This window comes from Lissotriton vulgaris, chromosome 7, assembly GCF_964263255.1.
Source record: "Lissotriton vulgaris chromosome 7, aLisVul1.2, whole genome shotgun sequence".
NCBI lineage: Eukaryota > Metazoa > Chordata > Amphibia > Caudata > Salamandridae > Lissotriton > Lissotriton vulgaris.
This window is the reverse complement of record NC_141695.1, coordinates 1,242,700,806-1,242,772,580: the sequence shown is the minus strand read 5'-3', so window position 1 is coordinate 1,242,772,580 and position 71,775 is coordinate 1,242,700,806. Positions and strand designations below refer to the sequence as shown.

The following is a 71,775-nucleotide window of genomic DNA, read 5'->3' as shown; positions in this document are numbered from 1 at the left end:
GAAGCAGTCTCAGTGGGCCTAGAAGCAGGGCCAACACTCTATTGAATCTTAGCAATTTTATCAATGAAAAGAGAAGAGAGCTCCTTGCACCACTCGTTCGATACAGGTAGCGCGCTTTGTTCCGCACAGGGGGAAAGGAAGCTCCAGGCAATCGCAAAGATCTCCTTGCTATTATTACGAGCCAACATAATCCTCCCGGCGAAGTAGTCACTCTTCGCCTTTCTAATAGCCGTGTAGTATTCTCTCTGGGCTAGTCGTAGGGTCGCCTTTGCTCTCGTACAGTAGTTCTGACGCCAGCAGAGCTCCAACCTCTTACAACCCTGTTTCAGATCCCTAAGAATGGAGGAATACCACGGTTGAGAGGGAAGAGAATGCCGGGTGTTACTCAGTTTAGCATTTGAGCAAGCTCTAACTCCCTGGCTGATCCAATGGTCAAATTTGGCCACAGCCCCTTCTAGAACTGTTGCAGAAGTAGGGTGGGACTGACGCAGGAACTCCGAAAGTGCAAGGAGATTCACTTTCTTGGCTTGTGGTCCGGAGGGAAGTGTAGGACATCTGCCAGACCTGATGTCCTCCCACGAGAACCTGATCAAGAAGTGGTCAGTCCATGTTGTAGGCTCAGGATCTCTAACTGATATGGGGAAGTTGGAGCAGACCAGATCAATAAGGTGGCCCCCAACATGGGAAGGGAGTAGCAGGTGTTGAGTAAGCTGGGCGAGGTTCAGGGCATCCAAGAGATCCCTGGCCTCCGGAATGGATGGGGTATCCAGATGGATATTGAAATCTCCTAATAGGAGAAATTTTGGGTAGCGTAGGGCGCGCAGGACTATGACGTCCTCTAGTGTTTCAAGAAAAGCTCCAGGAGGGCCTCGTGGGCGATACACCAAAGTCCACCCTAGCGTAAAATGGGGAGAAATGGTGATGGCGAAGTCTAGGGCCTCTCCCTCCACCCAGCCTCTTATGACTTCACTAGTGAAGAGCCATGAGTCCCTAAGCACCACCGCTATCCTGCCCCCTCCGCCGCCCCCTCTATCAGCCCTGACAATTTTGTAGCCTCTAGGGATGGAAAGTTCCACTACCGGGCCACATGACCCATTGAGCCAAGTCTCAGTGATAAATAAAGCGTCTAGCATGTCATCTGCTAACAGCTCAAAAATATCAGCCGCATGCTTGACCATAGAGTGCGCGTTGATGAGCGCTCTCTGAATTCTCAAGTTGCCCGGGGAACGGGTAGCGGGAAGGGGCGCTGACGTCAGCAAGCAAAAGTCACACGCCGGGCTTTTCCTGGAAAGATTATCCAGGACAACCCCATGCCCGCTCGCCTCACCGCTGGGGCCTCTGACAGCGAGCAGAGCGTCCCGCGAGTAAGTAAGCTTTCTGTTGGTAGTATCGGGCAACAATTGGCCAGCGTACCAGGCGCTGGTCGCTGCCGGGGCGCAGACGGGCTTGCCTTTGGCACGCCAGTGGCGCGCCCGCTCTGCGCATCCGCTGCGCAACTGGACAGTCATGTGCAATAAATAGCTACGCCCCACCCCCAGACATTGAGAGGAATGAGTAGAGGTCTGAAAGGGTTTCATGGCCTAACAGGGATGAACATTGTGTGACCCCCCATCCCCGTTGCAGGTGCTGCATGGGTCACGTTACGGCAGGCTGTATTCCTCTCCATAGCCTCAGCTACTCCAGTGGTTTCACCGGGTGCACACCAGCACCTGGTGAAACTGGAACTAGTGTCTACAGGACCAGAATTATCGTGTCTTGCATTTGTAGACCTGGGATTACCAGGTCAGGAATTTGCAGATGCAGTAATCCAGACCAAGAGACACCTGGCTACTCCGAATGTTGAGTGACTGAATTCCATCTGGAGTTACTACTTCTGGTGGCATACACCACTAATATAGCTGTAGCGGGCTCTACCAGCCATTAAAGGCCTGCAGGCGAGGGCCTTGATCAAGGGAGTTGGCATTTAATTGCTCGTAGAGCCTGCTGTAGAGGGCTCTAAGGCTTTCAGAACATTCCGGTCCTAGAGGGCAGAATGTTCTAATTTGGAAAAAAAAGACCTCACAGAGCCAGAGGGGGTTGAAATCCCCTCGGGCTCCGTGGGGCCTTTGTTAAACATTGGAATGTTGATACTCCGGGCTTCTACCGGCCATTAGAAGCTTGGAGCACTCCATTGTTTTCAATGGACCGCTCAACATTCCAATGTTATAATAATAGTAATTGTCATTAACTTACTACCAAATTTCTATTGGGCTTTATGGGTACAATGAGAAAAGACAGGAATGGTTAGAGGATTATCCGCACCATGGGGGCTAAACCTGTTTTTTGCCTCTGCCACTGCCCCACTTCCCTCGTCCCCAGGAGGAGGCCCAAATTTTCAGGTTCAAGGCTGCAATGTGATGCAATTTACTGGTCACTGCTACTAGCGTGATAAGGCAGCTGTGAATTTATTTATTTATTTATAGCATTTATAAAGCGCCTGACTCACCCCAGATGGGGTATCTCCGCGCTAAGGACGACAAGAGGTGCAACACAGTGGGAGCATACAATACTAAAAAAGCAGAGTCTTAGGCTTTTTCCTGAATGCCAGATAATTGGTATTTAGGCGAAGTTCCAGAGGCAATTGGTTCCATAGCATGGGAGCCATGTAAGCAAATGATTTTCATCCTAATCTAGTTTGCTTGATTCGAGGAACGACAAGTAGGCCCTTTCCCTCAGAACGTAGTGTGCGAGATGGAGTATTTTTGACTAGTTTTTCAGCCAAATATTTAGGGCCCATATGATTTAGGCCTTTGAACACAAGGCAGCACACTTTAAAATGAATTCTCTTCCGAATAGGAAGCCAGTGTAATTTGTGTAGTAAGGGAAGAGATGGGGCACGATAGGGAGCACTGGTCACCCGACGTGCTGCAGTGTTCTGCACTACCTGCAAACTTTGTAGGTCAGAATCCTTGGTGGAGATTAACAAAGCATTACTATAATCCAAGCGACTGAGAACTAAAGCATGGATTAGTGTTTTTCGTGTTCTGATTGGAAGAAAATGGAAACATTTTTTAAGCAGGCTCAGCGCATAGAAACAGGATCTTTTAATAGTTGCTATGTGATCCTCCAAGTTGAGATCTCTGTTTACTAGCACCCCTAGGTTTTTAACAACTGTCTTAGGTGTGGGAGCTAAACCCAGTTCTTCTTCTGGCCACCATCTGGGAGACCACCTAGTAATAGCATCCTTAAAGAGCATGATTTCCGTTTTTCCTGTATTTAGCTGCAGGAAATCATTCCTCATCCAGGAGGTAATCGTTTTCATGCCTTCTGAGAACACGTTCTGGATGTTGGGGGTGTATTTATTATATGTAAAAATGAGTTGCGTGTCGTCTGCATAGGAGATTGGGAAAAACCTAATTTTCCTAAGAAGTGCTGCTAAGGGGGCGACATACACATTAAATAAAGACGGGCTAAGGCAAGAGCCCTGCGGGACCCCTTTAGTAACATGGTTGATTTTAGATTGAAAAGAACCTAGGTTCACTATTTTTGTTCTATCTGTTAAAAAATCTTGTATCCAGTTCAAGGCAGTGTTCGGGACACCTATGGAGCGTAATCTATCCAATAGGATTTGATGAGATATGGTATTGAATGCGGTAGACAGGTCAAGCAGTACAAGAATTACTGCCTGACCTGCTTCCGCAATCATTCGTATATCGTCGGTTAACTTAACCAGGGCAAGTTCAGTACTATGTCTGGGACGTAAACCAGAATGCAAATAGTCCAAACAGTTGGTAGATTCCAGATAGGCCGAAAGGTGGGTATTAACATGTAACAGTTTACTGTATAAAGGTAACAGGGAAATGGGACAATAGTTATTTATAATGTCCGAAGCCAGTTTGGCACTTTTTTGGATGGGCATAATCTGAGCAACTTTCCAAGCTTTAGGAAATTTGCTTTCTTTAATGGAATAGTTAAGAATGGAAGTAAGAGGCTCCGCCAGTTCAGCTGCTAATTTTTTGGCAATTTTAGCAGGGATTAAATCAGTTGGTGAGCCAGATTTTGTAGATTTTAGTAAGAGTTCCATGTCCTGGGCTGTTAGCAATGAAAATTCTTTTAAAGTACACTGTCCAAGAAAGTCGGGGGATTGGACAATGCCAAAGTCACATTTATTATTGACAGAAGAAGTTATATTGTTATATATAATCCTCTATTTTTTGAAAAAAGTGGTCTGCAATTTTTTTAGAGAGAAGTTGAGTAGGTTCCTCTTCTGTATTAAGGACTTTAGGATTGACAAAGGTATTAAGAATATGAAAGAGCATTTTGGAAGAATTGCCTGATTGTTCCAGTTGAGTAGTGATTTGATGTTTACGTGCAGATTTTACGTTTTTATGATATTTGTCCAAAGCCATTTAATATTGTTCTTTGTTTGAGGAGTCCTTAATGCGCCGCCCATTGCGTTCAAGTTTTTTACAATTTATCTTCTCCATCCTGAGATCAGATGTATACCAGGCGGTCTGAATGGCGCTAGAAACAGTGTTGGATGTTTTTTCTGGAATTAAAGCATCCAAGGTACTTTCATGTGTTGTGAAAGGTCGTATAGTGGCTATCCAGTGTGTCTGGTTCACATTTCTGCCCATTCCAGGGGAACAATTCGCCAAATTTGTTAGAGGATATTTTGTGCCAGTGTCTGAAGCCAGCATGCTTTTAAGTAGCACTTGTTATACAAAACCCTTAACTAATTCAGAGTGAACACCAATACTACACAGCATGCCAACCAATTATAAGGAAAAGTAAAAATATTATTATAGTGCTGCAAGTTTTTTTAGGCATTGCAATCCGTATCCAATGTAAACTTAGCTTTCATTAACACCTATGTTTATTACTTAACACATGTAAAACTTTATGCTTTATGCAGTACTTGCTTCAGCAGGTTTCTTAGCACTGTAATTACCAAGTACCCTGCAATCTAGTCATGTTGTCGGCCTCAAAAATATAAAATACTGTGATGTACTTACTGAAATTAAACCGAACCCTGCAGTTTTCAAATAAATCTCTGCAGAATGTGCCTTTCTGGAACATATAGCCACACATGTATATTCATATCGAATATGTCTCTTTACTACGCATGCAATAGATCGCATGCCATTGCAATACGGTCGTTACAACGACCACTTTGTAACAACGCGAACCGTTACATCGCAAGTTGTTACAACGACTTGCTGTTGGGGGCGCACTGGACTTAGAAATAGTATTATTAACTATTCCTACTCCAGTTTGTGCAACAGCAGGGAAGGTGTTGGATTGTAAATCCAGTACTCTGTGCCCCCTATCGCAAGTCTTTGTAACAACATGCGATGTAATGGTTCGCGTTGTTACAACACGGTCACTGTAATGACCACGTTGTAATGGCATGCGATCTATCGCATGCGATCTAAACGCTGTTTCTCATTTATATCTACATACATGCACGTGCTCATGATAAGCGTGGCTCAAATCCACTGGAGTGACTTACAGCACTCACCTATAATTACCTTATAGGAAGTCAGCCGGACAGTGGAGAAGTAAAAACAAAAGTCTTTATTAGGCCAAACAACACTCATATGAGAGGGCCCTGTCCGACCTCACTCCTAGGAGTGCGAACGAGAGGACTGACTCTCTGCATCACAGCAATACATTATAATGCAATACAGTAAATGGGGTACGCCCCTTGTGGAAAACTACTGAGCCCCAGACCAGTGAACAATGCTCTCATACAGCAGGCATCTGCACCTGCGAGGGATACATTATTATCTCTGTTCAAGGCCAGGGAGCTAGGCTTCGGCGTCTCTGGGCATGAGAACATTGCAGATAACACGAGTTGTTAGTTTCGGCCACAGTGAGCCGAGAAACGAAAACTGCTGTCTTAGTATATTTCTGTATTCCTGCGGGAGGGGCATGAGCGAGCAGAGCCCGCAGGCACAGAGAGTTACACAAAATGGTGGCACACAGGCTAAGCTAAGAAACTAATATGGTCACACGTACATTCGAATATAAGTAATAGGTGAGTATATGAATTCAGCATAAGTGCGTTTACGTAAATGCATTAGTTAGTCATATGATGCTAACTCACACGTCATCATGGGGTAATTAGAGCATCGAAAAGTGAATTCTATCAGACCCTCCTTTTAGCATCATTGGCTAACTATAGCCTCATTTAATTGCCAAAGGTAGTGCCGACATACATTCTAGGGGCAGGCCTACATTACTTCATTCGAGAACATCTTCTGCAATAAACATTAACCAACTTGCATCAGCAGGAATTTCAGTAATCATAGAAGTGGTATATTGACCATGCAACTTCTTTTTCGGACGTATATTTGCAGCACACATTGAACAACATGGAGGGAGGCAATATATGCAAAGGCAGCATGACAGAATTACACTCACTACTCCAACCAATCCCATCAGTATTTTCCAGCCCCAGGAAGAAAAGGCACCCCAGAGCCACCCTTGAAGAGACCATGTCCCATTATCTTGGTGTAGTTCAGTCGCTAATCTATGCAATTTTTGCACTGCCAAGTTAACAGTCGGGGCAGAGTCAGGGATATAAACACAACAAGATGTCCCGATGACGCGACAGGCCCCGCCCCTATCGGCTAGTATGACGTCAAGGACCATCCTATTCTGGATCGTAAATAATCTCATAGCCTGAACCTCAACAGAGATGTTAGTCGTAATGTCAGCCTCAACCAGAACCACCTTTTCCATTACCCTAGAAAGTCGTCTAATAGCTCTACTGTTGAATATAGGACCCCAGAAAGGAAGCAGACCCTTAGAGAAATCAGTCCATTGCTGATACGAGGTATCTGTCTGATCAACGTCCTCTACCTGAAGTTCCCTCCTTTTACGCTGCTCTTGTGGCTGCTCTTGAGGACTGGGGAATCGTCGATGAGTTCTATGATAATCAGAGGGGGCCACATATACAGGAGGAATCAGATAAGCCAGGTAGCACACCACACCCCAACCCTCTGGCAACCATAAGTATCCATTTTCACCGCATACAAAATATATACTGGGTGGGGCAATCAAAGAGGGGCTAACTGGCAGGCGTATTAATGCGGTCACATTACAAGAGCTATTTCCTACCTTGATGGGACCCCTTCCCTCTATACAGAAAAACGGAGGAGGACCCACCACAGCAAGGGGTATCAAAGACTTGGAGCTGCCGTTATTCTTAGGAGGGTGCCTATAAGACAAAGTGGCATTCAATTTCATAAAACTATCCCTAAGTCTATCAGTATCATTAGGTGTCAAGAATTGGCCCAACCTTTTCTCACATGTCTCTATAAAAGTCTGGTCAAAACGTCCGTCAGTGTATATTCGTCCAAGGGAAGCTGAAGGCAAAGGGCGTACTCGCATCGTCATTGTCCACCCCCTATTTTGTAGTCGGGGTGTTAGGGAATCTGGCTGTTGGAAATATTTAACTAGACCTATAAGGGTGTACCATCCCACACAACTATTTACCGGAGTCAAAGGAAGAGCAAGGAATCTATCTTTCTTATAAGCAGCAGAAGGCAAAAGCCCGCAAACCCAGCAATCTGTCATGTTGGTAGTGGCATGTGCATGATGCAAAGTCTTAATAAAAACATTATCTTTATAATTGGTACGTATCATTCTTTCGCCATATTCAACAGTTAACATATTGTGTTCCGGAACAGCAGTAGGTGTGGGTGCAAATGTATGAACGGGATAATGTTTATCTAGGAAGAACAATATTCCAAGAGTCACCAGAAGGGCAATTAAAAATATTATGACCACCACAATTTTTCCCTTTCGGGAAAGGGCCAACCAGGGGGAATCAGGCTCACGTCTCGGGGGAGCTGCAAAAGGCTGCTCCTCATCAGGAATTGGCCGCCCAAAGGGATACATTTTGTATACTCTTCAACACCAAAAATCAAAAATAAAAATAAAATCACACTACAACTAAAAAAATAGTCCCAGACAATCCTCAACCGGCCGGAGGGGTTCTTCAACCCTTAAAAAGGGATCTTCTTCCCTGTGTCCTTCAAAGCCTCACAGGCAGGCTTTTACCGTTCATACCTATTCCCACGTCGTTGGTCAGCACTTTAAAATAAGGGAAGCACTTAATTCGGGCCCCGCACCACTCTTTAGTCTCAAAGAACACAATCTTCGGCTAAACACCAGGGCTCTTACAAGTCCATCCCTACCACTAAATCTTTTTTTTCAGAATGTCCACTAAGCCCTTCTTCCAGTATTTAGTCCATCATTTTCCAGCACTGTACTTATTTTCTCCGGGGCCGGAGATTGTAGCGAGGGCTCCCTGGCACTTCGGGATCAGAAAACAAAGCAGGTGTATCAGTGGCAGATGCTGAACTTTCCGATATCTCTTTGCTAGCAACAAAAGGAGTGGTAGAGCTCACAGTATTTTCAATTCCGCTTTGCTCTTCTCCAATCAGTGAAGCATCCGAGAAAGGAACATATTTTGGAATATTTTCACACTCCTGGTCAGCGATGCCATCTTATACCCATTGATCATAGGGCAACGGGAGCGGGACCCTCTTCACATGAGAGGCATGGGTCCACACCTTTCTGCCGTCAATCCGCAGTGCTGTGCGCGTGGTGAGGAGCACCTGGCGAGGCTCTGACCATCTCGGCTCCAAACAGGACTTCCGCTGGTATCATCGCACCACGACCCAATCCCCTGGGTGGATGGTGTGTCCAGGCCCCTCCGGCAACGGCTTCAGAGTGTCTGCTACCTGCTGATGAATAGAACGAAGATCTTTAGTCAAAGCATACAGATAATCTGTCAACAGAGGGTAAGGAACTTCTGAAAAGCATTTGGGTCGGGGCACTCCCCAGATATTGGCCGGGCGGCCAAATACCACCTCGTGCGGGGAGACGCCCATTTTTGCATTTACAGTGACTCTTGTGGAAAGCAAAGCTAAGGGAAGTGCGTCTGGCCAACGGAGACCTGTACTTTCACATATTTTGGCCATTTTTAACTTGAGTGTGCCGTTAAACCGTTCCACCAGTCCTGCTGCCTGAGGATGCAAGGCTGAGTGGAACTTCTGGGTGATGTGTAGACCCTTGCATATATTCTTCACTAATTCAGCATTAAAGGACGTGCCATTATCACTCCAGATCACCCTAGGTAATCCGAAGCGGGAGAAATACTCCTTTATCAACATTTTTGCAGTAGACATAGCCGTGCAGTCTTTCGTTGGGAACGCCTCCACCCACCTACTAAAGGCGCATACGACTACAAGGACGTACTTCAAGTTGTTGACTCTTTCCATTTCGATGTAATCCATCTGAATCACCTCAAAAGGGAAAGAGGGGGGTGCAAAATTTCCAGTTGGGACAGGGGTACCCTTTCCAGGATTGTGTCTCAAACACACCATACACTGACGAACCAAATTGGTGGCCATCTTAGAGATATTCTTATTGCTCCATACCGGGTCTAATAGCTTGCAAATGCCCTTCGCACTCACATGGGCAGGACCGTGTGCCATCGTCACTACTGGAAGGACATACGCATTCGGTAACATCCATCGTCTCTTATCTGTCACATCTGTCCAGCATTCATCCGCATCCAGTCGTCCCTGCCCATCCTTCCATGCTCTCAATTCCTCATCCGTCGCCTTGCCCTGTATGTTCTTGACACTCTGTACCGTGTCTGCGAACATATGAATATCTGGGACCCATCGTGCTGGCCCTGCCACAAACATTCGTGGTAGTTTTTCTCTAGCAGTCTCTTTTGCTGTCTCGTCGGCAAAAGCGTTGCCTCGCCCGACATCGTCCACTATTGTCTTGTGTGCGCTACATTTTATCACAGCCAATCTTTTGGGTAAAGTCAGTGCCGTTAGTAGTCGTAATATCAGTGGGCCATGTTGGATGCGTTGTCCATGGGAGGTCAAGAATCCCCGTTCTGCCCAAAGTCGCCCATAATTATGAACCACGCCAAAGGCGTATTGGCTATCGGTGTAAATGTTAACATCCAACCCCTCACTCAACTCACATGCTCTCATTAAGGCGATAATCTCGGCAGCCTGGGCAGAATTGTAAGGTATTCTAGAAGTCTCTACCACCGTCTGTAATGCCGTTATTGCATATGCTGCTGTCGATGTCCCGTCTGGTAATTTAAAACAGGATCCATCAACATACAGTTCCCCGTCTGGTTCTTCCATGGGTCTGTCTGTCAGATCCACCCTCCCCTTTGTCTCCTCCTCAGTCCTATACAAGCAGTCATGTATGTCGTCATCATTTGTGTCACTATCTGTGGGGATAGGTAACAAGGTGGCGGGGTTCAATGTGGCACATCTTTTAATTGTCACATGGGGTGCAAAAAGGGTCATCTCATAACCCGTCAGACGAGCGCTTGTTAAATGCTGCGTCTGTGTCCTGTTCAATAAAATGTCCACAGCATGCGGTACCATTACTGTGAGGTCTGATCCCAGCACGAGCCCTGCCGATTGTCTTATAGAGACCGCAGCAGCCGCCGTGGCTCTCAGACAACTCGGCAGCGCTCTTGCCACATTGTCAAGCATTGCAGAGAAGTACGCACACGGTCTCTGCTTCCCCCCGAAACACTGAGTTAGGACAGACAACGCGCAACCTTCCGCCTCGTGCACGTAAAGAACAAAAGGCTTCTGGTAATCAGGTGTTCCAAGAACTGGCGCCGAACACAAAGACGTCTTTAGTAACTCAAAAGATTCCTGACATGCGGGGGTCCAGGGTAGAGGTTCGCGCACTTCTTTGGTAGTCAGATACAATAGGGGTTTTGTTAGTAATGCATAGTTAGGTATCCACTGACGACAATACGATGTTATGCCTAGGAACGCGCGCACCTCTCGCTGCGTGTTAGGTACCTGCATGTTAGTGATCGCTTTTATGCGCTCCGGCGTCAATCTCCTCCCCACTTTCGAAAGGAGGTGACCGAGGTAGGTGACCTCCGTTCGACAGTATTGAAATTTCGGAAGGGACACCTTATGCCCCCTCTCAGCCAAGTGGTGTAACAATTTTACAGTAGCATCCCGACAACCCTGCTCGTCGTCCGATGCTATTAGGATATCATCCACGTACTGCAACATTACGTTGCCCGGTGGAAGTTCCAGATCATCCAATTGTGCCTTCAGGGCCTGACTATATATACTAGGACTCTCAGTGTACCCCTGAGGAATTCTCTTGAAGCGGAAGCTACGGCCAGCCAATGAGAATCCGAAAAGATACCTGCTGTCTTCATGTACTGGGATACTGAAGAAGGCGTTTTTCAAATCTAGGACAGAGAAATATTTGGCCGAAGGTGGAATCATTGTCAATATCGTAGTGATGTCCGAGACCACCGGGTACTGTGGCTCCACTACTCTATTTACCTGGCGCAAATCAATCACGAATCTATAAACATCAGGAGTATTATCTGTTGCATCAGGTGACCGTCTTTTAAGTATAGGCAAAATAGGACTGTTACATATATTCGAATCAGTCTCTTCCACTACTCCAGACTGTATTAAATCTTGAATTATTTGTAACAAGGCCTTCTCCCCCTCTCTAGGTATTTTGTACTGTGGAATTCTGGGCAATTTGGCTCCCACCTTCACTCTTATTGACACCGGGGCAATGTCCATTCTCCCCACATCATTATCACTGACAGCCCACAAGCTGTCGGGTATGCCTCGAAACTCAGGTGGCAGCGGGTCGTCTTTTGAAAAGCACTGTAGTGGACGGGCAACATTGGGGCCTAGAGTAAGGTACACGCCATCCGGAGAACAATAGATAGTGGCATGCAATCTTTTCAATAAATCTAAACCCAACAAATTTTCCCCACAATTTGATGTCAACAAGAACGGCGAGTCAACAGTAAAAGGACCAATCGTTAACGTGAGAGGTTTAGAAATGGGGCTAATCACCGGAGTTCCCGCGAAACCCACGGATATGTTATTCTTGCCAGACAGAGCCGCCCCTGGGACCCGAGAACGAGCCACTGAACTTTTCATTGCACCCGTATCCACTAGAAATTTCTGTTGAGACCCTAGTAAGTCGGCTTCGACATAAGGTCCCCTCTGATCAACTTCCATAAGTACTGGTCCCATGCTCTGTCCTACGCTGTCCTAGTTGTGGGAAAACCCTGTCAAATCATCAACTGAGTAATCATCGTTATAGTACTGGGCACCATCGCTCTGTAACTGCTGCCTATTGGTATTATTGTCAAAATAATTGCCACCCGGCCTCCTGGCTCCTTCCGATCGTGCCACCTGTCCTCCATTATCACCACCACCTCTTCCTCGTCCGCGCCCTACACCAGCGCTCGCCTGAAGCAGCGGGCAATCCCTCCACCAGTGCCCCTCCTGCTTGCACTTCGCGCACTGATTCGGTCCCAGCCTGTCCCTGCTCTCACCTCTGCCAAATCCACCTCCGCGGCTCAGCCCCGCACCCCTCCCTCTGCCTCTCGCCACTTGCTGCAACAAAACCCTCGTCTTCAAATCTTTAGCCTTCTTCTCCTGCTTATCCTTGTTCTCATTTTCCCTGTGTTCGTAATATTGTGCCATACTTAGTATTCCCGAAGGAGAGGACGTCGTCCACGTGCTCTCCGACGCTTGCAGTCTAGCTGATATTTCAGGCAATAAGTTTGTGACAAACCTGTTGACGAAGAGCCGTAACCCCCCATCCTGTGACACATCCTGCCCACTAAAATCCATAAACGTTTCCTCAAACCTCGTAAAGAAATCAGAGACAGCCTCATCTTTCTTCTGCTTGCAAGCCGTCAACTTGTCCCAATCTACCTTTTTCGGGGGAATGAGGGAGTGCATATATTTTATAATACGCCCTGGCAAAGCTAATATTTCAGCCTTCGGCTTCTCTCCTGGCTTACGCTCCTTGTCCCAATCCTGCAACTCCTGCCATGTACCACCCAGCTCCTCCGTATGATCCGTACCTTTCACTTGTCGCCACACATCAACCGGGACCAAAAGCCCGAAAAACAATTCAACATCAGCCAACGTCATCACAGTAGAAGACGCCGCTTCCGTAAGCTCTTTGTAATAGGCGGTCGGATTCTTTCTAGAATCCGGCAGCTGAGCCTTCAATGACAACACCTCACTTCTCTTCCATGGCGTGTACACCCATTGCTCCTGAAAATGCGCATCAATCCTGTTCCTTGTAACAGCCTTCGTGACTGGGTCTAACAACTCGGGGACCTCGGGATGAAAAATAGGGTGCACCTCTCGCATTGGGTGGAGACCCGGGAAATGGGGTGTACCGGCAGAGGGTAATTCATTCCTGTATTGCAAAAGCACGCGCAGACTACTCATCACTTCCTTGACCCCCGTGTTTGTTCTGTACGCTCCAGCCTGTATATCCCGCAAAACCGCCGGGGCCACACCTCCATATCCCTGCTCCCATAGCGGTATCAATACACTAGCCATGTGCCACAAAGCGTGCTGCTGCATTAACGGCTCAAAATCTTTCATGGTGGACCAGATGTCTTCGAACGAATAAATATTATTCCTGGCCCATTGACATGCCTGGTTAGCCACCAAACTTTTTTCATCCAAACCAACAGTAGAACGTGTAAGCAGCTTCCGTACCTGTGAGAACAATCCGCTACCTGCGCCGCGACTCGGTGTTAGCATCTCCTGACTGGGGGTGGTGCTAGCTGAAACAGTAGGGAGTGCTAAAGAAAATGGCGAGGGGGCAGGTGAAGCGGGCTGGAGCAGAGAAATGAGGGGTGTCGAGGGCAGGGATTGTTGGGGGGCACTCGCTGAAGGACCTGGAATGGCGCTACTAGGGGCCGAAAGTGGCAAGGAGGGGTACAATGGCTGCGGGGCATAAGGGGGTGGGGGTCGGGCATTCAAAATGTCCTCCATCTCATCTGGGTCGTCCTCTCGTACTACGTAACTTTTATTTTCTTTCAACCTACAAAGTCTATCTGCGCGCTCCATGCGTAGTGCGTTCTCATTCCCCACCCGTTCCTTCGCTTTCTGTGCCATAGTCTGGGTGGACTTTTTATACTCCTCTTTCTCCTCTCGCATCTTACGTTTCCTGACCTCTTTCTGCCACATTCGCAAAGAGTCGAACATACTCTGGCGGCTACGCCTAGCAAACAGTTTGTCTTGCAAATAATCCAATTTAGCTTCATCAAAAGAACCCGTCAAAGGCCATTGTAAATCCACATTATCAGCAGTGTATCGATGCCACAAAGTACCAAACAAAATCGGGACCAGTCCATGTTTAACATACATATCAAAACTCGGTGTCCCTTCGGGAGGTGCGGGTTGACTCTCGGCCAGTCTAGTATCTGAAGGTCGACAACAGCATCCAAAACATCGCAACTTGCTAAGACACGGCATCTTTACTTTATCTCGAATCACAACTCAAATTCATTCACACACAAACATATAGACGAACCACGTACACATATACAAGATCTCCAAAACACGTGTTACCAACTGGGACAAGGCCCGTCGACCAAGTCCTGGGGAACCTGGACTCTACCGCAGACCGAACAGTACGCTAACTGTTCTGAGGACGGGGACCGGATCCGCTACCCGTGCGGCACTATGGATCGCTGCGCGCTTTACCGCGGGAAACCCGGATCACACCTCCACTGAATCACCACACTAGGAGTTCAGAGTAAGCACGCCAGAGTCTACCCACAATGAGCCACGCCTTCACCACAGTACCATGCGGTCGGATCGCCACAAACAATCACCTCGAAATACGTCCCAAACCCCGTCAAGTCTGTCAGAGCACCAACTCGTACTCTGAGTTCCCCGGAGCACACTAGCCCCAGGAGCACACCGGCTCCTCAAACCATCGGAGACATTCTAGTCTCCCGGAACACTCCCGTTCCTGCAGCAATCACAGGTGGACCACTCACCTTCCGTATGCGGCACCGACCTCTACCGTTCTCCACCTCCGGCTGCCAGGACCAACACGGTCAGCTTCAAGTTCCGCCTTCTGGACCCCGGCGTAAGATCCGAACCGGGACCTCTCCCGATCAGCAGGGTGGGGCAGCGCTGCGAGAACCAAGCTCGGCATCAAATGGGATCCCGGGCCCACCGTGCCGACCAGCGGGTCCCCGGTCTTCTGCTACCCACTTACGGGTGAGAAAGATCCTTATCGCGGGGTCCCTATTCGGGCGCCATCTGATAAGCGTGGCTCAAATCCACTGGAGTGACTTACAGCACTCACCTATAATTACCTTATAGGAAGTCAGCCGGACAGTGGAGAAGTAAAAACAAAAGTCTTTATTAGGCCAAACAACACTCATATGAGAGGGCCCTGTCCGACCTCACTCCTAGGAGTGCGAACGAGAGGACTGACTCTCTGCATCACAGCAATACATTATAATGCAATACAGTAAATGGGGTACGCCCCTTGTGGAAAACTACTGAGCCCCAGACCAGTGAACAATGCTCTCATACAGCAGGCATCTGCACCTGCGAGGGATACATTATTATCTCTGTTCAAGGCCAGGGAGCTAGGCTTCGGCGTCTCTGGGCATGAGAACATTGCAGATAACACGAGTTGTTAGTTTCGGCCACAGTGAGCCGAGAAACGAAAACTGCTGTCTTAGTATATTTCTGTATTCCTGCGGGAGGGGCATGAGCGAGCAGAGCCCGCAGGCACAGAGAGTTACACAAAATGGTGGCACACAGGCTAAGCTAAGAAACTAATATGGTCACACGTACATTCGAATATAAGTAATAGGTGAGTATATGAATTCAGCATAAGTGCGTTTACGTAAATGCATTAGTTAGTCATATGATGCTAACTCACACGTCATCATGGGGTAATTAGAGCATCGAAAAGTGAATTCTATCACTCATCATATGCAATACGCACAGGGTTTGATACAGCATTTAGTTAGATTCTTGCTGCTGAAACAATGTGATAGGTCAGAATGGTACATGCCTGATTCCCACAAGGCAGACTCAGCCTTCCATCCTTCCGAGGTAGGTAAACAGAAAACCACTAAATTGCATAATAGTAACATCTGCTATTTCTAGTGCTGGGAAACAGCAGAAGGAGGATACGAGACATTAAGATAACACAACGCACAGACGCCTGACTAGAACATTTCAATTGTTGAATTACTGCCATCTCTGAAGGATCCATGCCACTAGGAAATAAAACAAATTCCTTGCCAGATAGTATCTGCCCCATCACTGTCTGCCACTTGCTTAAATAGTGATGGGGCTGGTACTCTGTCTTCTGCTGTAGATGGAGCACACACCTGCTGTTTATTATTGAATTGAAATCAGCAGCTTTCACATCTAGTTCCAAACACTCAAAACATGTCATTTCTGATCTTCATAAAAGAAAAAGAATTAGAAGGGAGTGAGGCGTCACCTAAAGAAAAAGTAAACGCTGTAACAAACTGGGGCTAAACAGAGCTATCCAGCCTGGGCCCCTGGCCCAGTCCAAGGTAGCTGACCAGTCGCGGCCGGCATGGCTCACGGTAAGGGGGCGGGCGCGGGGTCACACAGGGTGGGGGGACGGGCAAGTGGTAGCGAGGAAAGGGGTAGTCGCGCGGGGAGGGGTGGTTTAAATAATGTAAAAAAATTAAAATGTACCTTTCCTGGGTCCCGCGTCTTCCCTGCTCCGTCTGTTCCTGCTTTCCTGCCTCTGGCAGGAACAGGAAGCAGGCAGCCTCCCTCCCCTCCCCTAAGCCAATCACAATGCTGCAATGGCAGCGATGTGATTGGTTGGGACGGCGCCCAGCCAGGTGCCTATGGGGTGGCTATTTTCTCCATGTAGGATGCATTCAGCCTACATGGGGAAAAGGAAGAGCGAGCATGACTGGTTTGGTCAGCCACAGAGGGCAAACCACTCCTCCCCTGCCCTAGAGCACACCCACCCACCTACCCGCCCCCAACCAAACCCTTCTGCTTTCTCACAGTGTGAGAAGCAGAAACATAAAATGGTAGCTTTACCATTTTATGTTTCTGCTTCTAGGACTCCGAGAAAGCAGTGGGGCGATGCTCCTCCGCCCTAGTGGAGAATCTGCCCGTGTAGCTGACGGGGTGGGGATGACGTGGGATGTGGATTTGGGAATAATAGAATAAAGGATAAAGAACATGAGTATTAATTTGGGAATAAAGAACATGGGTATCCATTTTGACTCTTAACTATCCTTTTCCTGTCAAAATAATCTGTTAACAAGGGAACAACTATTGGTTAAACCAAAGACCCTTCAGATACCGCAATGAAACAATTGTGAGGAGCTAGCCAAAGGGGTTTTCCAGCTTTGAATGAGCTGATAGACCCCATCTATACAAAACAAAGCAGCAAAGCTTTGTCATGACCCATAAGAAATGACGAAAAACCAAAGGAAATGATGAACGGAGTGTTGACAATACAAGCACTCACCCCCAGTCAACTGATCTGGGTTTAATCCATCACCATTCTTTAGCCCACTCTGCCACCCCAGTTCAGACATGGCCATATGCAAATCAGTCTGACCCTGTGCCTAATTGGAACAGTCCAGCCCGAACTGCCAAGCCATGCCTTCCCTGGACCGGAATCAAGCTTCCCAGGACCGGTTTCTGGCATTGCAGCCGTCTTCAGCCGGGCTTGCTTGAATCCAGTGGCCATGTGTGAACTGGGGTGGCAGAGTGGGCTAAAGAATGGTGATGGATTAAACCCAGATCAGTTGACTGGGGGTGAGTGCTTGTATTGTCAACGCTCCGTCCATCATTTCCTTTGGTTTAATCCATCACCATTCTTTAGCCCACTCTGCCACCCCAGTTCACACATGGCCACTGGATTCAAGCAAGCCCGGCTGAAGACGGCTGCAATGCCAGAAACCGGTCCTGGGAAGCTTGATTCCGGTCCAGGGAAGACATGACTTGGCAGTTAGAGCTGGACTGTTCCCATGAGGCACAGGGTCAGACTGATTTGCATATGGCCATGTCTGAACTGGGGTGGCGGAGTGAGCTAAAGAACGGTGATGTATTAAACCCAGATCAGTTGACTGGGGGTGAGTGTTTGTATTGTCAACGCTCCGTCCATCGTCCCCTTTGGTTTTTCCCCATGAGAAATGACGTCATGGAGCACATGCTCTGAAAATGCATAGATGGCTTTCACTGGAAATGAGAATTAATTTTAATGTGCCATATACTATGCAGAAGACTTTTTAGACCCAAGCCCCAATGTCTTCGGATGCCGTCCCCATATAGGGTTCCAAGATCTAGCCAATAAACATTGATCTGTCACCTGATGGTATGACTGAACAAGAAGACAGGGGCAGAGCATTGAAAGCCTATGGCACATTGTTATGGACAATATCAAACAACTTCACCAAATGCAAAGAAAGTAAAAATGATTGAGGAAAGACCTTAAGGCCATACTCCTCAGGTAGGAATTCAACAAAGAACCTGAGCACCGACCCCCTTCCCACAACCCAACTTGTTTTCCACAAGGAACTGGGCTGGCGTATCTGAAGAGGCAGAGGGTCAGCCATTAGGCCTCTAGAAATGGCCATCCGCTCATTTTTTCTTGATTGACTGTCATCCTCAACCATACCAGCTGGTCTTTTAAGCACAAAGTTCAAAGTAAATACATTTTGTGTATAAACCCTGGGTATCCCAAAAAGAGCCAACCTTTCCAACTGGCAAACAAGTGCTTACCCCTGCCGTGAGTGACCCAATTACATGCGAATCCGGTATCCTGATTTATGTTGGCCCAGTCTGGCATGTGAACTTAAGCCTAGGCCTGATCATGGTGTTTCCTCGGTTCCAAACTGATCTGTGACCTGGGGGGGGGGGGGGGGGGGGAATGCACCAAGTGTGCTTTCTTTACTGAAATGGGGCTGCTCTCTATGCTCCTAGTTGTTGACATGAAGTGATGGTGGCAGCATGCTATGTCTGTGGATTGATAGTACTGAGCAGACTTTTTTTCGGTCAACCTTTTCCGACCTAATCCATTATTCGAGGTACAGTTAAATCTTGGGACCTTTAGTTTTACGATTCCAACACATTCCCCCTCCAACCATATGACCAATGGCCCCAAATTTGTGATCCTCTTGAAAACCTCGGGAAGGTGCCATAAGTGAAATATATTTGACTAAATTCAACCATTCAGCAGTGGTGGGAGCTCCTTTGATACCCACGTCCTGCAGAGCTCTCTCCTTGCTAACAAAGTCAAATAGAACACCAGCTTGGCATTCCTGGTATTAAGCTTCACCGGTGGGTCTGCTTTGCTAGTATCTGACTGGTGATTCTGCCAACTTCCTTCCAAAACTGCTGGATCACTGGGCACTCCATGAAAAGATGGATGTTGTCTGCCTTTTCTAAACCACACTTTGTGAAGCATACAGGACTCTCTATGTATGGAAAACAGATGATTTCTTCCCAGGTATGCAGGTTTTACTGTAGAATAAAGTAAACAAATAGATACTAGCCATAAATCTTGTGTCAGTAGCTGCATCAATATTACTCCCCACAAATCCTCTGGAAGCCTGAAGTCTCCATCCATACTATCCAGAATCAGCCAATGCCAACATGAAACGTCTCTCCTTTTCCTCCCCCATAGCTGTTCCTTTAGCTCATTTGAATCCCCTACCTCCTCCCTCCGGTTGCAGGCCCACCTTTTTAGTGGCCAGATCTTAAAGGCTGTGATTTTGCCCCCAGTTGCTCTTTGCATGCCTTCAACCGGGATTAACTCTCCATCCTGTAGTAACTGCCCCCACCATGCTATACCTGCCTCTCTGTTAGGTGGTTACAATTTATCCACCAAGCATTAGGATATTCCAGGAGACTCCCAGACTGGTGCATACTCACAATAGTATGCTTACTTTGTCACTCTCCGAATCTGTGCCCATTGAGAAGCCATTGCTTAAAATGTTACATTTTCAAAGTTACACAAGAAGGGAGATTCTCCCCCTCTGACATCCTTTAACATAACCTTGTATGGGATCCCTCTTGCCACAGTTTCTTTAAGTAAGCATTTGTAATTCTTCGGCTGAAAAGCCCAAGCGTACATCTAAAAACCCGGCAGCGCAATCCCTCCTTTCTCACTCTTCCTTTGGAGTTTCTTCCAGGAGATGCCCAGAGAAATTAACTAATAGTGCATTGGAGCCTCCCTAGCCACTCTTTTTTGAAATGTAAACGAATTGAGTTAAAAAAAATAGGTACATTTTGGCAAAATAGTCATTTTTATCGGTTTAGCCCTGCCAAATATCTTTAAAGGTAGGTGAGACCAGCTTAACAAGAGAGCCTGTACCTCCTTCTACACGTATTTAGGTCTCGGACTAGCGTCCCACGCAGTGGGCGGAGGCCGAGATTTTATGTTTAAAAACACGCCCCCCAATCGCAAAAATGGCACCGCTTTTGTGCAGCCATTTCAGGCCGACCGCCGCCGGGAGAAGTTGTCCTCAGGTGAGTGCTTGTTCTATTGAATGCAGTCAGTTTGATTTTTAGCCCAGTCAGCCGCAGTGAAAGAAGGTCGCCCGCCGCTTTCTTCGAACGGGTGACTCAGTTTGTGAAACTACTCCACAGCTGTGCGGAGGAGTCAGGAGTGTCCGCCAGAACGTTTTCTTCAAACCTCCTCCGTGGCGGGAGTGCGCAGGTTTTATTTATTATTACATTAGTGTCCCAGACTACGGTGGAAGCAGCGGGGAAGGGGCATGTGACCCGCTGTGCTTCCTCGTTCAATTCATTGAAGCTGCAGGACTGACTGGTCAGGCAGAGGGAACTCCAGCTTGGCTCCGCATCAGCATAAAGTCTTGGCGCGCCCGCTGACCACTCCTGTCCGCGCCTCCACCACCGCAGCCGGCCATGGAGTAGAGAGACAGCCCCACGGAAAACTGCGAGCCGGCTTTCACCGAGAAGCAGAGGTGGCTGGAGGTGAGAACCCTCGTTTCTGGTTCTTCCCCTGGCTTGTCTGCAGCTAAACATTAACCATGGCTGTGGTGCGTGAGTTGACGGACGTGAACTTTTATTGCTTTGGGGAGAAGTGAGGGTTAGCTGGAACACGGGGATGAGGTGAAACCCGCTGCACTCCAGCACGGACAGCTAGGTTGGCTCACGAACCTGGCGGTGTTTAGGTGTAGGGCAACATATTGCCGGTTTGGAAATAAATGACAAGTAAAGTACACGTGTGAACGACCTTCTTAATACCTGGAAAGTTTGAGAAATGTGCATGCAGCTTAGACAACGTAAACGACGCAGAGTTTGGCCCCAAATTCCACTGATTTGTAAATTGAGGGGTACAATAAGGCCACAACCTCAAAACATGAAGCCTTTGGTGGTGTTTTTTTAAAGTCAATTACGAATAAAGATCACTTTCTGTTTACACTGTTCTCTATAAAATAGGAGTTGAAACGTGTTAACTCAAAGCTGTCAAATGTGGCAGTAATCTTATTAGTTAACTCTGGAATTTATAGTTTTGTTTATTTTTGAAAGTGGTGACTTAAAATTCCCTGCACGCACCATGTTGCTGGTTACAGACCCAGACGAGTCCACTTGATAGCTCTGGCTTATGCAGGTTTCACACTTATTTTCGGCATCTATGTATGGCCTGCGCTGTTTCCATTGCATTGTTTTTATGTTAATATTAGCTTGAAACGCGAGAGCATGTGTTGTAATCCCTGGTGTTTAATGTCCACATTCAATAAATTGATCTATTTTTAGCCCGGTGCATTCTGGTACTTGCAGTTTAAAAATCTCCATTATGAATGCAGCACTACATGTGGCAACATCTTTGTGGCTGATTTGGTAAAGCATTCGAGTTCGGATGTAACTGCATGCTTCACCATTTCTAGATGTTTTCTACTGGATCCCGTTGCTTCCAGATGCTTTTATTATTTTAATCTTTTGAACTGCCTTGTAGAGCAGTCATATTAATCCCAGTAGTGTCCTGGAACTGGTCGTTTGTGACCAATGGTGTGAGTTGGTTTCACATCGTGTTTATCCTGTTGAGGTTCCCTTTTTTTTTTTTTTTTTTTTTTTTTTTTTTTTTGCTGGGCGTATGTAGTCCAGTCTCTAGACCATATGCCCGCTCCTTAACCAGCAGAATCCTTTGGTAAATGAAAATCTTGAATATCCACCATGGAAGGCCTCGTTATGTCCACCTTCAATGAGTGAACAGTTAATAGTGTGTTGGCCGTCCATGCCTGTAAACCTGTGGCGTCATCAACCGTTAATCTTCAGTGGGTTTAGAAGAATGCATTTAACATTCTCTCTAGCTCGGTGCATTTATTGCATGAAGTGACACACCTATGAAGGTGTGCGATAGGCATTGTGTTTCAGGAACATATTTTGGCAAAGAGATTGCACTTATGCGCATTTGCCGAAACATTGTGCCTCTTAAAGGTTGGAAGGTGGATATTCCTGTTTGCTCACGTGTGCTCTGACGTCGGTGGGAGCCAGCATGTAAAAGATATATATGGCCATTAGAAGCTAATCATTGGCCATTAGTGAGCTGGAGGCTATTGGGTGGGTGTTGGTGCCACACACCCAATAACTGGGAGGACCTACTTCAAAGGGCAGAGAACCATGCCGCCCATAGGCATATCTCAGCATCTCCTTCTTCGGAGGTTTATTACACTTAAAATTAAGGGATCTTGTTTAAAGTTAAACATGCTTCTTTGATCTATTTGACAATTTAAAACTGAAACGTACATTTTTATAGTCCACTTTTGTGTAAAACAAAGACACTTTATTTAGCCAGAACTCATTCTTTCCTAATCTATGTAAAGTATTTAAATAAGGATAATTTTCTCTTTTGTGGGCTGCCCGCAAGCCTGATTTCACTTACTCTGGGCGCATCCTGATAATCTGTCAGTGCCTCCTTTTGCGGCCGATCATGGTTTTGAGATAGAGGGATAAGTAATATACCTAGGATCACATAATTGAATGAAATGGGGAAGCTGAGATTCTACATTTGTTGGTGGTTTGAAGGCCAGGCTCCACCTTCCTGGTTGCGAACTAACATCAAGACTTCCTTGTACGATCAGATGTCCCTCCCACTTGGAAATATTTATTCTTTTCACTTGAACTCTTTCTAGGTACCCACAGCTCTGCTTAGTTATCTCAAAGAAACTGGGTTGGTACATTACAAAACAAATATAAATTCAGTTATCCTCGTTGAACACATGGCGCGATCACTGCGCCTTTGAAGCCGAGCCATTCTGCATAAAACAGGTCTTATGAAAGGTAGCTTTTTACCTAGATCTATGATTCATGTTGGACTTAATGTTTTTGTGGCACTTTCTGCCTGGTTTTCTCCTGTTATTTTTTTCATTGCCCTTGTATAAGACGCTAACCCATATTTGTTGAATGGTCCCCCCTCGTTGTTTGTGCTTGCTCTCCTTCCCCCTCGTTGTTTGTGCTTGCTCTCCTGCCCCCTCGTTGGTTGTGCTTGCTCTCCTGCCCTGCTATTGTAAATGACAATACCATTTATTTGTTTTAAAAACATAAATAAAAATAATGTCATGAGCAATGCCAATAGCTCTAACTTTAACCCTTTCGCTGCGGCGGCTATTCCGCCGCAGCGTGGGCGGGGCGGCCGCGTGGCGGCCGCATGCTGGTGACAGAACTGCTCCGTCACCAGCCGCGGTTGAGCTGTGCTCGTGATGGAGCGGTTCCGTCATGGCCCGCCCCGCTCAATCGGCACGAAATCAGCGCCGCGCAGGTGCGGCGGCCGGGCCATGACGGAACCGCTCAGTCATCAGCACAGCGCCACCGCAGCTGATGACGGAGCGGTTCCGTCATCAGCAGGTGAGGGGTTAAGAATGCAGAGACCATTGCATTGTAAATGCTTGTTCTTTCTCTTCACCTTTTCTGTCATAGGTGGCTGTCTTTCCTTGCTATGAACGAGTGATCGTCAATACTTTTATTGCTGACTAAACCACACATGGGTGCACATGGCATGCTGTTATAATACTTTATGTTGAGGTAGTTTATGTTGTAGTTTGTGATAGTGTGGAACGTACTGCTGGCGTAAAAGGTTTCTTATCTTCTTTATGGGTCCAGATGGACCCATAAAGAAGATAAGGACCCTTTTAAGTGAGCAGGAAGTCGGGGAGCCCAGTCTCAAAGGGACGGGGCTCGAAGACAAAAGGCTGCGTCATGGCGAGCGCTTGGCTCAACATCCTTTCAGCGTTCGTTCCTAAAGGTGAGTTCCGGTTCGTCTACTCTATCCCGCCCCCTCCTCTAAACCTGCCTGAAATTACTTTCGTTTTCCAAAGAGTGTCCTAGTGGAGGGTCATAGATGCATGCTGATTTTTAGGAGCGTACTCAGTGCTATTGAAACGTGGGTGACATTCTTACAATGCGAGTGAAGTGTGAGGTTTCCGACCTGTTAGTTGTTTTACCTCAGTGCCGGCAAAATCAATAAGGCAGGCTTTAATGTGATAAACAGCGACGGTGCATGCAACCCAGCTGAACATCGTTTACGAACGCCTGTGTTTATAAGAGTTTGCTAATTAAACCCAGGCATAACGGCATTAATAATGCTAGTTAGCAGAGTGGCTGTCTGTAGGGGTGCAATAACCTGACATTGGAAGAAGTGACAAAGTAGAAAGGAAACCTGGCCGTAAGATTTAGAAGCACGATAACTGGAAGTTGTAACATATGGTGATACGACAAAAACTGGCCAAACGGTTCGTTGTAAAACGTGGGACGGCTTCGCTTTCGAAAGTCAGTGTACGCAAGAAGCAAACATGCTACCAGTGTCACATGCTTTACACAGGATGTGGCAGGCTACGGTTCTACTGCCGACTGCCAATGTTTCTCGTCTGTCCCAGTTCACCTAGGATGCTGTGCGTGATGGGCGTGGCCTCTTCCTGTCAGTGAGAGCAGCTGCGGGCCTTGGAGGGTAGGTGACCGAGATCCCCGCCCCTCCCAGCTCTCCTCCCTCCTTGGCGTTCTCGGCTGTTGCAGGGTCCATCTCCACGTTGCTACGTCTTCCGAGACTGGTAGGATCCGTGTTTAGCGAAGCCATCCCCTGTAGTTGCTGTTCTGCTGTTTAATTTGTGGCAATCGTACCTTCTAGCTTGCTATAATTTGCCCTGAGATGGTAGTTTGACCGCGCGAATAAACTGACGTGCATCTGTTCTCCTAACCCCTTGGACGCTCATGACGAGCTCAGCTCGTCATGATGTACACCTCCATACACTCATGACGAGCTGAGCTCGTCATGAACAATGGGAATCCAGAAAAGTCAGCATCCAGGAGAATTAGCTGTAGCAGCGATGGTGTTACATTACAGCAGGCATCTGTCAAGGTAGTAGCCAGGAGAGTATTATTAAGTAACTGTTTTTATTGTTCTTTATGGGGTGGGTAGAAGCTTCCCTAATCTTTAGATGGCAGTTGTTCTGGTTAAAAGATGGTATACCTCCTAGTGAGCTGCTGCTAATGACGGGATGGACCCCTGTCCTCCCTCGCTTGCTGACAGGACTCTGAAGCACTACAAGGCTCAGTCACTGAATAAATAGTCGGTGACTGCAGTTGAGCTTGCACTACGTTTTCCAGCCACCTTCATGCTCGTGGTTGTTGAGGGTTTGTGTTTGCAGTTCATACTTGATGTGGTTGCACCCCCTCACAGTTTTAACATTGCTCCAGCTGCAATAACCAGTAGCGGACTTTTTTTAGGTTTCGACCTGGCGAGGGGCACGCAGTGCCCCTCCCAGTTCGAAAACTTTTGTCTTCAGTAGGAATGTTCGGACCGCCTCCGTTTCCAATTGGCTAGCTCCATAAATGGACGCTAGCCATTGGGAGACAGAGGCTGTCAATCACGCTTTCTTGCGAAAACGCGATTCGGGGGCGTTTCTCGTTTTTTTAAGCCCCGCCCCTTTGTCCCGGGCCGCGCTGTGATTGGCTGCCGGCCCGGGACACCCCCGTGACGTCAGCCAATCACAGCACGGCCCGGGACTTGACTTGTTTTTATTCTCGTTTTAGATGCATGACGTGCACGTCCCTTAACGTTTGTTCCCAAAATACAAATCGAGTCCTGGGTCTTCATTCGACATATCTGTGCGGAACATTTTTTTCTGTAAATAAAAGTAATACTAGCAGCGTTGCCGCCCTGGAAGCTGCTTCTGTCTGCACGTTAGTCGCCGCAATCTGCCTGTGCTGGGGAAAACAGTTGCTGGCGAACGCGCAGTTCCCGTGTGACAAGTGCTGCCAAGCCCAAGATGGCTGAAGAATAGCCTCTGACAAGATTTCTCGCGAGACTTTTGGACTCTTTTTTTTTTTTTTCGCTTCCTCTAGACGGTTGAGGTGCAACTTTACATCGGTCGTCCCGAATCCGGGTTCATCCGACACCAAAACCGCAATCCGTGGCGCAGCCCGCGGTAGTACATTTCTGCAATGCCTCCTAAGTTTGACCCCACTGAGATCAAAGTCGGTACGTGAGCGGCTCAGCGAGAACCCCAGGGTACAGTGAATGGCTGACCCGGGATTATCGCTCATGTCCCAGGGCAGCGGGACCCGTGCACCACGGTATGGAGGTTTGGTGGGTAGGGGGGTCAGGCGGCCGTCACGAAATGAGGCCTGTGATGTTCGGGGTAGGCTTCTGCGGTTTTGTGGTGGTCGGGGCCGATATTGAGGCTTTATTTTTGGGTGGGGGGAGGGTAAGACCCGTGCACCACGGTATGGAGGTTTAGTGGGTAGGGGGGTCAGGCGGCCATCACGAAATGAGGCCTGTGATGTTCGGGGTAGGCTTCTGCGGTTTTGTGGTGGTCGGGGCCGATATTGAGGCTTTATTTTTGGGTGGGGGGGAGGGTAGTTGTATGTTGAAATTATATCCTTGTACTAGATTAAGTGGCTCATACCAGTTAGGAGCGTATGATAGCCGTTATTAACTTACCTTCCACGTTGTCGTACCCTAGTCAATGTGACCTTCTAAATGGGTAAATGGTGTATACTTTCCAATCTACATGTTTGGGAACTGACCTTGCTTGTTCGAAGCGCATGCGGATGTAAAGTAAGCCGACTACCCGCCCAAAAACTGTGATGTAGGCAATAACGTCTTTCATACACTGTATGACGGACATCCTGGCAGTCTTTTGTCTTAACTCCTATAACGTGCAAAGGGGGCTCTGGAGCAATCGTTTCAGCAATTCTTGTACTGCGTTTTGCCTGTTCACGTACATACTTACCCATGGTGTTACCGGGCCAGTCTCATTTACCGAATTACGTATTGGGTATGTTTTAAAAAAATGCACGTGTACCCTTCCATATGTATATTGGTTGGGCCCATACTGTTTACATTAGGAATCCAATACACTATTGAAAGATGTTCTTTTAGGCAAAAGTTCATAAAAATACATATGGGATTTACTTAACCCCTGCAGCATAACGCTCAATTTGGTGTGAATAAAATTTATTACAGGGTGAAAAGCCTATGCTACGCATTACTTGCGCGCTTGTATGTTGGGTATCTTGGGGGGTATTTTCTCAATTGGTAGAGCATGCTTATAAAAATGTTCAGCCACCCGCCACTATGCCTGACTTGGTGGCAGTCATAATCCAGTGGTGCGCTAAGAGTAAACCCCAACTTAGGAAACAGGGTTTGTCTGCACTTATGGGCAGCTCTGTGCCGTAAGATTGGGTACACGTGTCCACGTTCTGTATCCAAATTGGTTCGAATGGTTCGCACATCTTACTGTGTTCGTTGTGCTTGTCTTGCAGTTTATTTAAGATGCACTGGAGGTGAAGTGGGTGCCACTTCTGCTTTGGCTCCCAAGATCGGTTCTCTGGGTCCTCTGGGTCTGGTAAGTTTTTCTCCCATAAACTACTCGTTACTTCTGTGTTCATTATGGACCTATCGGAAACAATCAATGCTACATGAAAGGGCAAGTTGATCATATTGTATCTAAAATACATTTCACTCCGGAAACTGGGCAATTGGTGCCAAGCTTCTGCTTTCATGCAATAAGTCGAATGCTTTTAAACTCTGCTCTTAGTCAAACCCCATGAAAAATGTCCCTATCGCTGTCCCTTTATACGCACTTTATGCGGGGATGGAGGGAGGAGCAGGCGAGAGACTGCTGCAACATGTTCTCTAAAGGTGTGCTGAATGAAAGTGAGCTGTTAGGCAGTCGTGCTGATCAAAAGGATTAGAGACAAACGAAAGAGTCGTTGATAACAAGTAGATTAGTGACCAGACAGGCCAATCCATGGCACGCAATGGCTGGGGATGTCGGTCCACTGCAAGTTAATAGGACTTTAGATGTACAGCAACCGCTGTCTAGTAGGCACGATTTGTATGTATAGCATTCTGGCTTGTCACAAAGCATGCCATAATTAAAATGTTTATCAAAGCTATGCCCAGGTAAAACCTGTCATATTTCTTCTGGACGCTGCAATTGTGCTACCCTACATGTATATTTTTTTCATCTTAGTCTCCTAAGAAGGTTGGTGATGACATTGCCAAGGCAACCGGTGACTGGAAGGGCCTGAGGATCACAATCAAGCTCACCATCCAGAATAGGCAAGCTCAGGTAAAGGACATACTGTGTAATACCTCAATCACTTGTTTTGGGTGGTCAGTATGCTTGCCCAATAGTTGCTACTTTTCAGAGTAACTTTCTCCCGTGATCTCTACTCCATGTAACTGTAAAACAATCTTCAGCTAGATAACTTGAATGGTATAGGGTGGGGTGGTATCATCAGATGTAATGCAGTGTGAGCTGTTGTGGGGTGCAACCACTCGAAGTAATCATTCTGTGTGACTTAAAGTGCTTTATTCTTTTTCAGATTGAAGTTGTCCCATCTGCCTCTGCTCTGATCATCAAAGCCCTGAAGGAGCCACCACGCGACAGAAAGAAGCAGAAGAACAGTAGGTTTACTTTGGGAACGTTTAATTGGGTTGTGGGCGGGGTAGTCTGTTCAGCCACCCGCCACTATACCAGTCTAAATGGAGTGACTGGGTATAATCCAGTGGTGTGCTAAAACTAAATCCTGCCTAAGGAAACAGGGTTGCCCTCTTCGTGGGCAGCTCTGTGCCGAAAGGATGGGGACATGTGCTTCACCGACACCTTTTTCCAATATCGGGTTGGGATGTGCGGGCTGGCGCCTTTAATGGGGACACTCAATTCTCTAAGTCGAGTGGACTCCACTCCCGCTAGTAAAGGCCTGAACAGGTTCTCCTACTGGGATCTAATTCTGTAGTGACCTGCTGCTAAGTGTGCTTTCAGCCTTAAAGTACAGCGCTTGTCATGAAAGTTTAGTCTAACCAGCTTGCTAAAGATTTTTTTTTTGTTTCCCTTTCAGTCAAACATAGTGGCAGCGTCAGCATGGATGAGATTATTTCCATTGCCCGTCAGATGAGGCACCGGTCCCTCGCCAGAGAGCTCTCTGGTAAGAATTTCCCCTTGTATATTTGTGTTAGAGTAGTGGCTGCAAGCTTGTGCTAGCTTATTGATTATCTTTCCTTCTGCAAATAAGGTCTGCACTTGTTACACAGATGTTTTCTGCTTACTGTCATCGAGTTTATTAGAGTACAGTTAAGGTCACCCAGTGACCAGGACTTGTTTTTACCATTGATCTGTCACGTTAGCCGCGCTGGAACATTGGTTGATAGTTTCCCAAGTGTTTTAAACACATGGAGCCTTTCCCCAGACCTTTCATTCACACTAGCGAGGGTCGAATTAATCCGTGGCAGTTCGATCCGGAGAACCTCGCTTCCAGACATCATATGGGTCTGCTGCCTATGGCAGTTTTTTCTTCCTAGTTAGTGCTCCAGCCACCCGGCACTATACTGGTCTCAACTAAGTGACTTGTATAATCCAGTGGTGTGCTAAAAATAAATCCCATTTTAGGAAACAGGGCTGTTCTATTATGGATGGCTCTGTGCCGAAAAAGTGGGTACAGGTAACGTTGTTTAAAAGTTAACTCAGAGTCTTAAGGGGCGTTTGTCCACCCACCTTAGCACTGCCAGTTTTGAGTAGTTGGGAGACTGGTTGCAGTTCTGGTGAAAGCCCCTCCCTGGGGAGACTAACTGATTTACTCCAATTCATAGGGGTATTGTGCTGAGACCTAACAAGCGTTGGGAAAGCCAATAGGTCTCGTATTTTAGACTATTGGCTCTGTCATTGCATTTTGTTCATGCTGTACAGCACACGCATTGCCAATGTTTTATAGCCCTGCTGTGTAGCAGCACTGCTAAAAAGTATAATAAACAAGCATTTACAATGCAACGGTTTCGCCTTTGGAAAAGTTAGAGCTACTGGCAATGTAAATGACAATGCCATTTATTTATCTCTTTTCAAAACCAACACATAAAAACAAATTTTGTCATTTACAATGCCAATAGCGCAAACTTTTCCAAAGGCGAAACCGTTGCATTGAAAATGCTTGTTTTCTTTTGACTTTCACGCGGACTGTTACATTTTCACATGTGACTGCAATTATTTAATACACTGGTGCTTGTTACTTGCAGGGAGATAACTCTCGAGGGTGGGCAGGAACGAAAAGGATTTGGTTTGAAACTTTTAGCGTTCTGCCCCTGAGGAATCGGTGGGCACATTGTTGTGGCTCTGTGTGTGTGGGTAGGGCTCTGTGTGTGTGGGTAGGGCTCTGTGTGTGTGGGTAGGGCTCTGTGCCCACGAATAATCTCTAATGCTCTCCTATTGCCATTGTAAATGACAATACCTTTTATTTATGTTTAAAAAAAAAATGAAAAAAAATGTCCTGAGCAATGCCAATAGCTCTACCTTTAATAATGCTGAGACCATTGCATCGTAAATGCTTGTTGTGACTTGTAAGGTTGGAGTTCAACATAGGACATGGTTTGTAACCAGATTTTACGGACTCAAAATGCTGGGAAGGGAGAGACCACATGCATAAGATGAGACTTCAAGCAGGCGCGGAGAACTTCCTGCCAAAAACTGCTTCCTTGCAAGCAAATGCATACAGACGGATATACTTGCCGAAGGCATGTGGAGTAGCTGCTTTACAACTTAATACACGTGTCTATTTGCCTTTAGTGCTGGTGATGTGAATGTCAAGTCTTGGAAGTTATTTAACTCTTAGGTTTAGGCCTGAAAATATGCATGCACCTGGCCACTCCTGCGTTTTAGATCTTGTACAGGATTCAAGTTCTGAAAGGTAAACTCGAGAGGTAAACTCGAGCTATTGATTTGCCAAGATTTACCTTCTCCAAGGAAACCTGAAGTCTTGGCTGAGAAAAACATATCTGTCCAAACATTTGAGATTGAAAGAGGTAATTGTTTTCATTACCACTTTCTTTATGGTTACTTCTAGGAGATGGAGCGAGTCTGACCTATTCTTACAAAGATAATAGTAAAGCGGAAGGTTCTTTTAAATGCTGAAAGGGAATTGTTACAAGATGCATTGGTTCTAATTGTGCAATAAGGAGGAATGCTTAGAGTTCCCACTTCACTAGGGAGCATCATCCTTAATTTGGGAATATAAATGCAGAAGTTGGCTAAAGCTGCTTTTAATTACCCCATTTCTCAAGGAAAACATCTCTCAGGACCCCCTTAAATAGAATTAGGGTGAGCGATGAGATTTACAGGGATCAACTCTGATTCGGGACCCTGCTGTACCATGAATGAGTTCATCTGGTTGCTGACACCATGGTCAAGAGCCCATCACAAAAGTGAATGTTTGCACTTGCACTTGATTTGAGACGGAGTAGATGCTCTTTCAAACCCCCCCCCCCCTCAAACTGTGCTGTTCATCTGTCCTCTTTCACCTTGCCCCACCCCTCTTGATGTATAGCTGTCAGCACCTGATGTCCCCACCCCCTGTTTTACATATCCCAAGATCAGTCTCTGGCATGTGTAGTCCTGCGCGGACTGTCCAAGTAAATATTAAGTTCCGTTAAGTCTCCACGGGATGGACCGATGTACAGAGTATGCTCTGCGAGACTGATAACTAGATCAGCCTCAGTAGCTTTCCTTTGAGCGTCTTTTTGACATCGTCTTGAGAGGTCTAACCTGGTTAAACATCTAGGTGTCCTTGTCGATGCCAATGTCTTTGAGCAAACTCTTTAGCAGCTTAATGAGTGTCCTCCTCCACCAACTTTGACCTGGAAAGCAGTGGGCTCTTATGCTCTACTTTGCAAACAGGGCACTGGTTGTGAGATCCGCCATTGGCCCCATGTTTAGACTTCTATAATGCTCTGTATACTGGCCTTACCGCTGCTCCAGACCCATTCTTTGCAGTGGATGCAAAACACACATACTGGGAGTTAGTGGAAATCGAGGCTGCAGTAATGAGGGATTAAGTTTAAGCTAAGTTTTCCAGTATCCACACAATCCAGCAACAGTCTCCCTCAAGGCGTCCATGTCCCGATGGTCTTAGAAGTATGAATGAACTTTTAAATGCTACGTCTCAGATAAAGGTGCTATTCGAAGGCCAGAGAGCCGCTGCTGCTTGTTTTGGTGAATCATCTTATGGAATTTGCACCGTCTGTGCCAAGCTCGCGCCCCACTATCTTCAGGAAGGCCTTAAAGTCCCATATGTTCTGACACTCCTAATAGGCTTCTGCTTAGCAAGACCCATGTCGAGATTAGTTGTTTGTGTGCACATTAAATGTGAAATCAGCCAGGCTTACTTAGCAGTACAGGTTTATATTCGACGAACATACACTGAGATTTTAAGAGACAGCCACTAGTTTGACAATGGAAGGCAGGAGTAGACTACCTTCCCACCTGCTGAACCCAGAGCTCTGGAACCTTTGTAAGTTACAGGAACTTTCTGCTTCTGAACTGGAACAGGCAAGGGAGACCACTGTCTTGGCTGTAATGCAGATGTGGAGACCATTCCCACTTTTACTTTTTGTAGTCCTCTGTCATGGTGGTATAGGGAGCAGGTTGGAGGAGAGCCTTAAATGGGCTTCTAGAGTACCGTATAGGCAATCCCTTTCGTAATGAAAGATCTTAGCAACCTTCTGGTGGATAGTAATGATTGTAATTGGACGGGAATGTTTGGATGCTGCACAGATAATGGCCTTTGCAATGCAATAATGTTCATACTGGATCCTTAAACCAAATAAATTTAGATATTTGGGAATGTTTTTTTTTATTCTTCTACCTGCAGTACAGGCATTTACAGCACTTAGCATTTACAATCTCACTGTGGTCTCCCTTACAATGTCCCACACACTGGCTTCTTTTAAAAAGTTTGAATCTAGAAAAATGTTTAAAGGTGTGTGTTTGTGTTTTTTTTTTCTTTCCTTCAAAGCTCAAGAGCAAGTCGTCACCAAAAGTACACTTTGTGTCCTTTTCACTCACAGGGGAGAGAAAAGCGGTGTCCCTCCTTTTAGTTAGACTATCAGTTTTAATTGTAATACATTGTCAGTGGTGCAGCTGTTTCACATGTTTATCCCTCTCTGGACAGACTTTTAAAAAAAAAAAAAATTAAATTGTGTATTATTTACACGAATGTACTTTTTAGGTCGAGCTCTCGACCTATTGTGAGCAAGTTGCTCCTCAAGGGACGTAGAGGGGTGCACGAGCGGCGATTCAGGAACGTGAATGCGCACGTACAGGCATACGCACATCTCTTGCTCCACTTTCACACTCACGAAGCACACACACACACACACACACACACACGCACACGCAGACACGCACACACGCGCAGACACACACACACGTGCCAAGCCCCACTTACCGCATCAGTGGCTTCAGCCGCCACTCCTGACGCCACCGGTCCTCTGGCCATCCACTCCATGGGCGCGGGCTTCTCGCAAAGACGGAAGTCCCGCCCCATGACAGCCGTGAGCGTGCACATCCCGAAACCGGAAGTTCGGGAGTGTGCACGCTCACGGCTTACTGTACCAGAGGCCACTGGGTTATTTTTGGCATATTTAATTTTAAAGGATAGCCTAGATTAGCATGGGCATTCATCAGTGACCTCGACACAGGGGACGTCACATCCTGCTACTGGAGCGCGGAGTGTGAGAGTGCGAAAGGCGGCCGGCTACTGTATCCTGGCCGGACGGAGGCCTGTTTTCATGGCCGGAGGGAGGGAGCGCACCATTATAATATCGTGGCCTGAGCGCTTTGTAGTATGCCCCTTTAAGAGTTGCTTCAAATGATCAGGGCCGCCCGGAGCTCTACAGATATCATATAGCACCCGGCCGTGATGCTCGCAGCTCTTCCTGAAACAGCTCGCATAGGCATGGGCCGCCGTGTGCTCTCAGCTGATATTATTTCAGCCCCCCGCCCCCTGCTGAATTAAATACTTTTTTGGAGTTGAGTCGACGAAGACTGGATGGCATCATGGCACAGCGGTCAAGGCAGTACAGCGACCTGGACGTCTTGGGATCAAGAAGTCACTGAGCGCAGTGCCACTGTAGCTCTCCCGACCTCGCTGCTCGAACCCAACCTCAGTCTGGTACAGGTGACCTGCCGTGATGGAGGCCAGGACAAGGAACAGCCTTCCAGCAGCTGTTCACTGCCATCACCGCAGGTAATAAATCGACGATAATTGTGCGGGAATATGAGATCCTGCCCGCACTCGATCCCAGGCCTGCGAGTGACCCAGTATGAGGTAGGCAATTGTTACTACAGTTAGTAGCTGGTGAAGTCTTCACTAACAATATGCATTATCCGACTCTCACTCTGCTGCTAAATGTGGTTCATAAATTACAAATATTATTAATTAACAGTTTTGCGCAGTTGCCTGCCCACAGCTGAACTATAGTTTTCAAGGACGAGGCGCTGCGTGACAAAGCATTTTTGAGCTTCAAGTGAGTGATTCTCTCTGGTGGTGGGCTGTCCGATTCAAAAGAAAAATTAATTTCAGATCCAGTGCGTCACTTAAATCAGCAGAGCCTTGTGTAGCTCGATGTGACAGCCTGCTAGTGGTGTGATCTGAGGGCCGAGCAGGTAGCGTTACGCCGCCCAGGGTATAAATATTTATTTTTATGGCGAGTCAGACTCAGTCGTTACTACTCCTTTTATTATTTAAATAATTATAGCGCTCTGGCTCCCGGCTGTAACCTGTATGTCAGCCTCAGGCATGCCAATCAATGATGTCTGGTGCCCATCTGCGGCATTCGCTTATCAGCTCTGTTGACTGAGACTGTTAATTTGAATATATGCAGCTCATCTGTGGTGCGAGGCAGGTAGTTGTGTGCCGGCCGGGGTTGCCGAATTAGGATATTAATGGGTTAAAGGTAGTTTTTCAAAATAATACACTACAGTACACTGGCTGTTGGCTGTGACTGACTGTGCGTGTGTCTGTCAGCCTGAGGACTGCTCAGTGCCTGACTGACTGCGGCGGCGTCCACGCGTCAGCTGACTTGTATTAACACTTAATTTTTGTGCCCTTCCATTTCTGTGGCTTTGCAGCAGTTTGATCTGCTTAGAGTTTCTCCTTGCTAAAATGGGGAGAATTCGTGATATTTATATGTTTCCTTCCACTTTCTTGCTTGATTTTCCTCGGGACAAAGTGTCACTCATAGTCGTTGAAATGTCACTCATAATCACCCTGAAATTATAAAAATGTCACTCGTACAAATCTGAAACCTTGGCAGCTATGGGCTATCACTGCAGGTAGGGGCTGGGGGCCAACTTGAATTACCAAGGCCTGCGTGGCTCAAGCCTCACGCAGCCTTCAGCCAGCTGTAGGCCACAGACATCGCGGCCTGGAGGCCAACTTGAATTGCCACGACCCGCGGTGGCTACAGCCTGCCTTCAGCCATCTGCACACCAGAGTCTGCCTGCAAATATACAGCAGGAAACTCCAGAAATAGTTTAAGATCATACTTACGAGCGCGGAACCAATCTACTGCTTCTGAAGGTGTACAGTGGACTCTTCAGCAGGCATTTGATGGTAAGATCATTTTTTCTTCAGATGATATGGTGACGTGCATAGTAACATGTGCAAACCTATTACTTTGCAGGGGAAAGGTTGCTGTTTTCCCAGAATAGAAATCCCAAATACGGTGACTGTTTCATAAATTCGTGTAAAGCAAGATCTGTATTACATTTTATTACCGCTTCTGCTTTTACATTCACAATCCTGAAGCACTATGGCATTGATAATCGTAACCTGCATTAGAGTTGAAAGGTCATTCTTGCTAAATGCATGCACAAGAAACTATTTAAAACAAACAGTGCACATATTTTATTCCCCAGTATCAGTCCACAGACCTGCAGGTACCAAAACTAACTAACTTTCTGTCGGGTGCTGCTCTCTTTGATACTCTCTCTGTGATTGGTGGTCATGCTGACAGCTCTTACCTGTGTATGTGCTACAGTACATATATGATATGATTCCTGCATCTTCATTTCTGGATTTTGCTTGTGAGAATGTGTCACTCAAAGTTGTTGAAATGTCACTCATATTTACACTGAAATTATAAAAATGTCACACATGCTAATCTGGAACCTTGGCAGCTATGCCGGTGAAGCATCCTGCTCGACAGTGGCAGCCTCAATGATGCCCGGGGCGGCCGCCATTGCATTGCTGCGGTCGGGGTCCGAGTTGGTTTATGGCGGCCGGACACCACCAGCAGGCTCTTGATGCAGCAAAAATGTAAGTGCCCAGCCTAGCGCGTGATCTGACACACAGGCACATTAGCCACATTCAGTAAAGACATGTACGCATTTATTGGTGTTAATATTAATGTGTTTAAGTTAATTTTGCGTAGCGTGGCCTATGGTGTATCACAAATACTGCAACAATGTGTCCAGCATTTGCCCAATGGCGAGAGAGGGCTTATGATAATAGGGCTGCTGAGAGCCAGTTGACTTCATTGGGGGCTCCAGAGCAAATATGTCCTTTTTTCCGCTGCCCCCCTTCCCCTCCCGCTATTGACCATGGGCGGCAATCTGAGGGATAGCCCCGGGTGCCAGAAGCTCTAGCTACGCCCCTGGTGCAAACAGCTCCAGCTTTCAACTTCAGCGTGCTCAAGTAATTGTTTTGTCAAAAGTGGATGCGAGGTAAGTTCCAGACGCTTGCCTATCCGTGTCAAGCGGTTTAAATCGATAAGAACAGTGCAAACACCCCATGGATTCCACACACAGGCAGATCTTCTGAAGTAGTAACAGCCGTGAGCGTGCACATCCCGATGGGGGAAGTTCGGGAGTGTGCACGCTCACGGCTTGTTTATCTATACTATAAGGCGCCAATAACCCTCTCATGTTCAAGGGCTTCACCTCTAAGAATGCTTCTCTTTTATAGGGCGCCTTGTCTCACATTGCTAGAAACATTCTTTCTTTATTTCGCAATATCTTGCTGAGCTCCACCTGCTGATTGGATTGCAGAACCAGATGAATCATCTCTCAGCCCTATGGGGCGAGGGAATTATTGTGCCAATGATACCCTTAAATCCAGGCCTCAACCTAAAATGAAACGTAATTAATTAAATTTCCTCTAACCACTACACTTCAGTGATTGCACTGGAGTACGATTACAGTGAGCAAAAGAAACACCTGTTATTTACAGTGCTTGGCAACGGCAGACGTGTAGTGTGAAGCTATTTATAAAACCATGTTATTACTAGCAGTAATAATACTATCACCCCACGGGTATCAAAGTGGGTCATGCATGCTATCATATTTTGAGTTCCTTGCTTAATTGTCAGTGATGCTGGCCCCTCCGTTTCCGCCTCACTCTCTCCTGCCCCTTCACTGTCTTGGCCTCTCCAATCTTCCTCAGTTTCCATCTCACTCTCTCCTGACCCTTCACTGTCTTGGCCTCTCCACTCTTCCTCTATTTCTGTCACACTCTCTCCTGACCCTTCCCTGTCTTGGCCTCTCCACTCTTCCTCTGTTTCCATCTCACTCTCTCCTGCCCCTTCACTGTCTTGGCCTCTCCACTCTTCCTCAGTTTCCGCCTCACTCTCTCCTGCCCCTTCACTGTCTTGGCCTCTCCACTCTACCTCAGTTTCCGCCTCACTCTCTCCTGCCCCTTCACTGTCTTGGCCTCTCCACTCTTCCTCTATTTCTGTCTCACTCTCTCCTGCCCCTTCCCTGTCTTGGCATCTCCACTCTTCCTCTGTTTCCGTCTCACTCTCTCCTGCCCCTTCACTGTCTTGGCCTCTCCACTTTTCCTCTATTTCTGTCTCACTCTCTCCTGCCCCTTCACTGTCTTGGCCTCTCCACTCTTCCTCTGTTTCCGTCTCACTCTCTCCTGTCCCTTCACTGTCTTGACCTCTCCACTCTTCCTCTATTTCTGTCTCACTCTCTCCTGCCCCTTCACTGTCTTGGCCTCTCCACTCTTCCTCGATTTCTGTCTCTCTCACCTGCCCCTTCACTGTCTTGGCCTCTCCACTCTTCCTCTATTTCTGTCTCTCTCTCTCCTGCCCCTTCACTGTCTTGGCCTCTCCACTGTTCCTCTATTTCCGTCTCACTCTCTCCTGCCCCTTCACTGTCTTGCTTCTGTTTATTGTATTTGCACAAATCTAATATCTCGGTCTATTCCTTTTCAATAATCAGGCATTGTTGTTTATTAGGTGTTTATGTTTTTGATGGGTTTATTTATAGGTACTTTCTTTCTATCTATCTAACTAGCTATCTATCGCCCTCACTCTATCTATCTATCGCCCTCACTCTATCTATCTATCGTCCTCACTCTATCTATCTATCGCCCTCACTCTATCTATCTATCGCCCTCACTCTATCTATCTATCGCCCTCACTCTATCTATCTATCGCCCTCACTCTATCTATCTATCGCCCTCACTCTATCTATCGCCCTCACTCTATCTATCTATCGCCCTCACTCTATCTTTCTATCGCCCTCACTCTATCTATCTATCGCCCTCACTCTATCTATCTATCGCCCTCACTCTATCTATCTATCGCCCTCACTCTATCTATCACACTCACTCAGCACCACCACTCAGGGGCACTACAGCATCAATCTGTGCAACCATTCAACAACAACTGGTTCAAATATGTTCTCTCAATGTCTCAAACTTTATTACAAATGTCACAAAAAGATGTTAATATTTCACTTCTGTTCTTGGATTTTCGTCACAATAAAATACACTTAACACAATCTTCACAAAAGTAATTTACAAAAGTTTAAAATATTGCTATTATAAATTACAATAACTTTTATTTAAGTATTAACTATTTAAAAAAATTAAAAGCCATTGTTATTTGTAATAGCAATACATCTAAGTCACGTAAATACAACACATATTGCATTACAAATGCTATAGGTGTCACATTTGCGAAAGTTATAACTATTGGCATTGTAAATGACAAAGCTATTAATTTAGCTATTTTCAAAACCAACACAGAAATAAAAAAAATTGCCATTTACAATACCAATAGCTCAAAATTTCCTAATGCGAGACCTATTGCATTGAAAATGCTTGTTGTTTTGTAGGCTTCGGACGGAATAGGCTCCCACTGCCGAATGTACGGGTCTTTCCACCCTTGAGACACAGGTCATTGCCAAACTAGAAAGATGCCACTTCAAGTGCCTCTCTAGCCTATTGCCAGATTCAACCAGCAAGGCCTGATTTAAAAGACAAGGGAAATTTGCCAAAGGAGTGACTGCGGCATTTCCAGAGGACCCCCCCCCCCCCCCCCCCGAAAAGCAATATTGCAGAACAGGAGACCTTTTCACAGAAGTCAAGAAAGTCTGTGCCTCTGGGAAGCCCAGCCTGGCAGGAAGTCTCAAACGCAGAAGAAATAGTGCAGGAGAGATTTGTAAAAACTTGTAGTTATTTTGAAAACTGTTAAATAGAGGAAACTAAGCAAAGCAAGATTCCAATAGACAGCACTTGGGTTCGCAAGGATAGTGATGGTAGCCAAAAAATGAAGGACAGTGGTGTTTATGAATCCAGCATTCCCACATCAGAAGCGACTAATAACAAAGACTAATTTTAAGCCCACTGCCAAGAACAATCTCCTAAAGTATGAAAGCTTCCACCCTCGTCCATTGAGAGAGAACCTTCCATATGGACATTACTTAAGGCTGTGCAGAAACTGTAACCAACTCTCTGACTTCAAAGATCAAGCCAAAGACCTTACCACCAAGCTTAAACAACGTGGGTACCCCCTAAGATTGTCCACAAATGCCAGAAAACTTCAGATTAAGATGCTCGTTCTTTTCAACCCAGACTATGAACTTTATTTGCAACGCCTGCAGGCATTTCCCATCAGACGCTCCCTCCGTATTTTCCTTTTGAACACTTCAGAGTACCGTAGCCTATTCAGACAACGCTAACCATGGCAACCGTCATGTGATTGCTACCTAGCCACGCCCACCCCGGAAATCAACTCCGGTCTTAATAGACGCGGCAAACACAGGCCATGGTAGCGGGGCAGCGGGTAGGGCTCATAGGTATATTGCCGTCCTAATCACAGCGGAACTGTATGTACTTCTAACTGAATTTTTTACAGCTCAGACGCCCTCCGGCATTATGCAGCAACGCCGCAGTTCCACGCGGCCATAACAAGTGCTAAACTCCTTATTTTTACCCCTTTCATTACCCACAGAATATGCTCTAGCTGAGGACAATTCCTCCTCTGCGTAATTTAAAATATTTACGTCCGTCTTTCTGTTTTTCCTTCCACATGTCTCTCTGTACCTTAGCCCGCCCATTTTGGCAGGTGCTCACGCCACAAGCAGAATTTCTTTTTGCTTCTTTTCATTCAAGAATGTAGGATTGGGTACGCCTTTTAGGGGGTGTAGACTGTCCATTTTCTTGCTTTTTTGGTCCTGAAAACCTGTAAGGTTGAAACATGTAGACCAGACCACCTACAGAGATACTCTTGGTCATAACTACCCTCAAAGCATCTCCACACCTCTTTTAACATTGTCCAGTTACTCACTATTAAAATTTATTTTTTGAGTTTATACCAGGACAATTTTTAACATTCTTTTTGCACTCAAACAGTCACAAACCAGCTCCACTGCAATTCAGGTGTTGTAGCACACCCTGATGGCATTTGGTCATCAGGGTGGACCCCAATGATGAAGCATGTCACCACTAGGCTGGTGAGTGAGGGGTTTTTATAAAAGGAAGAATTATTTCCTTTTCTTCAAACACACATCCCATTAAGAGTTTATGAATCTTTATGGCGATACTCCTTCTTTGTTTGCTACATATCTACCCAGGGGAACAGGAGTTATCCCCATTCACGTTTGGTGAAAAATTCCCTTACTCTCCCTTTTTGTTGTTACATCTTCAATCTGCAGTACATTGAGTAGGTCCTTTGTTGTTCTGGATGATGAAGGAAATGAGGTCTTTCTAGATTCTCGGGGTCTCAAATCCTATGGCGAAGCCCAGGATAAGAATGTTGTCCAGGAAGACACTGTAGAAAGTGCTGAGCCAATGTTAAACTGTGTATTGCCCATTTCTGGGCCCACTGTCACATTGCAGCACCTGATTCCACCGGGGGACGTGGACACCAACTCCATCTTGCCAAATTCTAGCTATTACCCCGACTGTCAGTCTGCAAATCCTTGAGTGGGAGATGCATCGGATGTAGGCAATCAAGGCTCTGCTTGCAAATACTTTAGCACCCCAGTGGCCACCACTAAGCCTAAAGGCAAAATTCAGCTCTAACGGAGGACGAAGGCAGGACAACAGGTACAAGGCAGGCACTGACCAGAAAGACTGGTCATCCCCTTACCGCTTCCCTCCAGGAAGCCTTGGCTAATAACCCAAAGCGTATGCATGAGAAGGGAATCCCCCTCTCACATATAGAAAAACGCCTTAGTGAGTGTATCACATAGTCTGTACCACAACACTAAGTCTGTTTTTATCACACCACACCTTTTTAAAAAACGGTCCTGAGGAAAGCCAGAATACTCTAAGGCACTGGCTGAAACATGTCGACTATCTGAAGGACGCAGGGGGCAGTAACTCTCCACCCTCATGCGTCCTGTAGCCTTACTTTTAACCGCTGGTGACGGCCCAGTTCTTAAAATTTAATTTACCCTCGGGTACTGGGACCACCACCAAGCCGTTTTAAATCACAACTCACCCAACCTCACTGCACTCTCAGCAATATACCAGCTCCACTGTAATCAGGCGTTGTAGCACACCCGGGACATACTAGGTGTCACTGGGTGGGCCCGATGATGAAGCATGCCACCAACTAGGTTGGTGGGTGAGGGCTTCATGAATACACCAACAAGGTGCCCGTGACGGAACTAATTTGAGTACTGTAACACTTTGGTCAACTTAAGCTAGTCCTCTTTGTTTAATCACAAAATTCAGCTCACGCCAGTCATGGAGGTGGACCTGTACCTGATTTCCCAGAGCCCGGAAGCGTCACTGAACAAAAGCTATGTAACTTACCCATAGGAAATGAGTGCGTGAGGGAACCCTTTCCACCCCTCCTTCAGCATACCCTGTCAAAACGAGAAGAAATCCTTCTGGACACTCTCCAGTATCGGAGCTCCTTTGCTGCAGAGTGCGATCAGATAGTCTCTGAAATAATGAGCAGCAAGCTGTTGGAAGGCAAAACTCTTCAGCCAAACTCCGACATCTCTGCTTGCCCACAGTCTTCAAAAAGAAAGCGGGTTATGTTTGACTCTTCCACCATTCAAGCAGAGACTCTTCCTGATGACCTCGCGCCTATGAAATCCATGCGATCCCAAGATGCGGTTCGAAGATCTCTGGACAGCACTGAGGGTTCTCTCTTTTTTTTTTTTTTTTGTTTTTTTTTTTTTGTTTGTTGTTGTGATATCCTTGACCTTGATAATATGAACACGCAGCTGATGGAATTTTGGAGTGAAGGTTTGGAGGGGAAGAAACCGCTTGGTGCAAGCAAGGAAGTTTTTGATGGTGAGCCAAGTATTTTGTCTGCTGAAGGTGAAAGTCTGAGTCATCACAGACCACTGACTCGTCTGAGCTCTGGAGACTCATCTGTCGTGCTTCAACCTGCTGACCTCTCCAGGAGTATCGAGCTCTCACACAATGAAAGTTGTTTCTCAGCTGCTTCCTTATCTTTTGTGACCTCTACTCCACTGCCTGGGGCTGTGGCCCTCCCGTTAACAAGGGGCACCTGTTCAGATTCCGTGCAGAGAAACGCTCGTTCTCTCCATAAATTCACCAATTTATCAATCTGTTCCCTTCCAGAAGAGTCCAACATGGAGGTATCTGAGGAGAGTAGGAGCAAGTCCAAGCAGCCTAAAAACGTCATGGACCAAACTGGAAAGTCTATTGGTAAGCCCACAGCAGTCAGCACTTCCAGAATTTTCCAATCTGCAACGTACAGCAAACGCCAGCCAGAGAAATTTCTCAAGGATTCCTACTCTGACTAAGTTCTTCAAAGTCATTTCTGGCTAATGGGAAGGCCGGTCTGCCGAAGCCTCAGCCCAGTACACAGAAGCCCGCTGGACCAAGCTCCACTAGCCTGCTGTTTCAGGGTCAGAGGGCATGGTCGTCCGTGCTTGGTGATCAGTCCTCCAAAAACGAGGGACCACCTCCTCCTCCCCCCCCCCCCCACACCTAGACTCAAAGCTTGCACAAGTAACCTTGCTTATTGCGGTTGAAATGGTTAAAGCCAATATGTCTCCAACTAGGCATTTCTAATGTAAATATCTTCCTGCAGGCTTTGTATTGCTCCCCAAATGAAATGTTTTGCTTCTATATTTTTAATTTTTTTAAGGTTTTTTAGCTATTTATTAATGAGATATGGAGGTGTTTGGTGTTGATTATTCTTGTCTATTGTCAATCTGTCTTGTGATTGTTGTATTGATTTTTTTTTTCTTTTGTTTGTAATTTGCACTGTGTATTTTATGTGGCCCTCGTTGAGAGCCAAAACATAATAAAATTAAATTAAATTGAGAACCTTTGTAACCAACCTAATCTTGAGGTTCACTTTTAACCTCCTCTTTGTTTGATTGTGAACGAGTAGGGCTAAAACGTATTAGGAGTACATGAAGATGGGGAATAGAGAAACCACAGTCCATAGAATTGTAGGCACCTGGGAATGAGCGATTCATTTACTGAAGCACTTTTATAGGCTACACTTGCAAAGGTTGTAGAAAAGGCCACAGTGTATTACCATTCGTTTAACACAGACCTGAAACACCACTGATATTGCACAGTTGACACAGAAATTGTTTATAAGATAGAAAACCTGGGATTGAGTGGCTTCTATTTAAACACTGAAACATCTTTGACATTTGCCATGCATGAAGATGTTGCACTTTGTCAAGCTGTGCAAAAAAAAATTCTAGCAGACTGGCTATTTGAATCCCCAACTGTCCATGATTTTTCTTTTGTTGTATTTGTAGAAGCAGTTTTCCATCCTGGTTAAATACTACCCCAGCTGTAGGGAGTTGTGCTTGTTGAGGAAACTGGTCTGTGCAAGACAGTGTGCCTGGGTGCGTCCATCCCAGCCTTTTTCTGCTCCTCTCCTCCTTCCTGACTTGCCTTGTCTGGGTGACCCAATAGTAGCATGTCCAAGGATCTTCTGGATGTGCTGTAATCTTCTGATTGGGGGCGGGGGGGGGGGAGGTGGGAGGGGGAGGTCTGATCTGCACAGTCCTCGCTTCCTGCAGTGACCTTGTGCCACAAGTTATGGGGCATTGTTGCAGCAGTGTTGTGCGCTGCAGACAAAGCAGTTGCTGTATTCGAGAGATGGCAGATCCTTGCATAACACCCCCACAAGACTGGTCTGGAGGTTAATTTAAATGTGCCCTGAGCAATTTAGTAATCCACTCCTGTGTACCTGTACATTAGTCAGTCTTTCACTCAACCTCTGGGTATTCCTACTTGCAGATTCCGCTCCTCTTAAATCCCATCCAGGTACCAATCTGAATATGGGAAAAGTCAGAGGTCTCCCTTGCTAACAGACAATCCCAGGAATCCAAAGTGGCCCTTTTGCTCTCACTGGCCAGGCCATGAAGCTGTATATTGCATCGCCAGGCATGCCAACATGAGTTTGAGTTTAAAAATACTTTTAAAGCGCACGTATACCGGCGGTTTCTTGGCGCTGAAGCTAGTGGGGACTGAGGGTTAAAAGCAGGGAGAGAGGAATGGGCATTTATTCAAAGGATTTTGTGAATAGGTAGGTTTTGAGACTTTTGCGGAATTTTTCACTTACTTTGAAGATTCAGAATTGCTCTGTGCAGAACTTTTTTTTTTTACAGTGTTTGTAATATGTCTCCCACAAATTTTGGGGTTTAAACGGTCATTCCTGCCACAAACAGATGTAACGCTAGGACCGCCCCATCTGTGTCTAGTGCTTTGGCCCCAAACATGACTGGATCATCTGAAAAGTGAAACCCAAGATAGTCTTCATGGCACAGGCATGAAATAAATGCTAGACGATCTACCACTCCAGCGCTCGCTCTGGTTTGCCTTTGATAGGGAGATCTTCAAAGTGATCCATTGATAAAAGCAAATCGTCCTACGAGAGTTACTCTTCCTGGCAACCCTCCCACTCTAGGTCAATGTATTCAAGGTCATTTGGTCAATACCTGAATCTGACTTTGATGTCCTTCTCAGAACCTGCATTATTGAAGATGCAACCGCCGCTGCACCCAGAAACCTCTACTCATTGCTCCAGAGTTACGGCATGTGGGGGCTGACCCCACTCAGATCTCCGCTTTACCCTGTGCTAATATGGACGCCATTGCTTGGTTCATTCTCCCTCTGGTTCTCATTCAGGGTCTAGGGAGCCACTGAGGCATCATACTGGTGCTGGGAAAGAAGTCGCTGGCAGAAGCCCAGTCAGCCCACATTGCCTCCTTCTGACACCGGAAAGGGGTGGGGGGAGTGGAGGCAGACGGTATTTAGTCTGACCCTCCACTTCCATGGTAAACTAGTGAGTAGCCGTCAGTCGATTGGTCTTATTAGAAAAACACTACTTTGGTTCAATTATTCAATATTTAATTTCAAATCTATTTTATTGATTTCAAAAGCGAAAAAGGGTATTTCAATACAGCGATCAAGAAGCAGGCGTATATGGCGAGCGAGACAGACAGGCACGTCTTCTCTAAACATCATCAAGGAAGTGAAAGCAATATGCCAACGTAGACAAATATAGCCAGTGCTGTAACTGAGGTGCCGTGCAAAGTGGTCAACCGACCAGAACAAGAAGAACCAAACCCCCCCCCCTCCCTCTTCCCAACGCCCTTTCCCTCCCTCCACCCGACCAGTATGCCGTGCACTAGGGATCTGCGGTATGTCACTGTTAGAGCTGTGTGTTGCAGGGTATTCGGACTCACGAAGGATCCTGTGGTGGGCCTGTGAGCCGTAGAATGCGAAGATATTTGGGGCAGGTGATTTCATGAAATTCTTTGGACAGTAGGGATAAAAGCGGCTGCCAAGCTTTCTGAAAGGAGTTTGTGGTGTGTGTCAATGTGGCTTGGATGCGCTCCATGCTTAGCGTGAACCACAATTTATGCAACCATCCAGTGTGAGTGGGGGCGGTGGGCGAACCCCAGAGTGACAGGATATGTTGTGATGCTGCTTGCATGGCAATGCCCATTTGTTTGCCGCGCGTGGATCGCAAGGGAAATGTAAGCGTATTAGGCAGTCCTAAAATGGCATACGCGGGGAAGCGTGGGATTTCGGTCTGGAAGGTGGAGTCAATATCATCCAGGACCACTTTCCAATAATCCCGGACAGTGCGGCAATCCCACAGCAGGTGGGTCAAGGTGCCCCGCTCGCTGCAGCCTCTCCAACACAGCGCGCTCCGAAGAGGGTTGCCACGGTTGAGTCTGACCGGGGTGAGGTGCCAGTAGATGGCCAGTTTCACCGCCTCTTCCCTGGCACTAGTATTACGGGTGGTGTGCGCCGCTCTGTAATATATGAACCCCCCCCCCCCATTCCTTGGGTGATAATGTCCTGCCAAGCTCCGATTCCCAGCGCTTCTGTCCCGCTGTCTTGCCCGGGCAGATCGCAGGAGAAAGCATCTTGTAAAGATCCGAGATAAGATGTCGGTCGGAGTCTTTTGTGATCAGCCACTTTTCGAACGACGTCAGCTGCCGACTTACTAAGGGAGCGCAGTCTGGGCCCGACAGCCAGTGGCGGAGTTGGAAGTACTGGCACAGGTGAGGTTTGGTCACCCCATAGTCCTGCACAATGGTGTCAAGGGGAAGAAAGCTCTCCGATTCAAAGAAATAGCCAGCGGAACGGCATTCCTTACCGCGCCATTGCGGGAAGGCGCGAGGGTCGTTGCCTGGTGGGAATTCCGGATTATCTAATATCGGGGTGAGCGGGGAGGGGAAAGTTGTTAAGCCTCTCTTGACCGCCACTGCGTCCGAAACTTTCATGACGGTGCGTGTAATGGGGGATCGGAGTAGATATCGTGGTCTGTGCTGGCGGGCGAAAAATGGTAAAAAAAGGTCGCACCCAAAGTCGGGTGCAGGAGTGTGAGGGTGAGCATTACTGCCCAGAGGCAGGATCAGGGATTTCCCCAGATTGATCTTGAAGCCAGATACGGCCCCAAAATTCTCCAGTTCCTCTAAGAAGGCGGGTATAGAGTGGGATGGTCTGTTCAGGGTGGCAATGATGTCATCGGTATATAATCCCACCACGTGAGGTTCATGGCCGAAAGTAATACCATGGATATTAGGATTATCCCTGAGTTTCTGCGCGAGCGGCTCCACATAAAGGGCGAATAGGAGGGGTGAGAGAGGGCACCCTTCACGCGTGCCACGTTGTATCTCGAAGGGGTCTGATTTAAGACTACCCAAGTGGACCCTAGTGTGAGGGTGGTAGTAGCAGCTCGCTATCCAGGTTTGAAATCTTTCGCCTAGTTGGTATCGTTGTAGGACTTTCTGCAGGTAAGTCCAGTCGACACGATCATATGCTTTTTCTGCGTCTATAGCCAACAGCGCTGAGTCTGAGTCTTGGAAGTGGGCTTTGTCCACTAGGTGTAGGAGTCTTTTAGTATTAATGCTGCACTGTCGATTCGGGACAAAGCCCGATTGATCTGGTTCGAGGATCCCTGGAAGACAGGGGCCCAAGCGGGCTGCTAGCACCCCAGTGAACAATTTTAAGTCCAAATTATGTAGCGAGATGGGACGGAACGCCGAGCAGTGTGTTGGGCTTTTGCCTGGTTTGGGCAACACCACTATGTCTGCGGCAAGCATATCTGGGGGTATGGAGCTCGGGCCTTCGAATGAATTGAATAATCTCGTGAGCACCGGTGCCAAAAGTTGACCGAAGAGTTTATAGAAGCCTGAGGAGAAGCCATCAGGACCCGGAGACTTGAGCGGGCGCAGTCGGGAGATGGCGGCCAGGACTCCGTCCAAGCGGATAGGAGCATCCAGGGCCTACGAGTTCGTCTTGGACAGCGGTGTGATATCCGCCGATTGCAAGTATGCATCTATGTCAGCGGGCGACACTTTGTCTTCCCTGTATAGGGAAGCATAAAACGAGCGGAAGGCGTCCGCGACCTGCATCTCTTCAGTGAGGGCTTCCCCGGAGTCATTCAGGAGTGTGGTGATTTTGGAGTGTTGGGTCTTGGCTTTTAGGGCACTGGCTAGAAGGCGCCCGGTGCAATTGCCCCCCACGTAGTAGGAATGGCGGAGTCGGAGGGCGGTGAACTCGGCTCTGTCGGTATCAAGGCTGGCCAGTTGGGCCCTGGCGGCCTTTAGCTGTCTCCAAATTCTCGGAGCTCCAGTGCGGCTGTGAACCCTTTCAAGCTCAGCCACTTGTGCTGTGAGATCCTCTCTTTTTTCTTTGCGAATTTTGGCGTCTGCAGCTGCTATAGCAATCCGTTCCCCCCCCGCACTACAGCTTTCAAGGCTCCCCAGAGAGCTGATATGGAGGTGACGGAGCCATCATTGGTGGCGAGGAAGTCAGAAATGGATTTGTGTGGTGACTGCTGGTCTTTGCAACATGGTTTCGTTAAGCCGCCATGAGTCTGGGGTACGTGTGGTCGTGGGTACGGTAAGCGTCAATTCCACCGCGTCGTGGTCCGAGAGGGCCGCTGGGACAATAGAGATGTCGGTGATGCGGGCTGTTAGTTCTGAGGAGCCTAGGAAATGATCCAAGCAAGCATATGTGTGGTGTACATGCGAGTAGAATGTGAAATGTGTTGCGTTGGGGTGCCCCGCCCTCCATAGTTCCACTAGGCCTCTTTCCTCTAGCCACAACCCACCCGCCTCAGATAATGCTCCAGTGTCCGCATATCAGTGCCCGTACCTGTCTTTGTGTGTGTCCATAACTAGATTGAGGTCCCCCCAATGAGCAGGTGGGAATTAGGGGGTTGTAGTGTTTCTGAAAGTGCATTCTTGAGAGAGATTTCTTAGCCAGTGTTCGGGGCGTAAATGGAACCGATTGTCATCATGCTGGACTCTACTAGAAGGGTGTGTGCCAGGAGGCGGCCTTTAATTTCTCCCACTTTGACCCCTATCCGGCCCCGAAAGCGTCGGGACACAAGCATGGCCACCCCCGCTTTTTAGTTTGAAGAGATGAAAAATACTGTTGGGGGAAGACTCTGGAGCGCATCCTGTGCCAGTCCTTAGGTAGGAGGTGAGTCTCCTGCAATAAGCAGATGTCTGCCTCCAAATGTTCCAGATATGAAAGTACAGCTAGTCTTTTAATTGGATTGTTAAGGCCTTTTACATTCAGAGACAATATTTTAAGTGTATCAGACATTCGGGAGTGGTGTGGGTTCGGCATAGCGCTGTGACATGCCCATTAACTTGTGCGGCAAACAGTGTTCAGTATATGAAGTTTCTCGACGTCCCTTGGTATACTGGTCCCCTCCCTCTCCCGGTACCTCCTTCCCCACCCACCCCTGACCCCAGCTTCCCCAACCTTTGTCCTCCCTCTCGCCCGGAATTCCCCTTGTCCCCCCTGTCCAACACCCCCTCCCTTCCCACCCTAACCCCAACTTGTGGTTCCCAACTGAAAGTCATAGTCCCAGGCCTATCCAAAGTCAGTTCAGGCCTGTAGGTCAAGGAAGTGAAGGAGACTGTGGCAGTGGCAGCCCTCGTGGCCCCCACTCCTCCTCTCACCCTCCCCCCACTATAGCATTGCAAACATGGCCCCCTTCCAAGGCACAGTTTAGGATTTGGTGGTAGTGTCCTTAACGACCTTCAATGGCTGCGGCCTTATCTTTGGCAATCGCTCCCGGGTCCGGGCGGAGGCGGTGTTTAGGCGTGCGGTGTCTCTTCACTTGTTGCCAGTCTCCTCCAGATTAATGGGTCCGGGCCGCCTGCGAAGATCCCGGGGTAGAATCCCCATCCGAGATGTCGTCGGGCAGCTCAATGCTCAGCAGGGCGCAGGTGTCTTGAAGTGAGTGGGAGTTGATGCAGGGTTCCCTCCCATTTGAAGATCAGGCCGGGGAGCGGCCTCCGACTCACCAGCTCTGCCCCGGTGACCCCAGGAGTATGGCACTCCTTTGTCCCTCAGGAACGTAGTGACGACCCTAAAGTCTTTGCGTTTCTGAAGAGTAATAGCTGAGAGATCCTGATAGAGTTCAATGGGGCTGTCTCGGAAACGGATAGGCTGTGCTCTGCGTGCGTCTCTCAGTATCCTCTCTTTTAGGGGAAAGTCCGGGAGGAACGCTAGGATGTCTGGCGGGGTGGCAGCAGCCCGGCGCGGCAATCCCACTCGATGCGCTCGGCCGATACGGATGGGGAAGTCGGCAGGTTTGTTGAGAACCTCTCGGAAGAGGTCCTGGAGGTATTCCATAACACTGTTCCCCTCCGCTTTCAATGGCACTCCCCGAACCCGTATATTCCGCTGAGAGCGGTTTTCAAGGTCCTCCGCGTGGGCTTGGAGGCCTACCTGCTGCTCTTGGAGATGGATACCTTCTTGTTGGAGGTGCACCAAGTCTTCACAGCGTGCATGATTAGATTCTTCCACTGCCACCACTCTTTCCCCCAGACCATCCAGGTCCCGGCGCAGTTCCTTCTGTTCACTCACCAGTTCCTGCTTTAGAGTCTGAAAGTCTTCACGCAACGTGTTGAAGAGGGATTCTAGAAATGATTTTGTGATAGGGGCATCCGCAGTTTCTTTGGATAGGGTGATTGTCTGAGTTGCCGGCGACGTGGGTGCCTGGGTTTTCTCTGATTTAGAGGAGGTTTTCATTAGCAGTTCAGTGATCGGCCGGCCCCCTCTGCGGTTAGCATTCGATATTGTGGGGCGAGAAGAAGAGCAGTCTACGCCCCAATGGAGTGAAAGTGCAGTGTCAAACTGATGCTCTTAGATCCAGTCCCTTGCGTGCCCCGGCGATGGGCCTGAAGTGCAGGCGAGTATTGCGTGCGTTCCACCTTCGCCGGAGGCTCAGTTCGTGCCCCCCGAGTAGCAGGCGGCGGTGCAGACAGGGGCCTCACACCGCTGGACCGGTGGTCTACAGGGATCTCAGCACGCACTCAGGATGCATCCCAGGCACAGCTCCCTCATCCCCGGCCACTGCATGCAGTCATTAGTGGGCCCAGCGCGGGATCCGGCTTTGGGCCTACATAATCTCTCCTCCCGCCAGGGGCGCGAGCACCAGGCCCCCCCCCCCCCCCCCCCCCCCAGAGTTTCCCCAGCTCCTCACCTCGGTAAGTGTTGTGCTTCGGATCGTCCTCGTTGCAGGTGAGGCGCAGGTGCTGTTCCAGGGTCCCCCACCGCTGTGTGGGAGGCCCGATGTCCCCGTCGGGGCAGATCCAAGCGGCCGCTCCGATGCGCGACCAGTGCTCCTGGCCGTCGACGGGCCCTCCGCTGAAGTACAGGAGCTCAGGCTGGGCCAGGGCCCGAGTGAGGCGCCGTTGTGTGGGCCCGATGCAGGGCACTGTGCGGAGCGGGGGGGGGGGTGCACTGGGGATCCCGGGCACAACCTCGCCGGATCAGGCGGGCCCCCGGCGTGTGCACGCCCTGTGTCTTTCTTTGCCGTATAGGCCCGAGCCGGGGCCCGGCGTGCAGAGTCTTCCGGCCAAGGCCCGCCTTGAGCGCTGGCCGCGTCTCCTCCCGCTGCACAGCGTAGACCCAGTGGCCACAGGTGTAGTGTGCCGGTGTCCCGCCCGGTTCACCGGCGGCAGCCCGGCCGGTGCAGCGCAGGGCTTGTGTCTTCCCACGTCAGTAGTTCCGGTGTCTGCGCAGGACCAAGCCGGGTGCTAGATTAGGGGACTGCCCGGGCTGCAGCGCTTTTAAGCCGCGAGGCGTCCCGCCCCCACCGGGGAGCGGCCTCCGACTCACCAGCTCTGCCCCGCAGTAGCTTCGGGCGTCCGCAGGGTCGCGGCAGGTCCGGACAGTGCGGAGCCTGTTCTTCGGCCCTTTCCCGCCTCGATTTGCGGCGGCAGCAAGATGTCCAGCAGCAGCCCCGTAGGCTCACACTCCGGGGTTCTGGGTCTACCCCGCCTTGTGCAGCGCTTGGGGGGCCAATCTGCTATGTTTTAGGGGCTTTTGTGGGGGTTACGAGGGATCAGGGCGAGAAGCTCCGCGGTTACACGTCCGTCCTGGCCGCCATCTTGGCCACGCCCCCAATTCAATATTTAGAATTCTAGGAAGACTATCTCATTAACCTCTTATCTTGCACATTTGAAATTGAAAGTGTTCCTAAACCGCGCAGTAAAAGTGAGCCAAGTGGGTCTGAAGAGCTCTAGTGCTATACAATATATACACAAATAGTGACTGTGAAGGATGCAGTTCTTTTTTTTTTTTTTTTTTATGACCTTTATTACAATTCTTCAATTATACACAGCCACGTGCCTACAACCCTGGGGCCGGCTGCAAAGCGATAGACAGGACATAGAAACGTGTTATACATACATTTCTAATCATAATCACATTAATTCTAGCATTTACATTGCAGATCATGAGGTCTTAGAGATTTTTATAATTTTGTAGATTGTCAACTGTGAACACAAAATAAACAAAATAGTAACATAAAAATGAGACTCTCTCTCAAGCTCCCTTGCTCATTAGTAGTATGGAATTGTATCATGGTGTCTATAGACATATGGGACAGAATGCTGCACAACTCACATAGTAGTTCTCACATCTGGGTCAATCCTCCTCGCCTGTATTTAGTGACAATATATAGTCCGTGAGATGGCACCAGAAGTCTTTGGGCCTGGATCTTGCCGGTAATTCTTCTTCGTAGGTCTGTAGTTTGTCTCTACAGCTGGCCATATCTAGCAACCATCTGGATGTTTTGGGCACTAGCTTGCTGTGCCAGCATTGTGCAATCTGTCTCTTGGCCAACAACAAGGCTATGGCACAAAATTTATGCCACGTAGCTCTGAGTTGCGGAACTACACCCAGCAGACCAGTGCGGATTGTGCCTTCTATCTCAACCTCCAACATAGTGGATAGTGCAGTTACCACTTCCATCCAATAAGCATGCACCGCAGGACAGTACCAAGCCAAATGTGCAAACCCTGCTCCCTCTCCCTTACATCTTTTACACCTGTCATTATCCTGTAGTCCAAATTTGTACATGCGTGCAGGTGTGTAATACGCCTGATGCACAAACTTGTAATGAATAATTCTTAAATTACCGTTTGGAGTAAGGATTTGTGTTAATGCACAGGTTTGTTGCCATTCGGTTTCGGATAGTGGTTCCTCTAGTACCTCGTCCCATCTTACCTTGGCTTTATCAGTGGCATACAGTATCTCAGCCTGTGCTGAGGAGTACAATCTAGACACTAGGTGGGATAGATCTTGTGTTGTAATGACCAGCTGTAGTGTGTTCAGGCTAGCGGGTTCAGTAGGAAATGATGGATAGTGTACCTGCATTGCACACTTGAGTCTATAATGCGTGAATTGAAACATGGGTGTTTTATTTTGGATATATGTCAGGTCTCCTGTGTTTACAAAGGAACCCTCATGAAACATGCCACCCATTTTCACAATACCTACTTGTTGCAGTAGGGAAATGCCCACAGTTTCCCCCGTGACCGATATAGCATGATGGTAATGTAAAGGCATCGCGGGTGCGTACAGTGGTGTCTTATGTGCTAATTGTCCCAACTTTCTCCAAGCCCTAACGGTGGTGTCAACTGTGTTACAGTCCCGCGCATGCAGGGGCTGTCGGATATGAGTTAGTATCGACGTCAATGGTATCGGTGACGCATCTCCCTGCTCAATAGCAGTGCGTGAGGTATGGTATATTGTGGAACCAATATGCCGCGTATTGAACTTGAGAAGGCTGAAATGCCAGAAACCGGTCCCCGGTAGCTTGTCTCCTTTCTGGTGAAGAATTGGCTTGGTAGTTTAGTCTGCCCTGTTCCCATGATGCACTGGGCCAGGGACAGACTGATTTGCATATAGCCAGGTTCTGAGCTGGGATGGGGCAGTGAGATAAATAACGGTGATGGATCAAGCCCTGATCTTTGGACTGGGTAAGAGTGGTCTGTTTAACTCAGACACTCTGTTCATCACCACCCCCTTTTCAAAAGCGTATTGAACTTGAGCGCATAAGTAGTACAATGGGAAGTCCGGCACCCCGAAACCCCCCCTGATATACGGAAGTGTTAGTGTCTGAAGGTTGACGCGTGCCTGTTTTCCAGACCATATAAGTTTCAGTACAAGCGATTTTTATACGACGGAAGACCTCCGCTGGTGGTTCAATAGGGATGTTGTTAAAGAGGTACAATAGTTTAGGTAGTATGTTCATCTTCACAATTGCTATACGATCCGCTAACGATAGGGGCAGTTGTGTCCAGCGTGTTATCTTATCTTCCAATTTGGACATTACCGTGCCATAGTTAGATCTGACAACCACTTCGGGGTCTCTATGGTACAACACTCCTAGATACCTCACAGGGTCTGACTGCCACGTCAAAGGGTATTCAGTGTCTTCGGGGGTTGTCGTATCTGTCGGGGGTATAATGGAGGATTTGGACCAGTTTATGGCCAGACCAGAGTGTCCACCGAATTTGATATATTCACACAATATTGGATTTAAATGTGTGTTGGGGTTGCGGACATATAGCAGCATGTCATCGGCGTATAGTGAGATATGTAATGGCCTGGATGGGAACTGAAGCGCTGATGCTTTGTAGTTTTGACGTATTATACAGGCTCGGGGCTCAAGTGCTAACGCGAATAACGGGTGAGAGCGGGCATCCCTGCCTGGTGCCAGGCCGAATATGGAATGAGTCTGATACATAACCATTGATGCGCACCCTGGCACACGGTTTGGTGTATGAGTGACACCCACTGTACAAATCGTTTGGGGAACCCCATTCTATGTAAAATAGCAATTAAATATTCCCACTCAATGGAGTCAAAGGCCTTGGCGGCATCTAGCATAACCGCCACTGCCTTTGTGGTTGGTTGAAGATAGTGTGAAAGGGCGAACAATGATCTAGTATTATGGGAAGTGGAACGCGTAGGGATAAACCCTGCCTGGTCTGGTAGGACCAGACTTGTCATTAGTGGTTTTAGTCACGTGGCCAGTAACTTCGCCAATATCTTCGAGTCGGCGTTGATAAGTGAAAGCGGCCGATAGGAGTCGCATACCTCCAGGTCTTTGGTAGGCTTGAGGAGCGCTATTATTGCCGCCTCACGTAGTGTTGGGGGTAATTCCGACTGTTCAAATGCTGCTCCATACATTTCTACCATGTGCGGGGCAAGAAGGTCCACATATCTTTTATAAAATTCATTAGTGTACCCATCAGGGCCTGTGCTTTCCCATTTGGGAGAGACCCAATTACTTCAGTTACTTCCTCTACCGTGATGGGTGACGCTAGAATCTCCCTCTGTCCGTCCGACAGCCATCCTATTGCCACATTCTCTAAATAGTTAAGTGTCGTCCCTCGATGCTATTGGTCGTGACCTGTACAGTTCCTCGTACCCTTCTGCAAAGCATTTTAAGATGTCTGTAGCCTGTGTATGGAGCGAGCCATCATCCGCTTTAATACGTAGGATAGGAGTGTCCTTTGCCATCACAAATTTTGGCCGCCAGTACCCTGCCTACTCTGCCACCCTCGTCATATAGTCTGGCTGAGTGTTCCTTATCCAAGTACTTAATTTCGTCATCGATGAATGTCTGATGTATTGAATGCAGTGTTCTCAGTTCGCCCAAAAGGGTGAGATCTTGGGTGGTCTCGTAGGCCAACTCTAATTCCCGCATTCGTGTTTCACAACGTTCAATTTGCCTCCGGATATCTTTTAAAATACATATCGTGGTGCTCATCCATACTCCACGTATCGTGGCCTTGAATGCTTCCCATAATAGTCCCGGGTCTTCCACCACAGGTTCGTTTAGTGTGAAGTATTCTTTGATTGCTTTGTGAATAGTGTCTGCGTAGACCGTGTCTGTGAGTGCGCGGGAATTAAACCTCCAATGAAATGGGGGCGTGGTATAATTTGGGAGTACGAGGGTCAGCATCACAGGGTTGTGGTCCGAAAGTGTCCTGGGTAGGATTCTTATCTCTCGTGACCACAACGTAATGCCGTCCGTACCTAGCCAGTAGTCTAAGCGTGACCAGCTATGATGGGCCGCGGAGATGTGTGTGGCTCCAGGGTTATCAGGGTATTTGTGCCTCCAGATGTCTGTCAGTGATAGGTCTGAAAGTACGTGCAGAAGTTTAGCCCTGGCCTGTTTATGTGGTTCAGATGATTGTGCAGAGCGGTCAACCCCTTCTACCATCGTCACATTCCAGTCCCCCCCGCATATGATATGAGTGTTCGTTAGCGTTTGGAGATGCACCCACAGTTCTTGGAAGAAATCTGGGGCGTCCGTATTCGGACTGTACACATTGAGAAGTGTTACCGTTACACGTAGTGTGCCCGACACAATAACATATCTGCCATTGGGATCACTTATAACCTTATGTACCGTGAAGTTCACGCCTCTACGGATTAGCGTGATCACTCCCCTCGAGTAAGAGGAATAGTTAGCCATGTACGAGGACTCCGACCAACGCCCTCCCAATCGTGTATATGTGTTCGGTGCAATATGTGTCTCCTGCAATACAGCAATATCCACTTCCCATCTCTTCAAGTAGGCAAACACCTGTCTTATTTTTTTCAGCTACCTGCGCCATCTATAAAACCGAGGGGTCCATCTTAGTAGCATACGATAATCCGATACAAAACAGAGCTTCTTACCCCCAGTTGAGGACAATTGTGCTCAATCAGTCCCCTGCCCCCTGATACCTCGTAATTGAACCTGTGGTATCTGCTTTGGTCTCAACTTGAACAACTCTCCCATGCCCCCCCAACCCCCACCCACTCCAGCAACCCAATTCTGCCGAAGCCACTTTCCAATCGTAAACATCCCCTGAAGATAGCCAAATACAAACAACTTTGGTGGGGGTTAACCTTTTGGAGGTCCGCTTGGGGCACAACTCTACACCCAACTTAATGGGTGCGGATGACTCACATTTTATGTTACATACATGTGTAATTTGTCTATCCTTCCCGGTTCCACCCGCAGTCCCCGGATACACTGGTGAGTCAGTGTAGTTCTCGGCAGCCGGTAAGCCTAACTTTACATCTGAGCAACGTTTCCCCATCCCAAGAGGAGGGTGGGTCAGCAGTACCAACCCAATCATGAAACACAGTGTCTTATAATTTCAATGTCTAGACACCCCCATTCTTGGACATCCCCCACAGAAGAGCGATAGTGCACCATTATATATATCTCGGGTCACCAGTGTAAGTGGTCTCGCATATTAACATTACAGAAATATGAATCAATGACCCCTGCAGTGCACTCGACTGGTAATTATCAGTGCCGTACACAGAAATAAACGGGCTTCAGGGATGCCAAGCCTGGCGGGTTGTGTTCGGCCCCTATGGTCATTGTTACCCCCCTTCGAGCCAAAGTAGGATCTGTGGGGGCAGCACATAATCAGAATCATAAGGTGTTCGCCCCTGCGGGACCATACCTGCCCCGCCACCTGGTTCTGGAACCCCATTATCCTGGCCCCCTTAATTACCAATCTCATTTTCCGGTAAACCGTGCCCTGTATTATATCTGGGGTTCTGTGATGTCAGGATGGTGCCTCATAGGACAAGTCCAAGGCAGCTGGCACTAGTATGTCAACAGTGTGTGCGTCTTGGCTTCCAATCATGTACCCACCCCTCTACACAGGTAAGAGCGTTAGTGCCCTCTTTGTGAGCCCTGTTATGTGCCTATGGCTAAAGCCATCATTACGTGTATGTCGCTCATTCATTTTGAACTAGGTCAGAGGACCAAGTGTTAACCTGCATTCAGCTCCATTCGTACGAGTTTTGAGTTCGGGCCAGTGCCTATGCACTTGAGCAAAGAGCCTCCAAGTCTGTGAACCCTTGGGTCTATGTCGTCAGGTCTCCTGGGGATATAGAAAAAGTGAGTCTTACCATAAGTTTGTAGAATTCCACCCCCTTCTTACTCTGCTCCGTCTGAATCCGTGTGTTGATCGTCTCTTGCTCGCTGCTTGTTCTGCTGCATCACCTTTTTAACGAATTCCAGGGCAGCCTTTGGGGACGGCAACACCACTGCTTTGTCATTCCAAGTTACCCGTAGCCTCTCTGGATACAGCATGGAATATCCCACGTTCAATTCTCTGAGTTTGGCCTTAACGGATGCAAATTTCTTCCTCGCTTGCTGTACCGCTACCGTGTGATCCGGATAGAACTCTAGGGTGTTCCCTTGATGTGTGATCTTCCCTTTCTCACGTGCCAAGCGCAGGATGGTGTCTCTGTCGCGGTAATTGAGTATTCTTGCCACAATCGGTCTTGGTGTCGCTCCTGGTTTCGGTTTTGGCGCCAAGGTTCTGTGGGCTCTCTCGACTATGAAAATGTGAGACAGCGCCTCCGTTCCAAAGATGTCTCTGCATAATTGCTCTATGTAGACCTCCATCTTGCCCGTGTTTGTGGACTCTGGCAGGCCTGTGATGCGCACATTATTGCGTCTGGAGCGCGCTTCCAAATCTTCCTCCCTTGCTTTAATCACTTCCAGGACGCTTTCCATACCTGTACACTTGCTAGTCGTGGCGTGCGATTCATCCTCCACTGTGGATAGTCTGGATTCGGCATTATCCAGTCTTTCGCCATGTTTCTCAAGCTTGTCTGCCATCCCGTCCATTCTGCACGTCAGGCTGTCCAGTTTTCCGTTGATATCTTGTACATTTGCTTGTATAGACAGCAGTATCTTCTCCATGTTGGATGTAGGTTCCATAGTTGGCGCCCCGTCCCCCTCTGGCGCGTGTCTGTGCATTTTGGCGCTTTCCTGTTCTCGAAGGAGATTTTCTGTTTATCTGGCTTCCCCATTATGGATGTTCCAGGAGGGCCTTTAACCTCCAGTTGTCGCGCGGATCTGGTGGTCCTGGTCGCCGCCTCCGCAGTCGCACTTCGAGTGGCGAACCCGGGGGGGCTCCACCGCACAGCGGTCTTCAGAGTCCACCGTTGCTTTCCCTCGCCCCCTATCTATCAGGAGCCGTCAGGGAGCGTGTCTGGTTGCGTGTGTGTTTGGCTCTCCAGAGTTGGGTACCTGCCTTGATCAGCTCTATTAATTTGGCACAACCCTCCGCACTGTTCCGAATTGTGTATATTAAATGTTCATCTGGCCGTCAACATGCAATTCTTTCCGATGCAACGGTTCTGTTTTCACAACATCCCTGTATGTGGTAGCCTTTGAGTTCTTAATGTCCGCAGGACTGTGGGGTGTCCGTGCCAGTGGCCTGCCTCGCGTCGTGGGTATCTTCCCTGCCTAGGCTCATGTTCCTCTATGCTGTGCTGAACCCTCGCATTAATCTACTGCACGCTGCCTCAGCAGTATCGTCACTCGGCCAAAGCACCCGCCCGGATCTCTGTACTGCAATTTGATGACTCTGCAGCCAATCGCCGGCTATTTTTTCGAAATTCAGGTGTCAGCCTCTAAGACTCATACTCCGCATTTACCCAGATTCAGGGGCTTGCACAGTTTCCAATGGGAGGCGGATGGTAGTGGCTGCGCGCCGTACCTTCGCTCCAGCGTCCAGAGTATCCCGTGTGCCAGTGGTCGAGAGTGCATTAGTCCCACGCCTCAGTCCTCCTTCCGAGCACCAGACATCCCTGCTGCTCCTATCCTAAAGAGCTGTCATCGGCGGAAAGTGCACCAGCGTACAATGTTATTTCTATTAGATGCCGCTCTGATTTTGCACGTCTCCCGGTCAAACCACAACAAGTCGCGCTATGCTGATGGGCGCCGCCATTTTGTGCATCGCTGGCTAGGATTCCTTAAAGGAGCCACTCTGGATTGCCACGCGTCGTCTCCTGGTCACCCAACAATGGTACATGTAGAAATCCAGTATTTATGTGGTTAGTTCCTGCAGATCATTGTTGGGCAAGTCGTAGGTGGCCAGAGGGTCGCAGCATCTCGTTGGTTAGCAGACACTCGCGGCGCCGGCCGCCATCTTGCCAACTTGCGCCGGTTACTTCCGAAGTTGTTGCTGGTTTATATCGATGGCTCGCCGTGTAGGCACAGTCGCACTTCGCATTCAAGGCTAGATGTGCTTACATGCCTGAATCTGCTTTTTTCGGCGGTCTTGGGGGCCAAGATAGATAGCTTAGGACGCGGTTTTGTAAGCTGTCCGGCGGAGCTGAGCTATCACCCAACCATTCCGCTGTGCGCCCCCTAGCGCCTCCAAGGATGCACAGTTCTTTGGTCTAAAGTCTGATCTAAAGTTGCAGGCTCCTGAATTATATAAACACAGTACACCTATTGTGTCAACGTTTCGATCCTCCTAAGGTTATTTGTACCAGGTCCTCATCAGGACAAAGAATGGGAGACGCCGGGGGGAGGAGCTACGCTTGCAACCAAGATGGCCGCGTGAGCTCCCGGCTCCGCCGACCTCCATTTTTCGCCGGATGATCCTGGCACATATCCTGATTTTACGCCCGACCTCCGTGTGGCTGAATAGATGCAGAGCTTAAAGGTGCAATCCCGAGAATTTTAATGGCTTGATAGACAGTTATACCGTGGTCTAATTCCCGGCCTAGTCCAGCTTGTGAGCTGGGGCCTCCAGTACTGGCCCTGCCGGGTTTCAGTTGAGTAACATCGTCCGTGGAAGTCGACTTGGGTCCGGTCCCCCCAGTGAAGGTTATCGTTGTCCGATACTGATGGCGGTCTATTTGTCTGGTTGACATCGTACGAGTGGTGACTGGACACGTTGGAAGCTGTGGGCCTGGGTCCCTGTCCCGGAGTCCCGGTTTGCCATCCCCCGGGCTTAGGTTGATTGGGGTCCTCGCTTGCGGTAGCGAATTACAGATTGCTGTGATTTTAATCGTCACGTCGCCCTCTGCGGGGAACATAGTTTAAGACGCGGTTTTTACACACTGGATCAAAGTAAGGTACAGTGTGTATAGAGACCACAGCTTGGTTGAGCAGTGAGGCAGTACCAGAGGACAGTGTTGTACACACTCAGTCAGCAAAAGGTTTCACACACTCAAGGACTGAACTCCAGGCCATTGTTTTTATATCCACAGATATAGTGGTTTTATTTTTAGAACCAACAGGTATCAAAATATATTTTTCTCAACATGCGTGATCTTGGATAATTACTTTGCAGAAAGGTAACAACTTTGTAAACACAATAGGTACAGTGGTTGCAGTAGGCAACACAATTCTAAACACAATTTAACATTGAGCTCAATGGTTTTTTCTACATAAATGCAGCTGATTACTTGATAGATTACTTTTGTAATTCCAGGACTGGATCCTAGATTCAGTCCTGGGGTCTAAGCTGGAAACAGTTTAGAAAAATCGTTTTGGGTATTGCAATGATTTTTAAAGAATATAACGTTATTTTAAAAGTTGACACTGAAACTTTTCAGTGAAAAACTAGCAATGTTATCCTATGGAAGAAAATTTAGATCACAGGTCAAGTAGGTTCTCGTTACTGTTGTAATCCAGGACTGGACTCCTAGGTTCAGTACTGGGATCTCTACCTAAGACAAAGAAGTTTCATTGGTTTCCTACAGAAGAAAATTCAGGTTATGAGTAAGTATAATTATAATCACTTTTGCGGTTCAGTACTTGGCTGAAAGGTACAGTACTGGCTCCTCTCCTAATTTCAGGTAAGTAATTCGAAATTCGTTACTCTGCTGCTCTTCTACGAATATTTGAGAGTTTCAAAACTTCACACTTAGATTTTTAGAGTTAAACCAGTCAATGTTATCCTATGGCAGGAAAGTGAGTTATAGGTTTCCAGGTGAGTACTCGACTGGTGAGTTAAGTTTCTGGGCATAGACTCAGGGGTCCCCCAGTGCTGGAAAGGTACAGTAGTTACACCCTCAGCGGCACAAGGGCAGCCGGGTGCAGAGAGAGTAGGCCCAATGCAATCCAAAGGAGCGTAGGGGGGCCTTCGGTTGGTGGCTGCAAGCAAACAGGCCACACAGCTGTGGGAGCTGAGCTCCTGGTCACTTACTTTGGGCAAGTGGGGAAGTAGAGTAGGGTAGTAGTTGTATTTCCAGTGGTACTCGGGCAGCTGGGTGCAGGGCGCTTTTGAGCCGTTGGGTGCTCAATGTTAGCCAATGGGAAAGTTAAAAAGTGAACAAAGGCGGCAGGCTCGGGGACGGAGATTCTTCAGGTGCGACCACCACTTCGGGAGATAAGTTGAGATCTTGGAGAAGAGGTAGGTACCCCACAGGAATGCATAGGGGAACGTGGGGTGCTGGGTATAGGCGTGTCTTTTGGCGTCTGGAAAGCTTACCCTCAGCTGGTCGCGGTTGGAGGGGTCCCTGGTTCTGAGGCTGCAGGCATTGTCTGGATCGTCGAGGAGGGTCTTCGGGCACTGGACTTCGGGTCCCAGTTGCCGGTGGGATGTCTTCGTTGTCTTGGATCACTCTGCCACTGGCCGGGTATTGGCGGGTGCAGGTTGGGCTGGATTTGTGGGTCCTGGCTGGCACCAGGGGTATTGCTGTTGGAGCAGAGCCTCTGCTCAGGGGAGTCCCAGTCTGTTAGAGGGTCAAGGCAGGCAGGTCCTCCGGGTTGTCCAAGGTTGCTGTCCGCAGGAGTTGCCGGAATTAAGTAGGAGCAGGTTCTAGGATCGACAAGTCAGTTGGTGTCGTCCTGTTGCTAGCAGCTGCACCGCGGGTATTCTTCTTTTTGATCTTCCTTCTTCTTTTCGTATCGGGATCTCGGGAAGGCAGGTTCAGGGGCCCCATAAATACTAAATTTAGCGGTGTTACAGGTAGGGCAAGGGCAGGGACCAATAGGTCCCTGTCCTGGGGTGGGTACACCCCCTAGCCTGCTCCTCTCCTGGGGGAGGGGAGCAGGAGCCTAGCTGTGATTGGGCAGAGCTCCCCATCCTCAAGATGGCCGGAGCCTGGGGTCGTGCTTCACCTCGCCTCCTCCACCTGAGGGGTGGGGTTGGCACAGGCTGGCACACCCTCCCCCTTCCTGACGTAGGGTTTCCTGCCAGTCTTCACGCCAGAGTGGGGGTCAGAACCGCTGGGGGGGGCAGTTGCTGAGGACAGCAAGTGGCCTGGGGAAGCTCACATGGGCAGCAAGCCTTTGAAGCTCCCCCCTTGCTCATCCTGGGGGAGGAGACCTAGCACCTCACCCAGGATGTACATTGTTGCAGGCCCAGGAGAGCAGGGGGCTCTCCACCCAGGGGTCCAGCAACATGTCTTCTGTTTAGCAGCCACTCAGACCAGACATGGATTGTAGTTTAGGGTTCAAGGAGTGCATTTTACATTAAATCCCACACTGGCCTCAGTGTGGGTTTAGTGTGTTGAAGTTTGATATCAAACTTGTCAGTCTTCAGTGAAGCCATTATGGTGCGGTGGAGTTCGTTATGACAACCTCCCAGCACCATATACTCTTAATGGCATCACTGCACTTACAGTGCCCAGGAATCACTCTGGGTACTGTAGGGGCACAGGGATCATGCACCTGTGCCCACACCACTGGCATAGGGCACCCAACTAGAGGTGTGCCTGAGGTATGCCAGGGTAGTTGGTCTTGTGGGCATGTGGATTGCGACAGAGTAAATGTTAAAGTGGACAAACCATGAATTAAACAGAGGGAGGATTAAGAGTAAAACGATGGAAATGAAAAAAATGTAGATAAAACAGACTGCTAAAAGCGGTATTTTGCAGTGCCACTGGCTTGGGACACAAAGATGTGTTCCATTTTTGAATGTTGTTGAGTTGAATATGTGACGTTTGGGCTGAGCACGTTCCTTTGAGCACGCAGAGCTAAACTTGGAAGAAAACTGAACTACATGAATTTTGAAGAATTGATAAAAACACACTGAGTGCACCCAACCCCCCATCTTATGTTACACAGGGATGTGTGCCATGCCATGTCGAATTTTTTGTTTAGGTCTGTACCTAGACACTCAGCCTGCAAAGGCAGTGTGTGGGTGTCTGGGTACAGGGGTACCTAAGGGTGGCATAATAAGTGCTGCAGCCCTTAGGGGCCTTCTCTGATCACCATGCCCTGGGTACCTAGGGTACCATTTACATAGGGCTGATAGGTTGCCAGAGATGCCAATTGGGTTTTAGTTTCAACACACTTTTAGGGAAGGAACACAGGCCCTGGGCACCTGGTTGGCAGGAGCCCAGGTCACACTCAGTCAAAGCACATCAGCAGTTCAGCAAAAAGTGGGGCATAGCCTACCAATGAAAGAAAGATGTCAGTCTCACAGCACATGCGTTTGTTCCAAAAGGGTGTGGGAGTGTTTAGTTGCTGAGCCTACTAATATAGGCAGTTGCAGCCAGAAGCGCGCACTTGGTGCGACTCACTAAAGCTCCCTGAGAGGCTAAAAAACAAATGGAACCCAATGCAAATAGTTTTATTAGCACAGCTATCAAGTGGTGTGAAAGATATAATTATAAAATCAAAACCGCGAAGGTTGTAGTTCCTCAAGCTTCAGGACTACATAGAAAATGGAGAAAAAATTCAAAACTTTCATTGGGAACAAATTCTTGAAAATATAATGAAGTCTCTGGCATGTCACAGCACTGGTGTAGTACCTGGGGCCAATGTAGAAGCTAGATAATTAATGTAAAAACCTTATGGTAACCAATGCATTAGCTAAATGTTAATGGATAGAAACACTGGCTGCTAACAAATGGGTGGAAATAGGCCATATAAGTAGACTCCGTGTGATGTAAGGGGAGAATGTATACCTTGTCCCTGCAGTTGTTTGTACAATACATATCATACATTTATCATTACATTTGCAGATCTGCAACAATGAAGTGAGTGAGTTCAATACAGGGTCGCTTGTCTCCATTCATCAAGGTGTTGAGCTTGTGTGCTATAGAGTCCACTTTGTCAAGCCAGTGTAGTTCTCTACTAACTAGAGCATTGTCAATCTCCCTTCCTCGGGGACCCAAAGTCACATGTTCCTTTACTTTCCAAGTAATATTTTCAAATGTGTACTGCGCTTGGTGAAAATGTTCCACAGGATGCCCTCCTGCAACTCCACATTTGTTCCTGTACTATAAGATCCGGCATTTGATATTTTGTGTTGGTCGGCCGAGGAGGTCAGCATAAAATTTACATTCACAAACACTTAAGTGTGCAAACTGTACTTGTGTGCCAAACAGTGACTCTACTTAGAGTGGCCTATAAGTGGTGCCACCTCACTGGAAAATTAATGTTTTGGGTGGTGTTGGGAGGGCGTCTCTAACAAGGGGGTCCTTCAGGTTATTACCCCTCTTTACGGAACACCTTTGTTCTTCCTAGGTGGTCGGATGCTCTTCCGCTAGTTTCCAATGTTTCCTGATCTCCTTGATTTTGTTGTTGGCTGGGGTGAAAGGTGCTCGCGCAGATAATGCGTTTGGATTTGTTGACTCTATGCTGTGTTTCTAAAAGTGCCTCTCTGTGGTTATTCCAGGCTCTCTTCCTCACCTGTCTGACGAGTTGTCTGGCATAACCCCGTTCTGTCAATTTCTTATGCGCAGGAACTGCCCGAAGAGCAAATTGTTTCTAATGCTCAGTGCATGACTATTGGAGCAGTGAGTTCCTTTCTGTGTGTCTTCTGTACAATCAAACCCAGACTAAGTCATCCTCAACCTTGACCCGCAATTCCAACAAAGTGATAGCTGTGTGACTAAAGTCCATAGTGAATTTGATTTCTGCAGACAATGTGTCTCCACTGAAACCTTCCTCTTCCAGGCATACCACTTTGATGGGGATTTGCGATTTGTGTGGTGTCTTTACCACTGGCACATAGTCTCCAATTACTTCTGTAGGAAGGGACTCTTATTCGTCCACCCCCCTCTTTCCTAGTACCATCAGGAGGTCACATCTCATGATCAGTGCTGGTTTTACAATGTATGGAGCATTTATGGACCCACAGTCCTCTAATTTCTGAAAATTGCTTTCCTGCTTTTAAAAAAATAATAATAATTTAGGCGAGTTCTGTACCAAATTATAACTACGCTTGTAGTCAGAAGTCTAGGCAGCAATCTGTATATTTCTTACTGTAGATTTTGAAATCTGTTAATTGACCAATGATTGACGGATTTGTTATTGAATGTACGGTTTGTCATTTGCTGCAAGAGTACCATCTAATGGGTATGTTTTTCTCCTCTTGTGAACATTTTCACTATGTGTTTTCTCAAACCAACTGACGTGGTTTCTTCTTTATAGTGGGTTCCCATTCTTTGTACTGATTATGACCTTGTACAAATAACCTTAGATCAAAACGTTGACACAATAATAGTGTACTGTTTATGTAATTCAGGTGCCTGCAACTTTGTGGAGAATGCACAGTTGTTTGAGCTAAACGGACAGTCCCTATGTATACATTGTACAGCACTAGCTTACTACTTACCCACTTATTACCTTACTTTCACTGCACTGTTGCATAGTTTGGAAAATGCTTTTCAATTTCAAATGTGCAAGAATACAGAGCTTATGTTTGTTTTCCTATGATTCTGAATATTTAATAATTAACTAAAAATGTGTTTTTCCTAATGAAACCAATCTGATGGTTCTTCACTAGTTTACCATGGAAGTTTAGGTTCACACTTGCCCCTTCAGGTACCATTGTTTTCTTTTTATTACTGTAATATCCTGGTCCCAAGTTTACTGGGTTGCCCCTTGTTTTACGAATATATACCAGCAGAAACTCTTCTGCTCTAGAAGGCATTGCCATCTGCTTCAGTGTCTGGTTTGGACTTGTCCTCTGCCAACCATGTATCCGGTTCAGCAAATGACTACCTTTTTAAAGACTAATGCCTTTTTGATCAGATTCAGATTTAAGGTGCATTAGTTAGTTTCCGGAAGAATCCCCATTGAGGCCCTTGCCTCGGCCTGACTGCTTTAATCATCTTGAGGAGCTCATTTGCAACAATTCTAACCACATCAAATGGCAAACATAGTCTACCATGAGGATAACAGGAAGTGTGCAATCATCTCCCTCTTACTGCCACAGATATAGGTGACTCTTTGGCTCTGCAGAATGGCAGCAGCCTGGATACTTCTGGAGACGTTGTCTTTTTTGCCCATTGTGCCTCCCACTGAGGAGGTGGCCTTGTTTATGGTAATTTGTTCAAAGCTGCTGAAATTCCGTAATTCCCCCCTATCCATGGAGGACAAAGCGGATTGCCTCATTAAAATGCTACACCTCGCCTTCTCTATTGTTGAGCACTTGTTTACTTTCGCAAAGCCTTGACTGACCCAGTCTTGGTCGCATGGCGCAAGCCACTGTGCCAGGTGACACAAAGTTCTAGATGGCTCACCCTTCTCTGAACTTTTGCTGTGCAAGACTGTGCTTTATTGCGCAGAACCCAGGCTATTTTCCTTCAAATCCTCCTGATGGGTAATTGAAACAAATTGAATTAAATTCACATGTGAGTATCTCCTAATACAATGATTACAGAGTAAAACTTGTTTTGCATATGGACACTGCAATTTCAATCCACAAAAAGTACAACATACAAAATGGGTCAAACATATCATGCATTGAGGAATCTAGTTGACATAAATTATTCATTGCCATGTACTCAACATGCAAATTAATACTTGGTTTGAAAGAGGTCCCATCATCCCACTTCTGGTTCCCCCGTTTCCTTGCTCACCACGTAATGGTTGTAAAATCCCCATAAGCTTTTGGGCTGACTCTTAAGGGGGTAAAAGCTCACAATAGAAGTCTGATTGGGTATTACAAATAAGCATATCAACGACCCATTCATCTATGGTTGGTAAGGGACCCTTAGCCAAACGACGAGTTGCAATGAGATGGACGAATAGTAGCCCAATCACTGCCAATTTCCTAATGTCTTTCTATCCTTATCTACTCCTCGTAGGGTGAGTGTAGGGCTTGGTGCAAGCGTTTGGCCTTTAATCTCTCTTGGTTTATGAAAAATTCCCTCCCAAAAGCTCCGGATTCTTGGACAATACCATGCAACATGTATTAATATCGCGGTCTGTTCTGGACATCTATGGCAAATTGCAGTGTCCCACAGTCTGTATTTGCAAAGGTTTTCTGGTGTGTAATACACTCTATTCCATCGCAAAAGGGTGTCCCTTCAAAGGAAGCCAACCACGCAATGAGGGTAATGTATCAGCGATTTATTACATTAGCAGCAGCTAGGATGGCAGGTCTCATCTCAACAGTTCGTAAGCCTGGCCCGACGCGTTTCGCGCACACCTGCGCTTAATCATGGGCTCGAACACATTGCATCACCTTCCAATGTTTTTAAATCCTAATGACCCGCCCCAGTGGGCGTAGACAGTGCCACTGCCTGCTGGTCATTGTAGTTCATGTCTCTCGTGAGTGGTGCCTGCCGTGCTTGTAATGTTCAAAAATTAAAACCCCAGTGGGTAGTGAAATAGTCCATAACACCGTAGTTGCTTTGTGGTGCTCCTGCTGCGCCCCTCATGCCCTTTCACCTGCTTTACTGAATACAGCGTCTGCAGAGGTCCGATAATACGTCGGGGCTCCCTTCACGGCAAGACTGGCCGTACAAATTCCATCGCAAAAGGGTGTCCCTTTAAAGGAAGCCAACCACGCAATGAGGGTAATGTATCAGCGCTTTATTACAGGAGCAGGCGTTAGGATGGCAGGTCTCATCTCAACAGTTCGTAAGCCTGGCCCGACGAGTTTCGCGCACACCTGCGCTTAATCATGGGCTCGAACACATTGCATCACCTTCCGATGTTTTTAAATCCTAATAACCCGCCCCAGTGGGTGTAGACAGTGCCACTGCCTGCTGGTCATTGTAGTTCATGTCTCTCGTGAGTGGTGCCTGCCGTGCTTGTAATTTTCAGAAAGGTGCGCGCGAAACACGTCGGGAGATGGATATATATATATATATATATATATATATATATATATATATATATATATATATATATATACGATCCTTTCATGCAAGAGAGCGCTCCACAGTGTGTGCTCGGCCCAAAGGCTGGATCAGAGCCCGAATTTCAATTTAGAACACAAGGAGGGCGGCACAACCGGATACTTATTCAGAAGCCTTTATTAGCACTTCACAAACACTCCACCGACGCGTTTCAGCCTCACAGCTTTTCTCACGGTCAGCAAGTCCTTTTTTGCTTTTCATTTATATACTGCCCCATTTTAGCCTCTAAGTGGCATTATGGGATACGTAGTTTATAAAGCAAAACATTTAAAAGAAACAATGATAACAGACAAAGGACTGGTGCGTTCTGATCGTTCAAGTATAGTACTATACGTCCAAATTTAGTTTCACTTAAGGCATTTTTATAGGATGTATATATGAGTCTTTGTTCACAAGTATCGGGCATAGAAAAGCAAAAAAGGACTTGCTGACCGTGAGAAAAGCCGTGAGGCTGAAACGCGTCGGAGTGTTTGTGAAGTGCTAATAAAGGCTTCTGAATAAGTATCCGGTTGTGCCGCCCTCCTTGAGTTCTATATCTATATATATATATAATCTATCCCCTTCGATGCTCATGCTCAGCTCGTCCTGAGGCACGGTTGAGCTGTGCTGATGACGAGCTGAGCTCGTCATGAACAATGGGAGTAGAGATCATGCAGCACAGGAGGGGAATTGCTGCAGCAGTGATGGTGTTAAAGTAGATCAGTCTGTGCATACTATTTAGGGAAATGCACTTGGTGACCGACCGTGCAGCTGTATTGCCAACTCTTGTCGTCAATCTCTACTTCAAAGTCTTTTTGCCAGTCAGGCCAAGTTTTCAGTAATAGCGCTCTTACAATCGTGTGCTATACCATACGTTCTGGTTACCATTATTTGGGGAGTAGTTGCCTGTATAATATATGTAAGTATTGGCATCATTTTAGGCTTCTGCAGGTCGTCTCATAGTAACTCGAGCCAAGCAGGTCTGGTCCTGAGGTATTGGTCAAGTGATGATGTGGCTGTCCGTTCTTTAGGTAAATCGTCCCACTTATGGATCACGCCGCTACAAACTAAATCCCCCAACTGCACTATACCCCTCTTTTGCACTTTTCTGGCCTCTTCCTTTATTTTGCCTGTTGGGACCCACGTGCACCACTCCAGTGGGATAGAAGCAGAGTATAGCAGCACCCTGCCCGTTTTTCTAGTAAGCATTTCCACTCGTGTATTGTGGCATGTATGGAGTCTGAAACCGTCTCCTTTTGGGCAGGTGAAAAATGATTTGTGGTTAGATATCGGGGTGAGCTGCTTCTCTTTCGATGTACCGGTAAGGAACATCCTCCTGCCGTGCATCCAAATGTATGCATGTGAGGCCTGAGCCTCCCAATACTATAGTTCTAAATGTGGTGCATTTAGGCCCCCGAGGAGTAGGGTAGCGTCAGCGTCCCCCACTTAAGCCTCTGTTGTTTGCCCGCCCATTCAAGCCTAATCATCAGGGATCTTAGTCTTGTTAGTATATTCCTCGGTAAGGTCATAGGTAGAGTTTAAAAAAAACAACTGAAGAGTAATCTAGGCAGGACTACCATTTTCATGATCTACATGCATCTCGGCAGCGAGAGGGGTAGTTTAATCCACCTAATAGTGTCATCCTAGAGTCCGGAAAGAGCCTTCCCATAGTTCCCAGTAAGAACTAGATCAGATTTTGTGTGAATTTGGACTCCCAGGTGGCATATTGAGTCAGCGGACCATTGCATGGGTAGGTCCAGCTGGATCTGGGTGGTGCAAGTGGTTAGGGGAGAATATAATGGATTTAGACCAATTGATGCAGAGCCCCGAGACTGCTCAAACTGTATAACTTCTGACCGCACAAGTCTGAGATTTCGCTCTGGCTCCCGGAGATATATTAAGGATACATCAGCAAATGCAGACACTAAGTTGATATCCGAGAAATCTTACTGCCCAGTGACAGTGATCTATTCTTTATGCACTTAGTAGTGGTTCCGCAACTAGAGCATATAGCAATTGGGATAGTGGACACCCCCGGTGGGTTCCTCGTGATGTATTCGAGACAGACCGTGCTGCCCACCCGCACTCTGGCTCACAGAAATATGTAAAGTACCATAACCAGTCGAAGGAACCCCCACACCACTCTATTCAGGACTCTCTTCATGAACACCCACTCTACCGAGTCATACGCCTTTTCGGCATCTAGAAAGACTGCAGTGGCTTTGACTGCTGTCTATCCTTTGAATTGTCTTAAAGAACGTGCAGAGATTGTAACTAATACTTCGTCCCGGGACAAATCCAGCTTGCGCCAGTAGAACTACTAGTGGGATCAGGGGAGAATGTCGATTCACCAGGATTTTGGCAAAAATCTTAGATTCCATGTTTAAAAGTGACAATAGCCTGTATGAGGGGCAGGCGTCTGGGGACTTCCCAGGTTTCAATATTGTAATCAGTTTCTCCCTCATGGTGATTCGGGCATCCCCCTATGCTCCACCATCCCATCATACAGGGTCATTCAGTGTTGGAAAAGTAATTCCTGAAAAGCCTTGTAGAACATTACTGTGAGGCAGTCGGTGCCAGGGCACTGCCTGTACACATCGTTTTAATAGCAGCACAAATTTTTCCATGATGAAGAGGTGTCATAAGGTGTTCCCTATGGGCATTAGAGAGCCATGTCATTTGTACGTGTTCTAAATGGTGTCGGATCAACTCCTCAACAGTCCCCATAGCAAAATATAATTCAGAGTAATAGCAATGGAACCTGTGGTCA

At 47.5% G+C, this 71,775-nt stretch overlaps 1 protein-coding gene and 3 non-coding genes across 4 annotated transcripts; all 4 read left to right on the top strand.

The window, feature by feature from the left end:
- The first annotated feature begins 26,186 nt into the window (after nt 1-26,186).
- Nucleotides 26,187-41,339, top strand: LOC147703306 (large ribosomal subunit protein uL11-like). The gene is made up of 6 exons (XM_086929493.1): nt 26,187-26,328; nt 27,615-27,697; nt 28,328-28,426; nt 28,683-28,764; nt 29,199-29,301; nt 41,069-41,339. The coding sequence occupies exons 1-6, from the start codon at nt 26,292-26,294 to the stop codon at nt 41,337-41,339; spliced, it is 675 nt and encodes a 224-aa protein (XP_086785619.1). The 5' UTR covers nt 26,187-26,291.
- LOC147703309 (small nucleolar RNA SNORA65) lies at nt 27,418-27,542 on the top strand. The gene has a single exon (XR_015298732.1). It is a non-coding gene; the product is annotated as a small nucleolar RNA SNORA65 (small nucleolar RNA).
- Nucleotides 28,822-28,950, top strand: LOC147703308 (small nucleolar RNA SNORA65). The gene has a single exon (XR_015298730.1). It is a non-coding gene; the product is annotated as a small nucleolar RNA SNORA65 (small nucleolar RNA).
- On the top strand, nt 29,674-29,800 carry LOC147703307 (small nucleolar RNA SNORA65). The gene has a single exon (XR_015298731.1). It is a non-coding gene; the product is annotated as a small nucleolar RNA SNORA65 (small nucleolar RNA).
- Nucleotides 41,340-71,775: the final 30,436 nt, after the last annotated feature.

Bases quoted from the DNA above. Each gene is read 5' to 3' on its own strand.
- LOC147703306 (XM_086929493.1), top strand. From the start codon at position 26,292: ATGCCTCCTAAGTTTGACCCCACTGAGATCAAAGTCG. The intron at 26,329-27,614 runs GTACGTGAGCGG...CTTGTCTTGCAG, and splicing joins CCCCACTGAGATCAAAGTCG to TTTATTTAAGATGCACTGGA. The intron at 29,302-41,068 runs GTATATTTGTGT...TTCAATCTGCAG, and splicing joins TCTGGTAAGAATTTCCCCTT to TACATTGAGTAGGTCCTTTG.